Genomic DNA, 72,089 nt, shown 5'->3' with positions numbered 1-72,089 from the left:
TCTATAGTTAACATACTGGCTGAATGGGTCTATAGTTAACATACTGGCTGAATGGGTCTATAGTCAGTTAACATACTGGCTGAATGGGTCTATAGTCAGTTAACATACTGGCTGAATGGGTCTATAGTCAGTTAACATACTGGCTGAATGGGTCTATAGTCAGTTAACATACTGGCTGAATGGGTCTATAGTCAGTTAACATACTGGCTGAATGGGTCTATAGTCAGTTAACATACTGGCTGAATGGGTCTATAGTCAGTTAACATACTGGCTGAATGGGTCTATAGTCAGTTAACATACTGGCTGAATGGGTCTATAGTCAGTTAACATACTGGCTGAATGGGTCTATAGTCAGTTAACATACTGGCTGAATGGGTCTATAGTTAACTGAATGGCTGAATACTGGCTGAATAGTCAGTTAACATACTGGCTGAATGGGTCTATAGTTAGTTACATACTGGCTGAATGGGTCTATAGTCAACATACTGGCTGAATGGGTCTATAGTCAGTTAACATACTGGCTGAATGGGTCTATAGTCAGTTAACATACTGGCTGAATGGGTCTATAGTCAGTTAACATACTGGCTGAATGGGTCTATAGTCAGTTAACATACTGGCTGAATGGGTCTATAGTCAGTTAACATACTGGCTGAATGGGTCTATAGTCAGTTAACATACTGGCTGAATGGGTCTATAGTCAGTTAACATACTGGCTGAATGGGTCTATAGTCAGTTAACATACTGGCTGAATGGGTCTATAGTCAGTTAACATACTGGCTGAATGGGTCTATAGTCAGTTAACATACTGGCTGAATGGGTCTATAGTCAGTTAACATACTGGCTGAATGGGTCTATAGTCAGTTAACATACTGGCTGAATGGGTCTATAGTCAGTTAACATACTGGCTGAATGGGTCTATAGTTAACATACTGGCTGAATGGGTCTATAGTCAGTCAACATACTGGCTGAATGGGTCTATAGTCAGTCAACATACTGGCTGAATGGGTCTATAGTCAGTTAACATACTGGCTGAATGGGTCTATAGTCAGTTAACATACTGGCTGAATGGGTCTATAGTCAGTTAACATACTGGCTGAATGGGTCTATAGTCAGTTAACATACTGGCTGAATGGGTCTATAGTCAGTTAACATACTGGCTGAATGGGTCTATAGTTAACATACTGGCTGAATGGGTCTATAGTCAGTTAACATACTGGCTGAATGGGTCTATAGTTAACATACTGGCTGAATGGGTCTATAGTCAACATACTGGCTGAATGGGTCATACTGGCTGAATGGGTCTATAGTCAGTTAACATACTGGCTGAATGGGTCTATAGTCAGTTAACATACTGGCTGAATGGGTCTATAGTCAGTTAACATACTGGCTGAATGGGTCTATAGTCAGTTAACATACTGGCTGAATGGGTCTATAGTCAGTTAACATACTGGCTGAATGGGTCTATAGTCAGTTAACATACTGGCTGAATGGGTCTATAGTCAGTTAACATACTGGCTGAATGGGTCTATAGTCAGTTAACATACTGGCTGAATGGGTCTATAGTTAACATACTGGCTGAATGGGTCTATAGTCAGTTAACATACTGGCTGAATGGGTCTATAGTCAGTTAACATACTGGCTGAATGGGTCTATAGTCAGTTAACATACTGGCTGAATGGGTCTATAGTCAGTTAACATACTGGCTGAATGGGTCTATAGTCAGTTAACATACTGGCTGAATGGGTCTATAGTCAGTTAACATACTGGCTGAATGGGTCTATAGTCAGTTAACATACTGGCTGAATGGGTCTATAGTCAGTTAACATACTGGCTGAATGGGTCTATAGTCAGTTAACATACTGGCTGAATGGGTCTATAGTCAGTTAACATACTGGCTGAATGGGTCTATAGTCAGTTAACATACTGGCTGAATGGGTCTATAGTCAGTTAACATACTGGCTGAATGGGTCTATAGTCAGTTAACATACTGGCTGAATGGGTCTATAGTCAGTTAACATACTGGCTGAATGGGTCTATAGTCAGTTAACATACTGGCTGAATGGGTCTATAGTCAGTTAACATACTGGCTGAATGGGTCTATAGTCAGTTAACATACTGGCTGAATGGGTCTATAGTCAGTTAACATACTGGCTGAATGGGTCTATAGTCAGTTAACATACTGGCTGAATGGGTCTATAGTCAGTTAACATACTGGCTGAATGGGTCTATAGTCAGTTAACATACTGGCTGAATGGGTCTATAGTCAGTTAACATACTGGCTGAATGGGTCTATAGTCAGTTAACATACTGGCTGAATGGGTCTATAGTCAGTTAACATACTGGCTGAATGGGTCTATAGTCAGTTAACATACTGGCTGAATGGGTCTATAGTCAGTTAACATACTGGCTGAATGGGTCTATAGTCAGTTAACATACTGGCTGAATGGGTCTATAGTCAGTTAACATACTGGCTGAATGGGTCTATAGTTAACATACTGGCTGAATGGGTCTATAGTCAGTTAACATACTGGCTGAATGGGTCTATAGTCAGTTAACATACTGGCTGAATGGGTCTATAGTCAGTTAACATACTGGCTGAATGGGTCTATAGTCAGTTAACATACTGGCTGAATGGGTCTATAGTCAGTTAACATACTGGCTGAATGGGTCTATAGTTAACATACTGGCTGAATGGGTCTATAGTCAGTTAACATACTGGCTGAATGGGTCTATAGTCAGTTAACATACTGGCTGAATGGGTCTATAGTCAGTTAACATACTGGCTGAATGGGTCTATAGTCAGTTAACATACTGGCTGAATGGGTCTATAGTCAGTTAACATACTGGCTGAATGGGTCTATAGTCAGTTAACATACTGGCTGAATGGGTCTATAGTCAGTTAACATACTGGCTGAATGGGTCTATAGTTAACATACTGGCTGAATGGGTCTATAGTTAACATACTGGCTGAATGGGTCTATAGTTAACATACTGGCTGAATGGGTCTATAGTCAGTTAACATACTGGCTGAATGGGTCTATAGTTAACATACTGGCTGAATGGGTCTATAGTCAGTAACATACTGGCTGAATGGGTCTATAGTCAGTTAACATACTGGCTGAATGGGTCTATAGTCAGTTAACATACTGGCTGAATGGGTCTATAGTCAGTTAACATACTGGCTGAATGGGTCTATAGTCAGTTAACATACTGGCTGAATGGGTCTATAGTCAGTTAACATACTGGCTGAATGGGTCTATAGTCAGTTAACATACTGGCTGAATGGGTCTATAGGGTCTATAGTCAGTTAACATACTGGCTGAATGGGTCTATAGTCAGTTAACATACTGGCTGAATGGGTCTATAGTTAACATACTGGCTGAATGGGTCTATAGTTAACATACTGGCTGAATGGGTCTATAGTTAACATACTGGCTGAATGGGTCTATAGTCAGTTAACATACTGGCTGAATGGGTCTATAGTTAACATACTGGCTGAATGGGTCTATAGTCAGTTAACATACTGGCTGAATGGGTCTATAGTCAGTTAACATACTGGCTGAATGGGTCTATAGTCAGTTAACATACTGGCTGAATGGGTCTATAGTCAGTTAACATACTGGCTGAATGGGTCTATAGTCAGTTAACATACTGGCTGAATGGGTCTATAGTCAGTTAACATACTGGCTGAATGGGTCTATAGTCAGTTAACATACTGGCTGAATGGGTCTATAGTTAACATACTGGCTGAATGGGTCTATAGTCAGTTAACATACTGGCTGAATGGGTCTATAGTTAACATACTGGCTGAATGGGTCTATAGTCAGTTAACATACTGGCTGAATGGGTCTATAGTCAGTTAACATACTGGCTGAATGGGTCTATAGTCAGTTAACATACTGGCTGAATGGGTCTATAGTCAGTTAACATACTGGCTGAATGGGTCTATAGTCAGTTAACATACTGGCTGAATGGGTCTATAGTCAGTTAACATACTGGCTGAATGGGTCTATAGTCAGTTAACATACTGGCTGAATGGGTCTATAGTTAACATACTGGCTGAATGGGTCTATAGTCAGTTAACATACTGGCTGAATGGGTCTATAGTCAGTTAACATACTGGCTGAATGGGTCTATAGTCAGTTAACATACTGGCTGAATGGGTCTATAGTCAGTTAACATACTGGCTGAATGGGTCTATAGTTAACATACTGGCTGAATGGGTCTATAGTTAACATACTGGCTGAATGGGTCTATAGTCAGTTAACATACTGGCTGAATGGGTCTATAGTCAGTTAACATACTGGCTGAATGGGTCTATAGTCAGTTAACATACTGGCTGAATGGGTCTATAGTCAGTTAACATACTGGCTGAATGGGTCTATAGTCAGTTAACATACTGGCTGAATGGGTCTATAGTCAGTTAACATACTGGCTGAATGGGTCTATAGTTAACATACTGGCTGAATGGGTCTATAGTTAACATACTGGCTGAATGGGTCTATAGTTAACATACTGGCTGAATGGGTCTATAGTCAGTTAACATACTGGCTGAATGGGTCTATAGTCAGTTAACATACTGGCTGAATGGGTCTATAGTTAACATACTGGCTGAATGGGTCTATAGTCACATACTGGCTGAATGGGTCTATAGTCAGTTAACATACTGGCTGAATGGGTCTATAGTCAGTTAACATACTGGCTGAATGGGTCTATAGTCAGTTAACATACTGGCTGAATGGGTCTATAGTCAGTTAACATACTGGCTGAATGGGTCTATAGTCAGTTAACATACTGGCTGAATGGGTCTATAGTCAGTTAACATACTGGCTGAATGGGTCTTAACATACTGGCTGAATGGGTCTAGTTAACATACTGGCTGAATGGGTCTATAGTTAACATACTGGCTGAATGGGTCTATATCAGTTAACATACTGGCTGAATGGGTCTATAGTCAGTTAACATACTGGCTGAATGGGTCTATAGTCAGTTAACATACTGGCTGAATGGGTCTATAGTCAGTTAACATACTGGCTGAATGGGTCTATAGTCAGTTAACATACTGGCTGAATGGGTCTATAGTCAGTTAACATACTGGCTGAATGGGTCTATAGTCAGTTAACATACTGGCTGAATGGGTCTATAGTCAGTTAACATACTGGCTGAATGGGTCTATAGTCAGTTAACATACTGGCTGAATGGGTCTATAGTTAACATACTGGCTGAATGGATCTAACATACTGGCTGAATGGGTCTATAGTTAACATACTGGCTGAATGGGTCTATAGTCAGTTAACATACTGGCTGAATGGGTCTATAGTCAGTTAACATACTGGCTGAATGGGTCTATAGTCAGTTAACATACTGGCTGAATGGGTCTATAGTTAACATACTGGCTGAATGGGTCTATAGTCAGTTAACATACTGGCTGAATGGGTCTATAGTCAGTTAACATACTGGCTGAATGGGTCTATAGTCAGTTAACATACTGGCTGAATGGGTCTATAGTCAGTTAACATACTGGCTGAATGGGTCTATAGTCAGTTAACATACTGGCTGAATGGGTCTATAGTCAGTTAACATACTGGCTGAATGGGTCTATAGTCAGTTAACATACTGGCTGAATGGGTCTATAGTTAACATACTGGCTGAATGGGTCTATAGTTAACATACTGGCTGAATGGGTCTATAGTTAACATACTGGCTGAATGGGTCTATAGTCAGTTAACATACTGGCTGAATGGGTCTATAGTCAGTTAACATACTGGCTGAATGGGTCTATAGTCAGTTAACATACTGGCTGAATGGGTCTATAGTCAGTTAACATACTGGCTGAATGGGTCTATAGTCAGTTAACATACTGGCTGAATGGGTCTATAGTCAGTTAACATACTGGCTGAATGGGTCTATAGTCAGTTAACATACTGGCTGAATGGGTCTATAGTCAGTTAACATACTGGCTGAATGGGTCTATAGTCAGTTAACATACTGGCTGAATGGGTCTATAGTCAGTTAACATACTGGCTGAATGGGTCTATAGTCAGTTAACATACTGGCTGAATGGGTCTATAGTTAACATACTGGCTGAATGGGTCTATAGTCAGTTAACATACTGGCTGAATGGGTCTATAGTCAGTTAACATACTGGCTGAATGGATCTATAGTTAACATACTGGCTGAATGGGTCTATAGTTAACATACTGGCTGAATGGGTCTATAGTCAGTTAACATACTGGCTGAATGGGTCTATAGTCAGTTAACATACTGGCTGAATGGGTCTATAGTCAGTTAACATACTGGCTGAATGGGTCTATAGTCAGTTAACATACTGGCTGAATGGGTCTATAGTCAGTTAACATACTGGCTGAATGGGTCTATAGTCAGTTAACATACTGGCTGAATGGGTCTATAGTCAGTTAACATACTGGCTGAATGGGTCTATAGTCAGTTAACATACTGGCTGAATGGGTCTATAGTCAACATACTGGCTGAATGGGTCTATAGTTAACATACTGGCTGAATGGGTCTATAGTCAGTTAACATACTGGCTGAATGGGTCTATAGTTAACATACTGGCTGAATGGGTCTATAGTTAACATACTGGCTGAATGGGTCTATAGTTAACATACTGGCTGAATGGGTCTATAGTCAGTTAACATACTGGCTGAATGGGTCTATAGTTAACATACTGGCTGAATGGGTCTATAGTCAGTTAACATACTGGCTGAATGGGTCTATAGTCAGTTAACATACTGGCTGAATGGGTCTATAGTCAGTTAACATACTGGCTGAATGGGTCTATAGTCAGTTAACATACTGGCTGAATGGGTCTATAGTCAGTTAACATACTGGCTGAATGGGTCTATAGTTAACATACTGGCTGAATGGGTCTATAGTCAGTTAACATACTGGCTGAATGGGTCTATAGTCAGTTAACATACTGGCTGAATGGGTCTATAGTCAGTTAACATACTGGCTGAATGGGTCTATAGTCAGTTAACATACTGGCTGAATGGGTCTATAGTCAGTTAACATACTGGCTGAATGGGTCTATAGTCAGTTAACATACTGGCTGAATGGGTCTATAGTCAGTTAACATACTGGCTGAATGGGTCTATAGTCAGTTAACATACTGGCTGAATGGGTCTATAGTCAGTTAACATACTGGCTGAATGGGTCTATAGTCAGTTAACATACTGGCTGAATGAGTCTATAGTCAGTTAACATACTGGCTGAATGGGTCTATAGTCAGTTAACATACTGGCTGAATGGGTCTATAGTCAGTTAACATACTGGCTGAATGGGTCTATAGTTAACATACTGGCTGAATGGGTCTATAGTTAACATACTGGCTGAATGGGTCTATAGTCAGTTAACATACTGTTAACATACTGGCTGAATGGGTCTATAGTCAGTTAACATACTGGCTGAATGGGTCTATAGTCAGTTAACATACTGGCTGAATGGGTCTATAGTCAGTTAACATACTGGCTGAATGGGTCTATAGTCAGTTAACATACTGGCTGAATGGGTCTATAGTCAGTTAACATACTGGCTGAATGGGTCTATAGTCAGTTAACATACTGGCTGAATGGGTCTAGTCAGTTAACATACTGGCTGAATGGGTCTATAGTCAGTTAACATACTGGCTGAATGGGTCTATAGTTAACATACTGGCTGAATGGGTCTATAGTTAACATACTGGCTGAATGGGTCTATAGTCAACATACTGGCTGAATGGGTCTATAGTCAGTTAACATACTGGCTGAATGGGTCTATAGTCAGTTAACATACTGGCTGAATGGGTCTATAGTCAGTTAACATACTGGCTGAATGGGTCTATAGTCAGTTAACATACTGGCTGAATGGGTCTATAGTCAGTTAACATACTGGCTGAATGGGTCTATAGTTAACATACTGGCTGAATGGGTCTATAGTTAACATACTGGCTGAATGGGTCTATAGTCAGTTAACATACTGGCTGAATGGGTCTATAGTCAGTTAACATACTGGCTGAATGGGTCTATAGTCAGTTAACATACTGGCTGAATGGGTCTATAGTCAGTTAACATACTGGCTGAATGGGTCTATAGTCAGTTAACATACTGGCTGAATGGGTCTATAGTCAGTTAACATACTGGCTGAATGGGTCTATAGTCAGTTAACATACTGGCTGAATGGGTCTATAGTCAGTTAACATACTGGCTGAATGGGTCTATAGTTAACATACTGGCTGAATGGGTCTATAGTCAGTTAACATACTGGCTGAATGGGTCTATAGTCAGTTAACATACTGGCTGAATGGGTCTATAGTCAGTTAACATACTGGCTGAATGGGTCTATAGTCAGTTAACATACTGGCTGAATGGGTCTATAGTCAGTTAACATACTGGCTGAATGGGTCTATAGTCAGTTAACATACTGGCTGAATGGGTCTATAGTCAGTTAACATACTGGCTGAATGGGTCTATAGTTAACATACTGGCTGAATGGGTCTATAGTTAACATACTGGCTGAATGGGTCTATAGTTAACATACTGGCTGAATGGGTCTATAGTCAGTTAACATACTGGCTGAATGGGTCTATAGTCAGTTAACATACTGGCTGAATGGGTCTATAGTCAGTTAACATACTGGCTGAATGGGTCTATAGTCAGTTAACATACTGGCTGAATGGGTCTATAGTCAGTTAACATACTGGCTGAATGGGTCTATAGTCAGTTAACATACTGGCTGAATGGGTCTATAGTCAGTTAACATACTGGCTGAATGGGTCTATAGTCAGTTAACATACTGGCTGAATGGGTCTATAGTCAGTTAACATACTGGCTGAATGGGTCTATAGTTAACATACTGGCTGAATGGGTCTATAGTTAACATACTGGCTGAATGGGTCTATAGTCAGTTAACATACTGGCTGAATGGGTCTATAGTTAACATACTGGCTGAATGGGTCTATAGTTAACATACTGGCTGAATGGGTCTATAGTCAGTTAACATACTGGCTGAATTGGTCTATAGTTAACATACTGGCTGAATGGGTCTATAGTTAGTTAACATACTGGCTGAATGGGTCTATAGTCAGTTAACATACTGGCTGAATGGGTCTATAGTCAGTTAACATACTGGCTGAATGGGTCTATAGTCAGTTAACATACTGGCTGAATGGGTCTATAGTCAGTTAACATACTGGCTGAATGGGTCTATAGTCAGTTAACATACTGGCTGAATGGGTCTATAGTCAGTTAACATACTGGCTGAATGGGTCTATAGTCAGTTAACATACTGGCTGAATGGGTCTATAGTCAGTTAACATACTGGCTGAATGGGTCTATAGTCAGTTAACATACTGGCTGAATGGGTCTATAGTTAACATACTGGCTGAATGGGTCTATAGTTAACATACTGGCTGAATGGGTCTATAGTCAGTTAACATACTGGCTGAATGGGTCTATAGTCAGTTAACATACTGGCTGAATGGGTCTATAGTCAGTTAACATACTGGCTGAATGGGTCTATAGTCAGTTAACATACTGGCTGAATGGGTCTATAGTCAGTTAACATACTGGCTGAATGGGTCTATAGTCAGTTAACATACTGGCTGAATGGGTCTATAGTCAGTTAACATACTGGCTGAATGGGTCTATAGTTAACATACTGGCTGAATGGGTCTATAGTTAACATACTGGCTGAATGGGTCTATAGTTAACATACTGGCTGAATGGGTCTATAGTCAGTTAACATACTGGCTGAATGGGTCTATAGTCAGTTAACATACTGGCTGAATGGGTCTATAGTTAACATACTGGCTGAATGGGTCTATAGTCAGTTAACATACTGGCTGAATGGGTCTATAGTCAGTTAACATACTGGCTGAATGGGTCTATAGTCAGTTAACATACTGGCTGAATGGGTCTATAGTCAGTTAACATACTGGCTGAATGGGTCTATAGTCAGTTAACATACTGGCTGAATGGGTCTATAGTCAGTTAACATACTGGCTGAATGGGTCTATAGTCAGTTAACATACTGGCTGAATGGGTCTATAGTTAACATACTGGCTGAATGGGTCTATAGTTAACATACTGGCTGAATGGGTCTATAGTTAACATACTGGCTGAATGGGTCTATAGTCAGTTAACATACTGGCTGAATGGGTCTATAGTCAGTTAACATACTGGCTGAATGGGTCTATAGTCAGTTAACATACTGGCTGAATGGGTCTATAGTCAGTTAACATACTGGCTGAATGGGTCTATAGTCAGTTAACATACTGGCTGAATGGGTCTATAGTCAGTTAACATACTGGCTGAATGGGTCTATAGTCAGTTAACATACTGGCTGAATGGGTCTATAGTCAGTTAACATACTGGCTGAATGGGTCTATAGTCAGTTAACATACTGGCTGAATGGGTCTATAGTCAGTTAACATACTGGCTGAATGGGTCTATAGTCAGTTAACATACTGGCTGAATGGGTCTATAGTCAGTTAACATACTGGCTGAATGGGTCTATAGTTAACATACTGGCTGAATGGGTCTATAGTCAGTTAACATACTGGCTGAATGGATCTATAGTTAACATACTGGCTGAATGGGTCTATAGTTAACATACTGGCTGAATGGGTCTATAGTCAGTTAACATACTGGCTGAATGGGTCTATAGTCAGTTAACATACTGGCTGAATGGGTCTATAGTCAGTTAACATACTGGCTGAATGGGTCTATAGTCAGTTAACATACTGGCTGAATGGGTCTATAGTCAGTTAACATACTGGCTGAATGGGTCTATAGTCAGTTAACATACTGGCTGAATGGGTCTATAGTCAGTTAACATACTGGCTGAATGGGTCTATAGTCAGTTAACATACTGGCTGAATGGGTCTATAGTCAACATACTGGCTGAATGGGTCTATAGTCAGTTAACATACTGGCTGAATGGGTCTATAGTCAGTTAACATACTGGCTGAATGGGTCTATAGTTAACATACTGGCTGAATGGGTCTATAGTTAACATACTGGCTGAATGGGTCTATAGTTAACATACTGGCTGAATGGGTCTATAGTCAGTTAACATACTGGCTGAATTGGTCTATAGTTAACATACTGGCTGAATGGGTCTATAGTCAGTTAACATACTGGCTGAATGGGTCTATAGTCAGTTAACATACTGGCTGAATGGGTCTATAGTCAGTTAACATACTGGCTGAATGGGTCTATAGTCAGTTAACATACTGGCTGAATGGGTCTATAGTCAGTTAACATACTGGCTGAATGGGTCTATAGTTAACATACTGGCTGAATGGGTCTATAGTCAGTTAACATACTGGCTGAATGGGTCTATAGTCAGTTAACATACTGGCTGAATGGGTCTATAGTCAGTTAACATACTGGCTGAATGGGTCTATAGTCAGTTAACATACTGGCTGAATGGGTCTATAGTCAGTTAACATACTGGCTGAATGGGTCTATAGTCAGTTAACATACTGGCTGAATGGGTCTATAGTCAGTTAACATACTGGCTGAATGGGTCTATAGTCAGTTAACATACTGGCTGAATGGGTCTATAGTCAGTTAACATACTGGCTGAATGGGTCTATAGTCAGTTAACATACTGGCTGAATGGGTCTATAGTCAGTTAACATACTGGCTGAATGGGTCTATAGTCAGTTAACATACTGGCTGAATGGGTCTATAGTCAGTTAACATACTGGCTGAATGGGTCTATAGTTAACATACTGGCTGAATGGGTCTATAGTTAACATACTGGCTGAATGGGTCAGTTAACATAGTGTTAACATACTGGCTGAATGGGTCTATAGTCAGTTAACATACTGGCTGAATGGGTCTATAGTCAGTTAACATACTGGCTGAATGGGTCTATAGTCAGTTAAATATACTGGCTGAATGGGTCTATAGTCAGTTAACATACTGGCTGAATGGGTCTATAGTCAGTTAACATACTGGCTGAATGGGTCTATAGTCAGTTAACATACTGGCTGAATGGGTCTAGTCAGTTAACATACTGGCTGAATGGGTCTATAGTCAGTTAACATACTGGCTGAATGGGTCTATAGTTAACATACTGGCTGAATGGGTCTATAGTTAACATACTGGCTGAATGGGTCTATAGTCAACATACTGGCTGAATGGGTCTATAGTCAGTTAACATACTGGCTGAATGGGTCTATAGTCAGTTAACATACTGGCTGAATGGGTCTATAGTCAGTTAACATACTGGCTGAATGGGTCTATAGTCAGTTAACATACTGGCTGAATGGGTCTATAGTCAGTTAACATACTGGCTGAATGGGTCTATAGTCAGTTAACATACTGGCTGAATGGGTCTATAGTCAGTTAACATACTGGCTGAATGGGTCTATAGTCAGTTAACATACTGGCTGAATGGGTCTATAGTCAGTTAACATACTGGCTGAATGGGTCTATAGTCAGTTAACATACTGGCTGAATGGGTCTATAGTCAAACATACTGGCTGAATGGGTCTATAGTCAGTTAACATACTGGCTGAATGGGTCTATAGTTAACATACTGGCTGAATGGGTCTATAGTCAGTTAACATACTGGCTGAATGGGTCTATAGTCAGTTAACATACTGGCTGAATGGGCTGAATGGGTCTATAGTCAGTTAACATACTGGCTGAATGGGTCTATAGTCAGTTAACATACTGGCTGAATGGGTCTATAGTCAGTTAACATACTGGCTGAATGGGTCTATAGTCAGTTAACATACTGGCTGAATGGGTCTATAGTCAGTTAACATGGCTGAATGGGTCTGAATACTGGCTGAATAGGGTCAGTTAACATACTGGCTGAATGGGTCTATAGTTAACATACTGGCTGAATGGGTCTATAGTTAACATACTGGCTGAATGGGTCTATAGTCAGTTAACATACTGGCTGAATGGGTCTATAGTCAGTTAACATACTGGCTGAATGGGTCTATAGTCAGTTAACATACTGGCTGAATGGGTCTATAGTCAGTTAACATACTGGCTGAATGGGTCTATAGTTAACATACTGGCTGAATGGGTCTATAGTCAGTTAAACATACTGGCTGAATGGGTCTATAGTTAACATACTGGCTGAATGGGTCTATAGTCAGTTAACATACTGGCTGAATGGGTCTATAGTCAGTTAACATACTGGCTGAATGGGTCTATAGTCAGTTAACATACTGGCTGAATGGGTCTATAGTCAGTTAACATACTGGCTGAATGGGTCTATAGTCAACATACTGGCTGAATGGGTCTATAGTCAGTTAACATACTGGCTGAATGGGTCTATAGTTAACATACTGGCTGAATGGGTCTATAGTTAACATACTGGCTGAATGGGTCTATAGTTAACATACTGGCTGAATGGGTCTATAGCCAGTTAACATACTGGCTGAATGGGTCTATAGCCAGTTAACATACTGGCTGAATGGGTCTATAGCCAGTTAACATACTGGCTGAATGGGTCTATAGCCAGTTAACATACTGGCTGAATGGGTCTATAGTCAGTTAACATACTGGCTGAATGGGTCTATAGTCAGTTAACATACTGGCTGAATGGGTCTATAGTCAGTTAACATACTGGCTGAATGGGTCTATAGTCAGTTAACATACTGGCTGAATGGGTCTATAGCCAGTTAACATACTGGCTGAATGGGTCTATAGCCAGTTAACATACTGGCTGAATGGGTCTATAGTCAGTTAACATACTGGCTGAATGGGTCTATAGTCAGTTAACATACTGGCTGAATGGGTCTATAGTTAACATACTGGCTGAATGGGTCTATAGTCAGTTAACATACTGGCTGAATGGGTCTATAGTCAGTTAACATACTGGCTGAATGGGTCTATAGTTAACATACTGGCTGAATGGGTCTATAGTTAACATACTGGCTGAATGGGTCTATAGTTAACATACTGGCTGAATGGGTCTATAGCCAGTTAACATACTGGCTGAATGGGTCTATAGTCAGTTAACATACTGGCTGAATGGGTCTATAGTCAGTTAACATACTGGCTGAATGGGTCTATAGTCAGTTAACATACTGGCTGAATGGGTCTATAGTCAGTTAACATACTGGCTGAATGGGTCTATAGTCAGTTAACATACTGGCTGAATGGGTCTATAGTTAACATACTGGCTGAATGGGTCTATAGTTAACATACTGGCTGAATGGGTCTATAGTTAACATACTGGCTGAATGGGTCTATAGTCAGTTAACATACTGGCTGAATGGGTCTATAGTTAACATACTGGCTGAATGGGTCTATAGTCAGTTAACATACTGGCTGAATGGGTCTATAGTCAGTTAACATACTGGCTGAATGGGTCTATAGTTAACATACTGGCTGAATGGGTCTATAGTTAACATACTGGCTGAATGGGTCTATAGTCAGTTAACATACTGGCTGAATGGGTCTATAGTCAGTTAACATACTGGCTGAATGGGTCTATAGTTAACATACTGGCTGAATGGGTCTATAGTCAGTTAACATACTGGCTGAATGGGTCTATAGTCAGTTAACATACTGGCTGAATGGGTCTATAGTCAGTTAACATACTGGCTGAATGGGTCTATAGTCAGTTAACATACTGGCTGAATGGGTCTATAGTCAGTTAACATACTGGCTGAATGGGTCTATAGTCAGTTAACATACTGGCTGAATGGGTCTATAGTCAGTTAACATACTGGCTGAATGGGTCTATAGCCAGTTAACATACTGGCTGAATGGGTCTATAGTCAGTTAACATACTGGCTGAATGGGTCTATAGTCAGTTAACATACTGGCTGAATGGGTCTATAGTTAACATACTGGCTGAATGGGTCTATAGTTAACATACTGGCTGAATGGGTCTATAGTCAGTTAACATACTGGCTGAATGGGTCTATAGTTAACATACTGGCTGAATGGGTCTATAATCAGTTAACATACTGGCTGAATGGGTCTATAGTCAGTTAACATACTGGCTGAATGGGTCTATAGTCAGTTAACATACTGGCTGAATGGGTCTATAGTCAGTTAACATACTGGCTGAATGGGTCTATAGTCAGTTAACATACTGGCTGAATGGGTCTATAGTCAGTTAACATACTGGCTGAATGGGTCTATAGTCAGTTAACATACTGGCTGAATGGGTCTATAGTCAGTTAACATACTGGCTGAATGGGTCTATAGTCAGTTAACATACTGGCTGAATGGGTCTATAGTCAGTTAACATACTGGCTGAATGGGTCTATAGTTAACATACTGGCTGAATGGGTCTATAATCAGTTAACATACTGGCTGAATGGGTCTATAGTCAGTTAACATACTGGCTGAATGGGTCTATAGTCAGTTAACATACTGGCTGAATGGGTCTATAGTCAGTTAACATACTGGCTGAATGGGTCTATAGTCAGTTAACATACTGGCTGAATGGGTCTATAGTCAGTTAACATACTGGCTGAATGGGTCTATAGTCAGTTAACATACTGGCTGAATGGGTCTATAGTCAGTTAACATACTGGCTGAATGGGTCTATAGTCAGTTAACATACTGGCTGAATGGGTCTATAGTCAGTTAACATACTGGCTGAATGGGTCTATAGTCAGTTAACATACTGGCTGAATGGGTCTATAGTCAGTTAACATACTGGCTGAATGGGTCTATAGTTAACATACTGGCTGAATGGGTCTATAGTCAACATACTGGCTGAATGGGTCTATAGTCAGTTAACATACTGGCTGAATGGGTCTATAGTCAGTTAACATACTGGCTGAATGGGTCTATAGTCAGTTAACATACTGGCTGAATGGGTCTATAGTCAGTTAACATACTGGCTGAATGGGTCTATAGTCAGTTAACATACTGGCTGAATGGGTCTATAGTTAACATACTGGCTGAATGGGTCTATAGTCAGTTAACATACTGGCTGAATGGGTCTATAGTCAGTTAACATACTGGCTGAATGGGTCTATAGTCAGTTAACATACTGGCTGAATGGGTCTATAGTCAGTTAACATACTGGCTGAATGGGTCTATAGTCAGTTAACATACTGGCTGAATGGGTCTATAGTCAGTTAACATACTGGCTGAATGGGTCTATAGTCAGTTAACATACTGGCTGAATGGGTCTATAGTCAGTTAACATACTGGCTGAATGGGTCTATAGTCAGTTAACATACTGGCTGAATGGGTCTATAGTCAGTTAACATACTGGCTGAATGGGTCTATAGTCAGTTAACATACTGGCTGAATGGGTCTATAGTCAGTTAACATACTGGCTGAATGGGTCTATAGTCAGTTAACATACTGGCTGAATGGGTCTATAGTCAGTTAACATACTGGCTGAATGGGTCTATAGTTAACATACTGGCTGAATGGGTCTATAGTCAACATACTGGCTGAATGGGTCTATAGTCAGTTAACATACTGGCTGAATGGGTCTATAGTCAGTTAACATACTGGCTGAATGGGTCTATAGTCAGTTAACATACTGGCTGAATGGGTCTATAGTCAGTTAACATACTGGCTGAATGGGTCTATAGTCAGTTAACATACTGGCTGAATGGGTCTATAGTCAGTTAACATACTGGCTGAATGGGTCTATAGTCAGTTAACATACTGGCTGAATGGGTCTATAGTCAGTTAACATACTGGCTGAATGGGTCTATAGTTAACATACTGGCTGAATGGGTCTATAGTCAGTTAACATACTGGCTGAATGGATCTATAGTTAACATACTGGCTGAATGGGTCTATAGTCAACATACTGGCTGAATGGGTCTATAGTCAGTTAACATACTGGCTGAATGGGTCTATAGTCAGTTAACATACTGGCTGAATGGGTCTATAGTCAGTTAACATACTGGCTGAATGGGTCTATAGTCAGTTAACATACTGGCTGAATGGGTCTATAGTCAGTTAACATACTGGCTGAATGGGTCTATAGTCAGTTAACATACTGGCTGAATGGGTCTATAGTCAGTTAACATACTGGCTGAATGGGTCTATAGTCAGTTAACATACTGGCTGAATGGGTCTATAGTCAGTTAACATACTGGCTGAATGGGTCTATAGTCAGTTAACATACTGGCTGAATGGGTCTATAGTCAGTTAACATACTGGCTGAATGGGTCTATAGTCAGTTAACATACTGGCTGAATGGGTCTATAGTCAGTTAACATACTGGCTGAATGGGTCTATAGTCAGTTAACATACTGGCTGAATGGGTCTATAGTCAGTTAACATACTGGCTGAATGGGTCTATAGTTAACATACTGGCTGAATGGGTCTATAGTCAACATACTGGCTGAATGGGTCTATAGTCAGTTAACATACTGGCTGAATGGGTCTATAGTCAACATACTGGCTGAATGGGTCTATAGTCAGTTAACATACTGGCTGAATGGGTCTATAGTCAGTTAACATACTGGCTGAATGGGTCTATAGTCAGTTAACATACTGGCTGAATGGGTCTATAGTCAGTTAACATACTGGCTGAATGGGTCTATAGTCAGTTAACATACTGGCTGAATGGGTCTATAGTCAGTTAACATACTGGCTGAATGGGTCTATAGTCAGTTAACATACTGGCTGAATGGGTCTATAGTTAACATACTGGCTGAATGGGTCTATAGTCAGTTAACATACTGGCTGAATGGGTCTATAGTTAACATACTGGCTGAATGGGTCTATAGTCAACATACTGGCTGAATGGGTCTATAGTCAACATACTGGCTGAATGGGTCTATAGTCAGTTAACATACTGGCTGAATGGGTCTATAGTCAGTTAACATACTGGCTGAATGGGTCTATAGTCAGTTAACATACTGGCTGAATGGGTCTATAGTCAGTTAACATACTGGCTGAATGGGTCTATAGTCAGTTAACATACTGGCTGAATGGGTCTATAGTCAGTTAACATACTGGCTGAATGGGTCTATAGTCAGTTAACATACTGGCTGAATGGGTCTATAGTTAACATACTGGCTGAATGGGTCTATAGTCAACATACTGGCTGAATGGGTCTATAGTCAGTTAACATACTGGCTGAATGGGTCTATAGTCAGTTAACATACTGGCTGAATGGGTCTATAGTCAGTTAACATACTGGCTGAATGGGTCTATAGTCAGTTAACATACTGGCTGAATGGGTCTATAGTCAGTTAACATACTGGCTGAATGGGTCTATAGTCAGTTAACATACTGGCTGAATGGGTCTATAGTCAGTTAACATACTGGCTGAATGGGTCTATAGTCAGTTAACATACTGGCTGAATGGGTCTATAGTTAACATACTGGCTGAATGGGTCTATAGTCAACATACTGGCTGAATGGGTCTATAGTCAGTTAACATACTGGCTGAATGGGTCTATAGTCAGTTAACATACTGGCTGAATGGGTCTATAGTCAGTTAACATACTGGCTGAATGGGTCTATAGTCAGTTAACATACTGGCTGAATGGGTCTATAGTCAGTTAACATACTGGCTGAATGGGTCTATAGTTAACATACTGGCTGAATGGGTCTATAGTCAGTTAACATACTGGCTGAATGGGTCTATAGTCAGTTAACATACTGTCTGAATGGGTCTATAGTCAGTTAACATACTGTCTGAATGGGTCTATAGTCAGTTAACATACTGGCTGAATGGGTCTATAGTCAGTTAACATACTGGCTGAATGGGTCTATAGTCAGTTAACATACTGGCTGAATGGGTCTATAGTCAGTTAACATACTGGCTGAATGGGTCTATAGTCAGTTAACATACTGGCTGAATGGGTCTATAGTCAGTTAACATACTGGCTGAATGGGTCTATAGTCAGTTAACATACTGGCTGAATGGGTCTATAGTCAGTTAACATACTGGCTGAATGGGTCTATAGTCAGTTAACATACTGGCTGAATGGGTCTATAGTCAGTTAACATACTGGCTGAATGGGTCTATAGTTAACATACTGGCTGAATGGGTCTATAGTCAACATACTGGCTGAATGGGTCTATAGTCAGTTAACATACTGGCTGAATGGGTCTATAGTCAGTTAACATACTGGCTGAATGGGTCTATAGTCAGTTAACATACTGGCTGAATGGGTCTATAGTCAGTTAACATACTGGCTGAATGGGTCTATAGTCAGTTAACATACTGGCTGAATGGGTCTATAGTCAGTTAACATACTGGCTGAATGGGTCTATAGTCAGTTAACATACTGGCTGAATGGGTCTATAGTCAGTTAACATACTGGCTGAATGGGTCTATAGTTAACATACTGGCTGAATGGGTCTATAGTCAGTTAACATACTGGCTGAATGGGTCTATAGTTAACATACTGGCTGAATGGGTCTATAGTCAGTTAACATACTGGCTGAATGGGTCTATAGTTAACATACTGGCTGAATGGGTCTATAGTCAGTTAACATACTGGCTGAATGGGTCTATAGTCAGTTAACATACTGGCTGAATGGGTCTATAGTCAGTTAACATACTGGCTGAATGGGTCTATAGTCAGTTAACATACTGGCTGAATGGGTCTATAGTCAGTTAACATACTGGCTGAATGGGTCTATAGTCAGTTAACATACTGGCTGAATGGGTCTATAGTCAGTTAACATACTGGCTGAATGGGTCTATAGTCAGTTAACATACTGGCTGAATGGGTCTATAGTCAGTTAACATACTGGCTGAATGGGTCTATAGTCAGTTAACATACTGGCTGAATGGGTCTATAGTCAGTTAACATACTGGCTGAATGGGTCTATAGTCAGTTAACATACTGGCTGAATGGGTCTATAGTCAGTTAACATACTGGCTGAATGGGTCTATAGTCAGTTAACATACTGGCTGAATGGGTCTATAGTCAGTTAACATACTGGCTGAATGGGTCTATAGTCAGTTAACATACTGGCTGAATGGGTCTATAGTCAGTTAACATACTGGCTGAATGGGTCTATAGTTAACATACTGGCTGAATGGGTCTATAGTCAGTTAACATACTGGCTGAATGGGTCTATAGTCAGTTAACATACTGGCTGAATGGGTCTATAGTCAGTTAACATACTGGCTGAATGGGTCTATAGTCAGTTAACATACTGGCTGAATGGGTCTATAGTCAGTTAACATACTGGCTGAATGGGTCTATAGTCAGTTAACATACTGGCTGAATGGGTCTATAGTCAGTTAACATACTGGCTGAATGGGTCTATAGTCAGTTAACATACTGGCTGAATGGGTCTATAGTCAGTTAACATACTGGCTGAATGGGTCTATAGTCAGTTAACATACTGGCTGAATGGGTCTATAGTCAGTTAACATACTGGCTGAATGGGTCTATAGTCAGTTAACATACTGGCTGAATGGGTCTATAGTCAGTTAACATACTGGCTGAATGGGTCTATAGTCAGTTAACATACTGGCTGAATGGGTCTATAGTTAACATACTGGCTGAATGGGTCTATAGTTAACATACTGGCTGAATGGGTCTATAGTCAGTTAACATACTGGCTGAATGGGTCTATAGTTAACATACTGGCTGAATGGGTCTATAGTCAGTTAACATACTGGCTGAATGGGTCTATAGTCAGTTAACATACTGGCTGAATGGGTCTATAGTCAGTTAACATACTGGCTGAATGGGTCTATAGTCAGTTAACATACTGGCTGAATGGGTCTATAGTTAACATACTGGCTGAATGGGTCTATAGTTAACATACTGGCTGAATGGGTCTATAGTCAGTTAACATACTGGCTGAATGGGTCTATAGTCAGTTAACATAGTCTAACATAACATACTGGCTGAATGGGTCTATAGTCAGTTAACATACTGGCTGAATGGGTCTATAGTCAGTTAACATACTGGCTGAATGGGTCTATAGTTAACATACTGGCTGAATGGGTCTATAGCCAGTTAACATACTGGCTGAATGGGTCTATAGTCAGTTAACATACTGGCTGAATGGGTCTATAGTCAGTTAACATACTGGCTGAATGGGTCTATAGTCAGTTAACATACTGGCTGAATGGGTCTATAGTCAGTTAACATACTGGCTGAATGGGTCTATAGTTAACATACTGGCTGAATGGGTCTATAGTCAGTTAACATACTGGCTGAATGGGTCTATAGTCAGTTAACATACTGGCTGAATGGGTCTATAGTCAGTTAACATACTGGCTGAATGGGTCTATAGTCAGTTAACATACTGGCTGAATGGGTCTATAGTTAACATACTGGCTGAATGGGTCTATAGTCAGTTAACATACTGGCTGAATGGGTCTATAGTTAACATACTGGCTGAATGGGTCTATAGTCAGTTAACATACTGGCTGAATGGGTCTATAGTCAGTTAACATACTGGCTGAATGGGTCTATAGTCAGTTAACATGCTGGCTGAATGGGTCTATAGTTAACATACTGGCTGAATGGGTCTATAGTCAGTTAACATACTGGCTGAATGGGTCTATAGTCAGTTAACATACTGGCTGAATGAGTCTATAGTTAACATACTGGCTGAATGGGTCTATAGTCAGTTAACATACTGGCTGAATGGGTCTATAGTCAGTTAACATACTGGCTGAATGGGTCTATAGTCAGTTAACATACTGGCTGAATGGGTCTATAGTCAGTTAACATACTGGCTGAATGGGTCTATAGTCAGTTAACATACTGGCTGAATGGGTCTATAGTCAGTTAACATACTGGCTGAATGGGTCTATAGTCAGTTAACATACTGGCTGAATGGGTCTATAGTCAGTTAACATACTGGCTGAATGGGTCTATAATCAGTTAACATACTGGCTGAATGGGTCTATAGTCAGTTAACATACTGGCTGAATGGGTCTATAGTCAGTTAACATACTGGCTGAATGGGTCTATAGTCAGTTAACATACTGGCTGAATGGGTCTATAGTCAGTTAACATACTGGCTGAATGGGTCTATAGTCAGTTAACATACTGGCTGAATGGGTCTATAGTCAGTTAACATACTGGCTGAATGGGTCTATAGTTAACATACTGGCTGAATGGGTCTATAGTCAGTTAACATACTGGCTGAATGGGTCTATAGTCAGTTAACATACTGGCTGAATGGGTCTATAGTCAGTTAACATACTGTCTGAATGGGTCTATAGTCAGTTAACATACTGGCTGAATGGGTCTATAGTCAGTTAACATACTGGCTGAATGGGTCTATAGTCAGTTAACATACTGGCTGAATGGGTCTATAGTCAGTTAACATACTGGCTGAATGGGTCTATAGTCAGTTAACATACTGGCTGAATGGGTCTATAGTCAGTTAACATACTGGCTGAATGGGTCTATAGTCAGTTAACATACTGGCTGAATGGGTCTATAGTCAGTTAACATACTGGCTGAATGGGTCTATAGTCAGTTAACATACTGGCTGAATGGGTCTATAGTCAGTTAACATACTGGCTGAATGGGTCTATAGTTAACATACTGGCTGAATGGGTCTATAGTCAACATACTGGCTGAATGGGTCTATAGTCAGTTAACATACTGGCTGAATGGGTCTATAGTCAGTTAACATACTGACTGAATGGGTCTATAGTCAGTTAACATACTGGCTGAATGGGTCTATAGTCAGTTAACATACTGGCTGAATGGGTCTATAGTCAGTTAACATACTGGCTGAATGGGTCTATAGTTAACATACTGGCTGAATGGGTCTATAGTCAGTTAACATACTGGCTGAATGGGTCTATAGTCAGTTAACATACTGGCTGAATGGGTCTATAGTCAGTTAACATACTGGCTGAATGGGTCTATAGTCAGTTAACATACTGGCTGAATGGGTCTATAGTTAACATACTGGCTGAATGGGTCTATAGTCAACATACTGGCTGAATGGGTCTATAGTCAGTTAACATACTGGCTGAATGGGTCTATAGTCAGTTAACATACTGGCTGAATGGGTCTATAGTCAGTTAACATACTGGCTGAATGGGTCTATAGTCAGTTAACATACTGGCTGAATGGGTCTATAGTCAGTTAACATACTGGCTGAATGGGTCTATAGTCAGTTAACATACTGGCTGAATGGGTCTATAGTCAGTTAACATACTGGCTGAATGGGTCTATAGTCAGTTAACATACTGGCTGAATGGGTCTATAGTCAGTTAACATACTGGCTGAATGGGTCTATAGTCAGTTAACATACTGGCTGAATGGGTCTATAGTCAGTTAACATACTGGCTGAATGGGTCTATAGTCAGTTAACATACTGGCTGAATGGGTCTATAGTCAGTTAACATACTGGCTGAATGGGTCTATAGTCAGTTAACATACTGGCTGAATGGGTCTATAGTCAGTTAACATACTGGCTGAATGGGTCTATAGTTAACATACTGGCTGAATGGGTCTATAGTTAACATACTGGCTGAATGGGTCTATAGTTAACATACTGGCTGAATGGGTCTATAGTTAACATACTGGCTGAATGGGTCTATAGTTAACATACTGGCTGAATGGGTCTATAGTCAGTTAACATACTGGCTGAATGGGTCTATAGTCAGTTAACATACTGGCTGAATGGGTCTATAGTCAGTTAACATACTGGCTGAATGGGTCTATAGTCAGTTAACATACTGGCTGAATGGGTCTATAGTCAGTTAACATACTGGCTGAATGGGTCTATAGTTAACATACTGGCTGAATGGGTCTATAGTTAACATACTGGCTGAATGGGTCTATAGTCAGTTAACATACTGGCTGAATGGGTCTATAGTTAACATACTGGCTGAATGGGTCTATAGTCAGTTAACATACTGGCTGAATGGGTCTATAGTCAGTTAACATACTGGCTGAATGGGTCTATAGTTAACATACTGGCTGAATGGGTCTATAGCCAGTTAACATACTGGCTGAATGGGTCTATAGTCAGTTAACATACTGGCTGAATGGGTCTATAGTCAGTTAACATACTGGCTGAATGGGTCTATAGTCAGTTAACATACTGGCTGAATGGGTCTATAGTCAGTTAACATACTGGCTGAATGGGTCTATAGTTAACATACTGGCTGAATGGGTCTATAGTCAGTTAACATACTGGCTGAATGGGTCTATAGTCAGTTAACATACTGGCTGAATGGGTCTATAGTCAGTTAACATACTGGCTGAATGGGTCTATAGTCAGTTAACATACTGGCTGAATGGGTCTATAGTTAACATACTGGCTGAATGGGTCTATAGTCAGTTAACATACTGGCTGAATGGGTCTATAGTTAACATACTGGCTGAATGGGTCTATAGTCAGTTAACATACTGGCTGAATGGGTCTATAGTCAGTTAACATACTGGCTGAATGGGTCTATAGTCAGTTAACATGCTGGCTGAATGGGTCTATAGTTAACATACTGGCTGAATGGGTCTATAGTCAGTTAACATACTGGCTGAATGGGTCTATAGTCAGTTAACATACTGGCTGAATGAGTCTATAGTTAACATACTGGCTGAATGGGTCTATAGTCAGTTAACATACTGGCTGAATGGGTCTATAGTCAGTTAACATACTGGCTGAATGGGTCTATAGTCAGTTAACATACTGGCTGAATGGGTCTATAGTCAGTTAACATACTGGCTGAATGGGTCTATAGTCAGTTAACATACTGGCTGAATGGGTCTATAGTCAGTTAACATACTGGCTGAATGGGTCTATAGTCAGTTAACATACTGGCTGAATGGGTCTATAGTCAGTTAACATACTGGCTGAATGGGTCTATAATCAGTTAACATACTGGCTGAATGGGTCTATAGTCAGTTAACATACTGGCTGAATGGGTCTATAGTCAGTTAACATACTGGCTGAATGGGTCTATAGTCAGTTAACATACTGGCTGAATGGGTCTATAGTCAGTTAACATACTGGCTGAATGGGTCTATAGTCAGTTAACATACTGGCTGAATGGGTCTATAGTCAGTTAACATACTGGCTGAATGGGTCTATAGTCAGTTAACATACTGGCTGAATGGGTCTATAGTCAGTTAACATACTGGCTGAATGGGTCTATAGTCCGTTAACATACTGGCTGAATGGGTCTATAGTCAGTTAACATACTGGCTGAATGGGTCTATAGTCAGTTAACATACTGGCTGAATGGGTCTATAGTCAGTTAACATACTGGCTGAATGGGTCTATAGTCAGTTAACATACTGGCTGAATGGGTCTATAGTCAGTTAACATACTGGCTGAATGGGTCTATAGTCAGTTAACATACTGGCTGAATGGGTCTATAGTCAGTTAACATACTGGCTGAATGGGTCTATAGTCAGTTAACATACTGGCTGAATGGGTCTATAGTCAGTTAACATACTGGCTGAATGGGTCTATAGTCAGTTAACATACTGTCTGAATGGGTCTATAGTCAGTTAACATACTGGCTGAATGGGTCTATAGTCAGTTAACATACTGGCTGAATGGGTCTATAGTCAGTTAACATACTGGCTGAATGGGTCTATAGTCAGTTAACATACTGGCTGAATGGGTCTATAGTCAGTTAACATACTGGCTGAATGGGTCTATAGTCAGTTAACATACTGGCTGAATGGGTCTATAGTTAACATACTGGCTGAATGGGTCTATAGTCAGTTAACATACTGGCTGAATGGGTCTATAGTCAGTTAACATACTGGCTGAATGGGTCTATAGTCAGTTAACATACTGGCTGAATGGGTCTATAGTCAGTTAACATACTGGTTGAATGGGTCTATAGTCAGTTAACATACTGGCTGAATGGGTCTATAGTCAGTTAACATACTGGCTGAATGGGTCTATAGTCAACATACTGGCTGAATGGGTCTATAGTCAGTTAACATACTGGTTGAATGGGTCTATAGTCAGTTAACATACTGGCTGAATGGGTCTATAGTCAGTTAACATACTGGCTGAATGGGTCTATAGTCAGTTAACATACTGGCTGAATGGGTCTATAGTCAGTTAACATACTGGCTGAATGGGTCTATAGTCAGTTAACATACTGGCTGAATGGGTCTATAGTCAGTTAACATACTGGCTGAATGGGTCTATAGTCAGTTAACATACTGGCTGAATGGGTCTATAGTCAGTTAACATACTGGCTGAATGGGTCTATAGTCAGTTAACATACTGGCTGAATGGGTCTATAGTCAGTTAACATACTGGCTGAATGGGTCTATAGTCAGTTAACATACTGGCTGAATGGGTCTGTGTGTGTGTGTGTGTGTGTGTGTGTGTACCTCGTTAGCCTTCGGGTCGTCAGGACACTGTGTGTGTGTGTGTGTGTGTGTGTGTGTGTGTGTGTGTGTGTGTGTGTGTGTGTGTGTGTGTGTGTGTGTGTGTGTGTGTGTGTGTGTGTGTGTGTGTGTGTGTGTGTGTACCTCGTTAGCCTTCGGGTCGTCAGGACACTGTGCGTCTTTGGTCTGCTTGATGTTCTCCACCATTTTCCTCAGGAAGGCGTGACTGTTGTTCTCATTCTGCACCATCAACACCTCTAGCATGAACCACAGACACCTACACACACACACACACACACACACACACACACACACACACACACACACACACACACACACACACACACACACACACACACACACACACACACATCAGAAATACTCAAGCTGTCTGTGTTCGTGTGTAAGAGGAGAGGCCATGTACTGTCTGATGAAGAGGAGAGGCCATGTACTGTCTGATGAAGAGGAGAGGCCATGTACTGTCTGGTTGAGGAGAGATGAAGAGGAGAGGCCATGTACTGTCTGGTTGAGGAGAGATGAAGAGGAGAGGCCATGTACTGTCTGGTTGAGGAGAGATGAAGAGGAGAGGCCATGTACTGTCTGATTTAGGAGGGATGAAGAGGAGAGGCCATGTACTGTCTGGTTGAGGAGAGATGAAGAGGAGAGGCCATGGATGAATTGAGGAGAGATGAAGAGGCCATGCATTGTCTGGTTGAGGAGAGAGGAGAGATGTAGAGGCCATGCACTGTCTGGTTGAGGAGAGAGGAAGAGGAGAGGCCATGTACTGTCTGGTTGAGGAGAGATGAAGAGGAGAGGCCATGTACTGTCTGATTGAGGAGAGATGAAGAGGAGAGGCCATGTACTGTCTGGTTGAGGAGAGAGGAAGAGGAGAGGCCATGTACTGTCTGATTGAGGAGAGATGAAGAGGAGAGTGTGTGTATGGTGTGTGTGTATGTATGGTGTGTATGTGTGTGTGTGTGTATGGTGTGTGTATGTGTGGTGTGTGTGTGTGTGTGTATGGTGTGTGCGTGTGTGTGTGTGTATGGTGTGTGTATGTGTGTGTGTATGGTGTGTGTGTGTGTGTGTGTACACTCACTCCTTGAGGTCTCGGAGCTGTTCAAAGTCCTGTGGCTTGGTGAAGTCTGGGTCATGAGCCAACAGGTGGATCATATAAGGAACCACATACTCTGGTAGGAGAGACATCATCTTATCTATAGAGGGAGAGGAGGAGAGGAGGGGGGAGAGAGGGGGAGAGGAGGGAGGAGAAGGAGAGAGGGGGAGGGGGAGGGGAGAGGAGGAGAGGAGAGGGGGAGAGGAGGGAGAGAGAAGAGGAGAGAGGGAGAAGAGAAGAGGGGGAGAGGAGGGAGGAGAAGGAGAGGGAAAAGGAGAGAGGGGGAGAGGAGGAGAGGAGGAGAGGAGAAGGGGAGAGGGAGAAGGAGAGGGGAGAGGAGGAGGAGAGAGCGGGAGAGAGGAGGAGAGAGAAGGAGAAAGGAAAGGAGGAGAGAGAAGGAGAAAGGAGGGGAGGAGGGAGAAGGAGAGAGGAGGGGAGGAGGGAGAGGGAGAGAGGGGAAAGGAGGAGAGGGGTGTAGGGAGAAGGGCGGGAGAGCAGACAGGGGAGGACGGACTTAGTAAGATTTCTGTGCTGATGTATTAACAGTGGGGTTGAGTCGTGTCCGGTTGTATTAACAGTGGGGTTGAGTCGTGGGGTTGAGTCATGTCCTGATGTATTAACAGTGGGGTTGAGTCGTGTCCTGATGTATTAACAGTGGGGTTGAGTCGTGTCCTGATGTATTAACAGTGGGGTTGAGTCGTGTCCTGTTGTATTAACAGTGGGGTTGAGTCGTGTCCTGATGTATTAACAGTGGGGTTGAGTCGTGTCCTGATGTATTAACAGTGGGGTTGAGTCGTGTCCTGATGTATTAACAGTGAGGTTGAGTTGTGTGCTGATGTATTAATAGTGGGGTTGAGTCGTGGGGTTGAGTCGTGTCCTGTTGTATTAACAGTGGGGTTGAGTCGTGTCCTGATGTATTAACAGTGGGGTTGAGTCGTGTCCTGTTGTATTAACAGTGGGGTTGAGTCGTGTCCTGATGTATTAACAGTGGGGTTGAGTCGTGTCCTGATGTATTAACAGTGGGGTTGAGTCGTGTCCTGATGTATTAACAGTGGGGTTGAGTCGTGGGGTTGAGTCGTGTCCTGATGTATTAACAGTGGGGTTGAGTCGTGTCCTGATGTATTAACAGTGGGGTTGAGTCGTGGGGTTGAGTCGTGTCCTGATGTATTAACAGTGGGGTTGAGTCGTGGGGTTGAGTCGTGTCCTGATGTATTAACAGTGGGGTTGAGTCGTGTCCTGATGTATTAACAGTGAGGTTGAGTTGTGTCCTGATGTATTAACAGTGGGGTTGAGTCGTGGGGTTGAGTCGTGTCCTGATGTATTAACAGTGGGGTTGAGTCGTGTCCTGATGTATTAACAGTGGGGTTGAGTCGTGGGGTTGAGTCGTGTCCTGATGTATTAACAGTGAGGTTGAGTCGTGTCCTGATGTATTAACAGTGGGGTTGAGTCGTGGGGTTGAGTCGTGTCCTGATGTATTAACAGTGAGGTTGAGTCGTGTCCTGATGTATTAACAGTGGGGTTGAGTCGTGGGGTTGAGTCGTGTCCTGATGTATTAACAGTGGGGTTGAGTCGTGGGGTTGAGTCGTGTCCTGTTGTATTAACAGTGGGGTTGAGTCGTGGGGTTGAGTCGTGTCCTGATGTATTAACAGTGAGGTTGAGTCGTGTCCTGATGTATTAACAGTGGGGTTGAGTCGTGGGGTTGAGTCGTGTCCTGATGTATTAACAGTGGGGTTGAGTCGTGGGGTTGAGTCGTGTCCTGTTGTATTAACAGTGGGGTTGAGTCGTGGGGTTGAGTCGTGTCCTGATGTATTAACAGTGGGGTTGAGTCGTGTCCTGATGTATTAACAGTGGGGTTGAGTCGTGAGGTTGAGTTGTGTCCTGATGTATTAACAGTGGGGTTGAGTCGTGGGGTTGAGTCGTGTCCTGATGTATTAACAGTGGGGTTGAGTCGTGAGGTTGAGTTGTGTCCTGATGTATTAACAGTGGGGTTGAGTCGTGTCCTGATGTATTAACAGTGGGGTTGAGTCGTGTCCTGATGTATTAACAGTGGGGTTGAGTCGTGTCCTGATGTATTAACAGTGGGGTTGAGTCGTGTCCTGATGTATTAACAGTGGGGTTGAGTCGTGTCCTGATGTATTAACAGTGGGGTTGAGTCGTGTCCTGATGTATTAACAGTGGGGTTGAGTCGTGGGGTTGAGTCGTGTCCTGATGTATTAACAGTAAGGTTGAGTCGTGTCCTGATGTATTAACAGTGGGGTTGAGTCGTGTCCTGATGTATTAACAGTGGGGTTGAGTCGTGTCCTGATGTATTAACAGTGGGGTTGAGTCGTGTCCTGATGTATTAACAGTGGGGTTGAGTCGTGTCCTGATGTATTAACAGTGGGGTTGAGTCGTGGGGTTGAGTCGTGTCCTGATGTATTAACAGTAAGGTTGAGTCGTGTCCTGATATATTAACAGTGGGGTTGAGTCGTGGGGTTGAGTCGTGTCCTGTTGTATTAACAGTGGGGTTGAGTCGTGGGGTTGAGTCGTGTCCTGATGTATTAACAGTGGGGTTGAGTCGTGTCCTGATGTATTAACAGTGGGGTTGAGTCGTGAGGTTGAGTTGTGTCCTGATGTATTAACAGTGGGGTTGAGTCGTGCGGTTGAGTCGTGTCCTGATGTATTAACAGTGGGGTTGAGTCGTGGGGTTGAGTCGTGTCCTGATGTATTAACAGTGGGGTTGAGTCGTGGGGTTGAGTCGTGTCCTGTTGTATTAACAGTGGGGTTGAGTCGTGGGGTTGAGTCGTGTCCTGATGTATTAACAGTGGGGTTGAGTCGTGTCCTGATGTATTAACAGTGGGGTTGAGTCGTGAGGTTGAGTTGTGTCCTGATGTATTAACAGTGGGGTTGAGTCGTGGGGTTGAGTCGTGTCCTGATGTATTAACAGTGGGGTTGAGTCGTGAGGTTGAGTTGTGTCCTGATGTATTAACAGTGGGGTTGAGTCGTGTCCTGATGTATTAACAGTGGGGTTGAGTCGTGTCCTGATGTATTAACAGTGGGGTTGAGTCGTGTCCTGATGTATTAACAGTGGGGTTGAGTCGTGTCCTGATGTATTAACAGTGGGGTTGAGTCGTGTCCTGATGTATTAACAGTGGGGTTGAGTCGTGTCCTGATGTATTAACAGTGGGGTTGAGTCGTGGGGTTGAGTCGTGTCCTGATGTATTAACAGTAAGGTTGAGTCGTGTCCTGATGTATTAACAGTGGGGTTGAGTCGTGTCCTGATGTATTAACAGTGGGGTTGAGTCGTGTCCTGATGTATTAACAGTGGGGTTGAGTCGTGTCCTGATGTATTAACAGTGGGGTTGAGTCGTGTCCTGATGTATTAACAGTGGGGTTGAGTCGTGGGGTTGAGTCGTGTCCTGATGTATTAACAGTAAGGTTGAGTCGTGTCCTGATATATTAACAGTGGGGTTGAGTCGTGGGGTTGAGTCGTGTCCTGTTGTATTAACAGTGGGGTTGAGTCGTGGGGTTGAGTCGTGTCCTGATGTATTAACAGTGGGGTTGAGTCGTGTCCTGATGTATTAACAGTGGGGTTGAGTCGTGAGGTTGAGTTGTGTCCTGATGTATTAACAGTGGGGTTGAGTCGTGCGGTTGAGTCGTGTCCTGATGTATTAACAGTGGGGTTGAGTCGTGAGGTTGAGTTGTGTCCTGATGTATTAACAGTGGGGTTGAGTCGTGGGGTTGAGTCGTGTCCTGATGTATTAACAGTGGGGTTGAGTCGTGTCCTGATGTATTAACAGTGGGGTTGAGTCGTGTCCTGATGTATTAACAGTGGGGTTGAGTCGTGTCCTGATGTATTAACAGTGGGGTTGAGTCGTGTCCTGATGTATTAACAGTGGGGTTGAGTCGTGTCCTGATGTATTAACAGTGGGGTTGAGTCGTGGGGTTGAGTCGTGTCCTGATGTATTAACAGTAAGGTTGAGTCGTGTCCTGATATATTAACAGTGGGGTTGAGTCGTGAGGTTGAGTCGTGTCCTGTTGTATTAACAGTGGGGTTGAGTCGTGTCCTGATGTATTAACAGTGAGGTTGAGTCGTGGGGTTGAGTTGTGTCCTGATGTATTAACAGTGGGGTTGAGTCGTGAGGTTGAGTTGTGTCCTGATGTATTAACAGTGGGGTTGAGTCGTGGGGTTGAGTCGTGTCCTGATGTATTAACAGTGGGGTTGAGTCGTGAGGTTGAGTCGTGTCCTGATGTAATAACAGTGGGGTTGAGTCGTGTCCTGATGTATTAACAGTGGGGTTGAGTCGTGTCCTGATGTATTAACAGTGGGGTTGAGTCGTGTCCTGTTGTATTAACAGTGGGGTTGAGTCGTGTCCTGATATATTAACAGTGGGGTTGAGTCGTGGGGTTGAGTCGTGTCCTGTTGTATTAACAGTGGGGTTGAGTCGTGTCCTGATGTATTAACAGTTTGGTTGAGTCGTGTCCTGATGTATTAACAGTGGGGTTGAGTCGTGTCCTGATGTATTAACAGTGGGGTTGAGTCTTGTCCTGATGTATTAACAGTGGGGTTGAGTCGTGTCCTGATGTATTAACAGTGGGGTTGAGTCGTGTCCTGATGTATTAACAGTGGGGTTGAGTCGTGGGGTTGAGTCGTGTCCTGATGTATTAACAGTGGGGTTGAGTCGTGTCCTGATGTATTAACAGTGGGGTTGAGTCGTGTCCTGATGTATTAACAGTGGGGTTGAGTCGTGTCCTGATGTATTAACAGTGAGGTTGAGTCGTGGGGTTGAGTCGTGTCCTGATGTATTAACAGTGAGGTTGAGTCGTGTCCTGATGTATTAACAGTGGGGTTGAGTCGTGTCCTGATGTATTAACAGTGAGGTTGAGTCGTGTCCTGATGTATTAACAGTGGGGTTGAGTCGTGGGGTTGAGTCGTGTCCTGTTGTATTAACAGTGGGGTTGAGTCGTGTCCTGATGTATTAACAGTGGGGTTGAGTCGTGTCCTGATGTATTAACAGTGGGGTTGAGTCGTGTCCTGTTGTATTAACAGTGGGGTTGAGTCGTGTCCTGATATATTAACAGTGGGGTTGAGTCGTGGGTTTGAGTCGTGTCCTGTTGTATTAACAGTGGGGTTGAGTCGTGTCCTGATGTATTAACAGTGGGGTTGAGTCGTGTCCTGATGTATTAACAGTGGGGATGAGTCGTGTCCTGATGTATTAACAGTGAGGTTGAGTCGTGTCCTGATGTATTAACAGTGGGTTTGAGTCGTGGGGTTGAGTCGTGTCCTGTTGTATTAACAGTGGGGTTGAGTCGTGAGGTTGAGTCGTGTCCTGATGTATTAACAGTGGGGTTGAGTCGTGGGGTTGAGTCGTGTCCTGATGTATTAACAGTGGGGTTGAGTCGTGGGGTTGAGTCGTGTCCTGTTGTATTAACAGTGGGGTTGAGTCGTGGGGTTGAGTCGTGTCCTGATGTATTAACAGTGGGGTTGAGTCGTGTCCTGATGTATTAACAGTGGGGTTGAGTCGTGAGGTTGAGTTGTGTCCTGATGTATTAACAGTGGGGTTGAGTCGTGGGGTTGAGTCGTGTCCTGTTGTATTAACAGTGGGGTTGAGTCGTGGGGTTGAGTCGTGTCCTGATGTATTAACAGTGGGGTTGAGTCGTGTCCTGATGTATTAACAGTGGGGTTGAGTCGTGAGGTTGAGTTGTGTCCTGATGTATTAACAGTGGGGTTGAGTCGTGTCCTGATGTATTAACAGTGGGGTTGAGTCGTGTCCTGATGTATTAACAGTGGGGTTGAGTCGTGTCCTGATGTATTAACAGTGGGGTTGAGTCGTGTCCTGATGTATTAACAGTGGGGTTGAGTCGTGTCCTGATGTATTAACAGTGGGGTTGAGTCGTGTCCTGATGTATTAACAGTGGGGTTGAGTCGTGGGGTTGAGTCGTGTCCTGATGTATTAACAGTAAGGTTGAGTCGTGTCCTGATGTATTAACAGTGGGGTTGAGTCGTGTCCTGATGTATTAACAGTGGGGTTGAGTCGTGTCCTGATGTATTAACAGTGGGGTTGAGTCGTGTCCTGATGTATTAACAGTGGGGTTGAGTCGTGTCCTGATGTATTAACAGTGGGGTTGAGTCGTGGGGTTGAGTCGTGTCCTGATGTATTAACAGTAAGGTTGAGTCGTGTCCTGATATATTAACAGTGGGGTTGAGTCGTGGGGTTGAGTCGTGTCCTGTTGTATTAACAGTGGGGTTGAGTCGTGGGGTTGAGTCGTGTCCTGATGTATTAACAGTGGGGTTGAGTCGTGTCCTGATGTATTAACAGTGGGGTTGAGTCGTGAGGTTGAGTTGTGTCCTGATGTATTAACAGTGGGGTTGAGTCGTGCGGTTGAGTCGTGTCCTGATGTATTAACAGTGGGGTTGAGTCGTGGGGTTGAGTCGTGTCCTGATGTATTAACAGTGGGGTTGAGTCGTGGGGTTGAGTCGTGTCCTGTTGTATTAACAGTGGGGTTGAGTCGTGGGGTTGAGTCGTGTCCTGATGTATTAACAGTGGGGTTGAGTCGTGTCCTGATGTATTAACAGTGGGGTTGAGTCGTGAGGTTGAGTTGTGTCCTGATGTATTAACAGTGGGGTTGAGTCGTGGGGTTGAGTCGTGTCCTGATGTATTAACAGTGGGGTTGAGTCGTGAGGTTGTGTTGTGTCCTGATGTATTAACAGTGGGGTTGAGTCGTGTCCTGATGTATTAACAGTGGGGTTGAGTCGTGTCCTGATGTATTAACAGTGGGGTTGAGTCGTGTCCTGATGTATTAACAGTGGGGTTGAGTCGTGTCCTGATGTATTAACAGTGGGGTTGAGTCGTGTCCTGATGTATTAACAGTGGGGTTGAGTCGTGTCCTGATGTATTAACAGTGGGGTTGAGTCGTGGGGTTGAGTCGTGTCCTGATGTATTAACAGTAAGGTTGAGTCGTGTCCTGATGTATTAACAGTGGGGTTGAGTCGTGTCCTGATGTATTAACAGTGGGGTTGAGTCGTGTCCTGATGTATTAACAGTGGGGTTGAGTCGTGTCCTGATGTATTAACAGTGGGGTTGAGTCGTGTCCTGATGTATTAACAGTGGGGTTGAGTCGTGGGGTTGAGTCGTGTCCTGATGTATTAACAGTAAGGTTGAGTCGTGTCCTGATATATTAACAGTGGGGTTGAGTCGTGGGGTTGAGTCGTGTCCTGTTGTATTAACAGTGGGGTTGAGTCGTGGGGTTGAGTCGTGTCCTGATGTATTAACAGTGGGGTTGAGTCGTGTCCTGATGTATTAACAGTGGGGTTGAGTCGTGAGGTTGAGTTGTGTCCTGATGTATTAACAGTGGGGTTGAGTCGTGCGGTTGAGTCGTGTCCTGATGTATTAACAGTGGGGTTGAGTCGTGAGGTTGAGTTGTGTCCTGATGTATTAACAGTGGGGTTGAGTCGTGGGGTTGAGTCGTGTCCTGATGTATTAACAGTGGGGTTGAGTCGTGTCCTGATGTATTAACAGTGGGGTTGAGTCGTGTCCTGATGTATTAACAGTGGGGTTGAGTCGTGTCCTGATGTATTAACAGTGGGGTTGAGTCGTGTCCTGATGTATTAACAGTGGGGTTGAGTCGTGTCCTGATGTATTAACAGTGGGGTTGAGTCGTGGGGTTGAGTCGTGTCCTGATGTATTAACAGTAAGGTTGAGTCGTGTCCTGATATATTAACAGTGGGGTTGAGTCGTGAGGTTGAGTCGTGTCCTGTTGTATTAACAGTGGGGTTGAGTCGTGTCCTGATGTATTAACAGTGAGGTTGAGTCGTGGGGTTGAGTTGTGTCCTGATGTATTAACAGTGGGGTTGAGTCGTGAGGTTGAGTTGTGTCCTGATGTATTAACAGTGGGGTTGAGTCGTGGGGTTGAGTCGTGTCCTGATGTATTAACAGTGGGGTTGAGTCGTGAGGTTGAGTCGTGTCCTGATGTATTAACAGTGGGGTTGAGTCGTGTCCTGATGTATTAACAGTGGGGTTGAGTCGTGTCCTGATGTATTAACAGTGGGGTTGAGTCGTGTCCTGTTGTATTAACAGTGGGGTTGAGTCGTGTCCTGATATATTAACAGTGGGGTTGAGTCGTGGGGTTGAGTCGTGTCCTGTTGTATTAACAGTGGGGTTGAGTCGTGTCCTGATGTATTAACAGTTTGGTTGAGTCGTGTCCTGATGTATTAACAGTGGGGTTGAGTCGTGTCCTGATGTATTAACAGTGGGGTTGAGTCTTGTCCTGATGTATTAACAGTGGGGTTGAGTCGTGTCCTGATGTATTAACAGTGGGGTTGAGTCGTGTCCTGATGTATTAACAGTGGGGTTGAGTCGTGGGGTTGAGTCGTGTCCTGATGTATTAACAGTGGGGTTGAGTCGTGTCCTGATGTATTAACAGTGGGGTTGAGTCGTGTCCTGATGTATTAACAGTGGGGTTGAGTCGTGTCCTGATGTATTAACAGTGAGGTTGAGTCGTGGGGTTGAGTCGTGTCCTGATGTATTAACAGTGAGGTTGAGTCGTGTCCTGATGTATTAACAGTGGGGTTGAGTCGTGTCCTGATGTATTAACAGTGAGGTTGAGTCGTGTCCTGATGTATTAACAGTGGGGTTGAGTCGTGGGGTTGAGTCGTGTCCTGTTGTATTAACAGTGGGGTTGAGTCGTGTCCTGATGTATTAACAGTGGGGTTGAGTCGTGTCCTGATGTATTAACAGTGGGGTTGAGTCGTGTCCTGTTGTATTAACAGTGGGGTTGAGTCGTGTCCTGATATATTAACAGTGGGGTTGAGTCGTGGGTTTGAGTCGTGTCCTGTTGTATTAACAGTGGGGTTGAGTCGTGTCCTGATGTATTAACAGTGGGGTTGAGTCGTGTCCTGATGTATTAACAGTGGGGATGAGTCGTGTCCTGATGTATTAACAGTGAGGTTGAGTCGTGTCCTGATGTATTAACAGTGGGTTTGAGTCGTGGGGTTGAGTCGTGTCCTGTTGTATTAACAGTGGGGTTGAGTCGTGTCCTGATGTATTAACAGTGGGGTTGAGTCGTGGGGTTGAGTCGTGTCCTGTTGTATTAACAGTGGGGTTGAGTCGTGTCCTGATGTATTAACAGTGGGGTTGAGTCGTGTCCTGATGTATTAACAGTGGGGTTGAGTCGTGTCCTGATGTATTAACAGTGGGGTTGAGTCGTGTCCTGATGTATTAACAGTGGGGTTGAGTCGTGTCCTGATGTATTAACAGTGGGGTTGAGTCGTGTACTGATGTATTAACAGTGGGGTTGAGTCGTGTCCTGATGTATTAACAGTGGGGTTGAGTTGTGGGGTTGAGTCGTGTCCTGATGTATTAACAGTGGGGTTGAGTCGTGTCCTGATGTATTAACAGTGGGGTTGAGTCGTGGGGTTAAGTCGTGTCCTGATGTATTAACAGTGGGGTTGAGTCGTGGGGTTGAGTCGTGTCCTGATGTATTAACAGTGGGGTTGAGTCGTTTCCTGATGTATTAACAGCGGGGTTGAGTCGTGTCCTGATGTATTAACAGTGGGGTTGAGTCGTGAGGTTGAGTCGTGTCCTGATGTATTAACAGTGGGGTTGAGTCGTGGGGTTGAGTCGTGTCCTGATGTATTAACAGTGGGGTTGAGTCGTGAGGTTGAGTCGTGTCCTGATGTATTAACAGTGGGGTTGAGTCGTTTCCTGATGTATTAACAGCGGGGTTGAGTCGTGTCCTGATGTATTAACAGTGGGGTTGAGTCGTGAGGTTGAGTCGTGTCCTGATGTATTAACAGTGGGGTTGAGTCGTGTCCTGATGTATTAACAGTGGGGTTGAGTCGTGGGGTTGAGTCGTGTCCTGATGTATTAACAGTGGGGTTGAGTCGTTTCCTGATGTATTAACAGCGGGGTTGAGTCGTGTCCTGATGTATTAACAGTGGGGTTGAGTCGTGAGGTTGAGTCGTGTCCTGATGTATTAACAGTGGGGTTGAGTCGTGGGGTTGAGTCGTGTCCTGATGTATTAACAGTGGGGTTGAGTCGTGTCCTGTTCGGTCCGGTTCACTAACCGTGGGCCAGGGGATTGTTATGTTACGGTCCGGTTCACTAACCGTTGGCCAGGGTGTGGTTATGTTACGGTCCGGTTCACTAACCGTGGGCCAGGGGGTTGTTGTTACGGTCCGGTTCACTAACCGTGGGCCAGGGGGTTGTTGTTACGGTCCGGTTCACTAACCGTGGGCCAGGGGTTGTTATGTTACGGTCTGGTTCACTAACCGTGGGCCAGGGGTTGTTGTTACGGTCCGGTTCACTAACCCTGGGCCAGGGGTTGTTGTTACGGTCCGGTTCACTAACCGTGGGCCAGGGGTTGTTGTTACGGTCCGGTTCACTAACCGTGGGCCAGGGGGTTGTTGTTACGGTCCGGTTCACTAACCGTGGGCCAGGGGTTTGTTGTTACGGTCCGGTTCACTAACCGTGGGCCAGGGGGTTGTTGTTACGGTCCGGTTCACTAACCGTGGGCCAGGGGGTTGTTGTTACGGTCCGGTTCACTAACCGTGGGCCAGGGGGTTGTTGTTACGGTCCGGTTCACTAACCGTGGGCCAGGGGGTTGTTGTTACGGTCCGGTTCACTAACCGTGGGCCAGGGGGTTGTTATGTTACGGTCTGGTTCACTAACCGTGGGCCAGGGGGTTGTTGTTACGGTCCGGTTCACTAACCCTGGGCCAGGGGGTTGTTGTTACGGTCCGGTTCACTAACCGTGGGCCAGGGGGTTGTTGTTACGGTCCGGTTCACTAACCGTGGGCCAGGGGGTTGTTATGTTACGGTCTGGTTCACTAACCGTGGGCCAGGGGGTTGTTGTTACGGTCCGGTTCACTAACCGTGGGCCAGGGGGTTGTTGTTACGGTCCGGTTCACTAACCGTGGGCCAGGGGGTTGTTGTTACGGTCCGGTTCACTAACCGTGGGCCAGGGGGTTGTTATGTTACGGTCTGGTTCACTAACCGTGGGCCAGGGGGTTGTTGTTACGGTCCGGTTCACTAACCCTGGGCCAGGGGGTTGTTGTTACGGTCCGGCTCACTAACCGTGGGCCAGGGGGTTGTTATGTTACGGTCCGGCTCACTAACCGTGGGCCAGGGGGTTGTTGTTACGGTCCGGTTCACTAACCCTGGGCCAGGGGGTTGTTATGTTACGGTCCGGTTCACTAACCGTGGGCCAGGGGGTTGTTATGTTACGGTCTGGTTCACTAACCGTGGGCCAGGGGGTTGTTGTTACGGTCCGGTTCACTAACCCTGGGCCAGGGGGTTGTTGTTACGGTCCGGTTCACTAACCCTGGGCCAGGGGGTTGTTATGTTACGGTCCGGTTCACTAACCGTGGGCCAGGGGGTTGTTATGTTACGGTCCGGTTCACTAACCGTGGGCCAGGGGTTTGTTGTTACGGTCCGGTTCACTAACCGTGGGCCAGGGGGTTGTTGTTACGGTCCGGTTCACTAACCGTGGGCCAGGGGGTTGATGTGTGGTCATGTTACGGTCCGGTTCACTAACCGTGGGCCAGCGGGTTGTTGTTTTACGGTCCGGTTCACTAACCGTGGGTCAGGGGGTTATTGTTACGGTCCGGTTCACTAACCGTGGGCCAGGGGGTTGTTGTTGATGAATTCCCGTCTGATACTGATGTTCTTGAGCAGACACTGTCTGGCGTGGGCCCTCCTCTCCTTGACCGGGTCTTTGGCACACAGCGAGAAGACGGCCAGGTACTCTAACGGGAGGAGCAGCTTGACCAGAGCCAGGTGTAACTTCTGGGCAAAGATCTGACGCACCTGGTAACACTCATCCTGCAGGAGACCACAGAACACTTCAACAACAAGGACAGAACACGTCAACAACAACAAGGACAGAACACGTCAACAACAACAAGGACAGAACACGTCAACAACAACAAGGACAGAACACGTCAACAACAACAAGGACAGAACACGTCAACAACAACAAGGACAGAACACGTCAACAACAACAAGGACAGAACACGTCAACAACAAGGACAGAACACGTCAACAACAACAAGGACAGAACACGTCAACAACAACAAGGACAGAACACGTCAACAACAACAAGGACAGAACACGTCAACAACAACAAGGACAGAACACGTCAACAACAACAAGGACAGAACACGTCAACAACAACAAGGACAGAACACTTCAACAACAACAAGGACAGAGCACTTCAACAACAACAAGGACAGAACACTTCAACAACAAGGACAGAACACTTCAACAACAAGGACAGAACACTTCAACAACAAGGACAGAACACTTCAACAACAAGGACAGAACACTTCAAGGACAGAACACTTCAAGGACAGAACACATCAACAACAACAACGACAGAACACTTCAACAACAACAACGACAGAACACTTCAACAACAACAAGGACAGAACACTTCAACAACAACAAGGACAGAACACTTCAACAACAACAAGGACAGAACACTCCAACAACAAGGACAGAACACTTCAAGGACAGAACACTTCAAGGGCAGAACACTTCAAGGGCAGAACACTTCAAGGGCAGAACACTTCAAGGGCAGAACACTTCAAGGGCAGAACACGTCAACAACAACAAGGACAGAACACTCCAACAACAAGGACAGAACACTTCAAGGACAGAACACGTCAACAACAACAAGGACAGAACACGTCAACAACAACAAGGACAGAACACTTCAACAACAACAAGGACAGAACACTTCAACAACAAGGACAGAACACTTCAACAACAAGGACAGAACACTTCAAGGACAGAACACAACAACAACAAGGACAGAACACGTCAACAACAACAAGGACAGAACACGTCAACAACAACAAGGACAGAACACTTCAACAACAAGGACAGAACACTTCAACAACAAGGACAGAACACTTCAACAACAAGGACAGAACACTTCAAGGACAGAACACAACAACAACAAGGACAGAACACTTCAACAACAACAAGGACAGAACACTTCAACAACAACAAGGACAGAACACTTCAACAACAACAAGGACAGAACACTTCAAGGACAGAACACTTCAAGGACAGAACACTTCAACAACAACAAGGACAGAACACTCCAACAACAAGGACAGAACACTTCAAGGACAGAACACATCAACAACAACAACAAGGACAGAACACTTCAACAACAACAAGGACAGAACACTTCAACAACAACAAGGACAGAACACTTCAACAACAACAAGGACAGAACACTTCAAGGACAGAACACTTCAAGGACAGAACACTTCAAGGGCAGAACACTTCAAGGGCAGAACACTTCAAGGGCAGAACACTTCAAGGGCAGAACACTTCAAGGGCAGAACACTTCAACAACAACAAGGACAGAACACTCCAACAACAAGGACAGAACACTTCAAGGACAGAACACATCAACAAGAACAAGGACAGAACACGTCAACAACAACAAGGACAGAACACTTCAACAACAACAAGGACAGAACACTTCAACAACAACAAGGACAGAACACTTCAACAACAAGGACAGAACACTTCAACAACAAGGACAGAACACTTCAACAACAAGGACAGAACACTTCAACAACAAGGACAGAACACTTCAACAACAAGGACAGAACACTTCAACAACAAGGACAGAACACTTCAACAACAAGGACAGAACACTTCAACAACAAGGACAGAACACTTCAAGGACAGAACACTTCAAGGACAGAACACTTCAAAAACAAGGACAGAACACTTCAACAACAAGGACAGAACACTTCAACAACAAGGACAGAACACTTCAACAACAAGGACAGAACACTTCAACAACAAGGACAGAACACTTCAACAACAAGGACAGAACACTTCAACAACAAGGACAGAACACTTCAACAACAAGGACAGAACACTTCAACAACAAGGACAGAACACTTTAAGTCCCTTGAAGTCCCACCCCGACAGAAACGTTTCCTAAAGTTCCACCCTGACAGAAACGTGTCCTTAAAGTCCCACCCTGACAGTCTGACAGAAACGTGTCCTAAAGTCCCACCCTGACAGAAACGTGTCCTAAAGTCCCACCCTGACAGACAGTCTGACAGAAACGTGTGCTAAAGTCCCACCCTGACAGAAACGTGTCCTAAAGTCCCACCCTGACAGAAACGTGTCCTAAAGTCCCACCCTGACAGAAACGTGTCCTAAAGTCCCACCCTGACAGAAACGTGTCCTAAAGTCCCACCCCGACAGGAACGTGTCCTAAAGTCCCACCCCGACAGAAACGTGTCCTAAAGTCCCACCCCGACAGAAACGTGTCCTAAAGTCCCACCCCGACAGAAACGTGTCCTAAAGTCCCACCCCGACAGAAACGTGTCCTAAAGTCCCACCCCGACAGACAGTCTTACGTTGATAACCAGCCCACCCTGACAGAAACGTGTCCTAAAGACCCACCCTGACAGAAACGTGTCCTAAAGTCCCACCCTGACAGATAGTCTGACAGAAACATGTCCTAAAGTCCCACCCTGACAGACAGTCTGACAGAAACATGTCCTAAAGTCCCACCCTGACAGAAACGTGTCCTAAAGTCCCACCCCGACAGACAGTCTTACGTTGATAACCAGCCCACCCTGACAGACAGTCTGATAGAAACATGTCCTAAAGTCCCACCCTGACACAAACGTGTCCTAACGTCCCACCCTGACAGAAACGTGTCCTAAAGTCCCACCCTGACAGAAACGTGTCCTAAAGTCCCACCCCGACAGACAGTCTTACGTTGATAACCAGCCCACCCTGACAGAGACGTGTCCTAAAGTCCCACCCTGACAGAAACGTGTCCTAAAGTCCCACCCCGACAGAAACGTGTCCTAAAGTCCCACCCCGACAGAGACGTGTCCTAAAGTCCCACCCCGACAGAAACGTGTCCTAAAGTCCCACCCCGACAGAAACGTGTCCTAAAGTCCCACCCCGACAGACAGTCTTACGTTGATAACCAGCCCACCCTGACAGAAACGTGTCCTAAAGTCCCACCCTGACAGAAACGTGTCCTAAAGTCCCACCCCGACAGAAACGTGTCCTAAAGTCCCACCCTGACAGAAACGTGTCCTAAAGTCCCACCCCGACAGACAGTCTTACGTTGATGACCAGCCCACAGAGCTGGAACTGTTCCGGTGTGATGATGTCATGGTAAACCGGTTCCTGGGCCAGTTTCATGATGGCTCCTCCTGCTGCCAGACGCAGACGAGACATGTCTGACTTACTGCGGGAGGAAGAGGAGGAAGAGGAGGAAGAGATGTGAGTCATGAGCATGAATGACTATTTTGTAACCTACACCCCCCCCCCCCCAAAACGCAGTTAGCCTGACCGCTCAACCAACGACCTCTAATCCCTAACCTTCAACACCTGACCCAGAGATCTCCCTCTGAGACCAGCATGGCTGACAGCAGTCTGACCTCTGACCTCCACATACCTGATCTTCTTCTGTTCTGTGAGGTCTCCCTCCGAGACCAGCATGGCGGACAGCAGTCTGACCTCTGACCTCTACATACCTGATCTTCTGTTCTGTGAGGTCTCCCTCTCAGACCAGCGTTGTTGACCTCTGACCTCCACATACCTGATCTTTTTCTGTTCTGTGAGGTCTCCCTCCGAGACCAGCATGGCGGACAGCAGTCGGAGGGTGGAGTTGGCCGATTTAGACTGGTTGTTCTTCATACCGAGGAGCCAACGCACCAACAGCTTAATGGCCTGCACCTGGGGAGGAGAGACGGAGAGAGGGAGGACAGAGAAAGGGGGAGGAGAGCAACTCAGTTGGTAGAGCACAGTGCTTGAAATTGCCAGGGTTATAGGTTTGAGTCCCACTGGGGACCTGTGTTGGGGGAAAGTATTAGAAAAGAGAGAGACAGAGGAGAGCGAGGGACAGAGAGAGAGGAGAGCAAGGGACAGAGAGAGAGGAGAGCGAGGGACAGAGAGAGAGGAGAGCGAGGGACAGAGAGAGAGGAGAGCGAGGGACAGAGAGAGAGGAGGAGAGCGAGGGACAGAGAGAGAGGAGGAGAGCGAGGGACAGAGAGAGAGGAGGAGAGCGAGGGACAGAGAGAGAGGAGGAGAGCAAGGGACAGAGAGAGAGGAGGAGAGCAAGGGACAGAGAGAGAGGAGGAGAGCAAGGGACAAAGAGAGAGGAGGAGAGCGAGGGACAGAAAGAGAGAGGAGGAGAGCGAGGGACAGAAAGAGAGAGGAGAGCGAGGGACAGAAAGAGAGAGGAGAGCGAGGGACAGAAAGAGAGAGGAGAGCGAGGAACGGAAAGAGAGCGAGGGACAGAGAGCGAGGGACAGAGAGCGAGGCGGAGAGCGAGAGACAGAGAGGGAGGGGGAGAGCGAGAGGCGGAGAGCGAGGGTCAGAAAGATAGAGGAGGAGAGCGAGGGACAGAAAGAGAGAGGAGGAGAGCGAGGGACAGAAAGAGAGAGGAGGAGAGCGAGGGACAGAGAGATCGAGGAGGAGAGCGAGGGACAGAGAGATCGAGGAGGAGAGCGAGGGACAGAGAGATCGAGGAGGAGAGCGAGGGACAGAGAGATCGAGGAGGAGAGCGAGGGACAGAAAGAGAGAGGAGGAGAGCGAGGGACAGAAAGAGAGAGGAGGAGAGCGAGGGACAGAGAGATCGAGGAGGAGAGCGAGGGACAGAAAGAGAGAGGAGGAGAGCGAGGGACAGAAAGAGAGAGGAGGAGAGCGAGGGACAGAAAGAGAGGAGGAGAGAGCGAGGGACAGAAAGAGAGAGGAGGAGAGCGAGGGACAGAAAGAGAGAGGAGGAGAGCGAGGGACAGAAAGAGAGAGGAGGAGAGCGAGGGACAGAAAGAGAGAGGAGGAGAGCGAGGGACAGAAAGAGAGAGGAGGAGAGCGAGGGACAGAAAGAGAGAGGAGGAGAGCGAGGGACAGAGAGATCGAGGAGGAGAGCGAGGGACAGAAAGAGAGAGGAGGAGAGCGAGGGACAGAAAGAGAGAGGAGGAGAGCGAGGGACAGAAAGAGAGAGGAGGAGAGCGAGGGACAGAAAGAGAGAGGAGGAGTGCGAGGGACAGAAAGAGAGTGTAGTTACCTCAGGAGAGTGTAGTTAGGAGGAGATATGTAGGGTGTAGTTACCTCAGGAGAGTGTAGTTAGGAGGAGATATGTAGGGTGTAGTTACCTCAGGAGAGTGTAGTTAGGAGGAGATATGTAGAGAGTGTAGTTACCTCAGGAGAGTGTAGTTAGGAGGAGATATGTAGAGTGTAGTTACCTCAGGAGAGTGTAGTTAGGAGGAGATATGTAGGGTGTAGTTACCTCAGGAGAGTGTGGTTAGGAGGAGATATGTAGGGTGTAGTTACCTCAGGAGAGTGTAGTTAGGAGGAGATATGTAGGGTGTAGTTACCTCAGGAGAGTGTAGTTAGGAGGAGATATGTAGGGTGTAGTTACCTCAGGAGAGTGTAGTTAGGAGGAGATATGTAGGGTGTAGTTACCTCAGGAGAGTGTAGTTAGGAGGAGATATGTAGGGTGTAGTTACCTCAGGAGAGTGTAGTTAGGAGGAGATATGTAGGTGTAGTTACCTCAGGAGAGTGTAGTTAGGAGGAGATCAGGAGAGTGTAGTTAGGAGGAGATATGTAGAGTGTAGTTACCTCAGGAGAGTGTAGTTAGGAGGAGATATGTAGGGTGTAGTTACCTCAGGAGAGTGTAATTAGGAGGAGATATGTAGGGTGTAGTTACCTCAGGAGAGTGTAGTTAGGAGGAGATATGTAGGGTGTAGTTACCTCAGGAGAGTGTAGTTAGGAGGAGATATGTAGGGTGTAGTTACCTTAGCCAGCACCTCAGGAGAAACTTCTTCGTCAGATGTCCACAGCTTCCCATTTTTGTTTCCTACAGACTGGAGACACAAGATGGTGAAGCACGAGCAGTCTCCCTCTCTACAATCCCTGTGTCTCTTTAGGTGACCTCTTTACAACCCCTGTGTCTCTTTAGGTGACCTCTCTACAACCCCTGTGTCTTTAGGTGACCCAAGCGCTAGCATCGGTGTGTAGATACATGGATTTATGTGTGTCAGTGTGTGTGTGTGTGTGTGTGTGTGTGTGTGTGTGTGTGTGTGTGTGTGTGTGTGTGTGTGTGTGTGTGTGTGTGTGTGTGTGTGTGTGTGTATTAATGATCAGTGTGTGTGTATTAATGATCAGTGTGTGTGTGTGTGTGTGTGTGTGTGTGTGTGTGTGTGTGTGTGTGTGTGTGTGTGTGTGTGTGTGTGTGTGTTCATGATCAGTGTGTGTGTGTGTGTGTATTAATGATCAGTGTGTGTGTGTGTGTGTGTGTGTGTGTGTGTGTGTGTGTGTGTGTGTGTGTGTGTGTGTGTGTGTGTGTGTGTGTGTGTGTGCATGCGTGCGTGCGTGTTCATGATCAATGTGTGTATTTTTGTGTCGGTGTGTGTCTTCGCTCCCAAAACCCACCCTGTCGTTCATGAGCAGGTCCTTGACGATGAAGTTGGCCACGATGGCCTTCATGGGGGAGGCAAACTGATCTGGAGCCAGTAGAGAGATATGACCCAGACTGACCAGGGGGGTTATCAACTGTTCTGGGACGTCAGCATTCAGACTACGAGAGAGAGGCTGGGGGAGAGGAGAGAGGTGGTTAGAGAGAGAGAGGCTGGGGGAGAGGAGAGAGGTGGTTAGAGAGAGAGAGGCTGGGGGAGAGGAGAGAGGTGGTTAGAGAGAGAGAGGCTGGGGGAGAGGAGAGAGTGGTTAGAGAGAGAGGGCTGGGGGAGAGGAGAGGTGGTTAGAGAGAGAGGCTGGGGGGAGAGGAGAGAGGTGGTTAGAGAGAGAGGGGGGGGAGAGGAGAGAGGTGGTTAGAGAGAGAGAGGGGCTGGGGGAGGAGAGAGGTGGTTAGAGAGAGAGGGTGGGGGAGAGGAGAGAGGTTTAGAGAGAGAGGCTGGGGGAGAGGAGAGGTGGTTAGAGAGAGAGGCTGGGGGAGAGGAGAGAGGTGGTTAGAGAGAGAGGCTGGGGGAGAGGAGAGAGGTGGTTAGAGAGAGAGAGGAGAGGTGGTTAGGGAGAGAGGCTGGAGGAGAGAGGTGGTTAGAGAGAGGGGGGAGAGGAGAGGTGGTTAGAGAGAGAGAGGCTGGGGGAGAGGAGAGGTGGTTAGAGAGAGAGAGGCTGGGGAGAGGAGAGAGGTGGTTAGAGAGAGAGAGGCTGGGGAGAGGAGGTGGTTAGAGAGAGGAGGGGGGGAGAGGAGAGAGAGGTGGTTAGAGAGAGAGAGGCTGGGGGAGAGGAGAGAGGTGGTTAGAGAGAGAGGGCTGGGGGAGAGGAGAGAGGTGGTTAGAGAGAGAGGCTGGGGGAGAGGAGAGAGGCTAGGGGAGAGGAGAGAGAGGTGGTTAGAGAGAGAGGCTGGGGGAGAGGAGAGAGGTGGTTAGAGAGAGAGGCTGGGGAGAGGAGAGGGTGGTTAGAGAGAGAGGCTGGGGGAGAGGAGAGGTGGTTAGAGCTGGGGGAGAGGAGAGGTGGTTAGAGAGAGAGAGGCTGGGGGAGAGGAGAGAGGTGGTTAGAGAGAGAGGCTGGGGGAGAGGAGAGTGGTTAGAGAGAGAGAGGCTGGGGGAGAGGAGAGAGGTGGTTAGAGAGAGAGAGGCTGGGGGAGAGGAGAGAGGTGGTTAGAGAGAGAGAGGCTGGGGGAGAGGAGAGGTGGTTAGAGAGAGAGGCTGGGGGAGAGGAGAGGGTGGTTAGAGAGAGAGGCTGGGGGAGAGGAGAGAGGTGGTTAGAGAGAGAGAGGGGCTGGGGGAGAGGAGAGAGGTGGTTAGAGAGAGAGGCTGGGGGAGAGGAGAGAGGTGGTTAGAGAGAGAGGCTGGGGAGAGGAGAGAGGTGGTTAGAGAGAGAGGGCTGGGGGAGAGGAGAGGTGGTTAGAGAGAGAGAGGCTGGGGAGAGGAGAGGTGGTTAGAGAGAGAGGCTGGGGAGAGGAGAGAGGTGGTTAGAGAGAGAGGCTGGGGGAGAGGAGAGAGGTGGTTAGAGAGAGAGAGCTGGGGGAGAGGAGAGAGGTGGTTAGAGAGAGAGGCTGGGGAGAGGAGAGAGGTGGTTAGAGAGAGAGAGGCTCGGGGAGAGGAGAGAGGTGGTTAGAGAGAGAGAGGCTGGGGGAGAGGAGGTTAGAGAGAGAGCTGGGGAGAGGAGAAGAGGTGGTTAGAGAGAGAGAGGCTGGGGGAGAGGAGAGAGGTGGTTAGAGAGAGAGAGGCTGGGGGAGAGGAGAGAGGTGGTTAGAGAGAGGCTGGGGGAGAGGAGAGAGGCTAGGGGAGAGGAGAGAGGTGGTTAGAGAGAGAGGCTGGGGGAGAGGAGAGAGGTGGTTAGAGAGAGAGGCTGGGGAGAGGAGAGAGTGGTTAGAGAGAGAGGCTGGGGGAGAGGAGAGGGTGGTTAGAGAGAGAGAGGCTGGGGGAGAGGAGAGAGGTGGTTAGAGAGAGAGAGGCTGGGGGAGAGGAGAGAGGTGGTTAGAGAGAGAGGCTGGGGGAGAGGAGAGAGGTGGTTAGAGAGAGAGAGGCTGGGGGAGAGGAGAGAGGTGGTTAGAGAGAGAGGCTGGGGAGAGGAGAGAGGTGGTTAGAGAGAGAGAGGCTGGGGGAGAGGAGAGAGGTGGTTAGAGAGAGAGAGGCTGGGGGAGAGGAGAGAGGTGGTTAGAGAGAGGCTGGGGGAGAGAGAGAGGTGGTTAGAGAGAGAGAGCTGGGGGAGAGGAGAGAGGTGGTTAGAGAGAGAGAGGCTGGGGGAGAGGAGGTTAGAGAGAGGCTGGGGGAGAGGAGAGAGGTGGTTAGAGAGAGAGAGGCTGGGTTAGAGAGAGAGAGAGAGAGAGAGAGAGAGAGAGAGCAGGCTGAACCAGGTTTTCCTCTAGGATTTTGCCTGTTCTTAGCTCCAACCCGTATCTTTTTATCCTGAACAACTCCCTAGTCCTTGCCGATGACAAGCATACCCATACCATGATGCAGCCACCACAGAGCCTGGGGAGAGGAGAGAGGCTGGGGAGAGAGAGAGAGGGGGAGAGAAGGAGAGGCTGGGGGAGGAGAGAGAGAGAGAGAGAGAGAGAGAGAGAGAGAGAGAGAGAGAGAGAGAGAGAGAGGAGGGGGAGAGAGAGAGTGGCTGGGGGAGAGAGAGAGAGAGAGAGAGTGGCTGGGGGAGAGGAGAGAGGAGAGGGGGAGAGGAGAGAGGGGGAGAGGAGAGAGGGGGAGGGGAGAGGGGAGGAGGAGGAGAGGAGAGAGGCTGGGGGAGAGGAGAGGCTGGGGGAGAGGAGAGAGGCTGGGGGAGAGGAGAGAGGCTGGGGGAGAGGAGAGAGGGAGAGGAGAGAGGCTGGGGGAGAGGAGAGGCTGGGGGAGAGAGAGGCTGGGGAGAGAGAGAGAGGCTGGGGGAGAGAGAGAGAGAGAGAGAGAGAGAGAGAGAGAGAGAGGGGAGAGAAGGAGAGGCTGGGGGAGAGAGAGAGAGAGAGAGAGAGAGAGAGAGAGAGAGAGAGAGAGAAGGAGAGGCTGGGGGAGAGAGAGAGAGAGAGAGAGAGGGGGAGAGAGAGAGTGGCTGGGGGAGAGAGAGAGGGGGAGAGAGAGAGAGTGGCTGGGGGAGAGGAGAGAGGGGAGGGAGAGAGGGAGAGGAGGAGGAGAGAGGCTGGGGGAGAGGAGAGAGGCTGGGGAGAGGAGAGAGGCTGGGGGAGAGGAGAGAGGCTGGGGGAGAGAGAGAGAGGCTGGGGAGAGAGAGAGAGGGGAGAGAAGGAGGGCTGGGGGAGAGAGAGAGAGAGAGAGAGAGGAGGGGGAGAGGGAGAGGCTGGGGAGAGAGAGAGAGAGAGAGAGAGAGAGAGAGAGAGAGAGAGGAGAGAGAGTGGCTGGGGAGAGAGAGAGGGAGAGAGAGAGTGGCTGGGGGAGAGGAGAGAGGGGGAGAGGAGAGAGGGGAGAGGAGAGAGGCTGGGGGAGAGGAGAGAGGCTGGGGGAGAGGAGAGAGGCTGGGGGAGAGGAGAGAGGCTGGGGGAGAGGAGAGAGGGGAGAGGAGAGAGGCTGGGGGAGAGGAGAGAGGCTGGGGGAGAGGAGAGAGGCTGGGGAGAGGAGAGAGGCTGGGGAGAGGAGAGAGGCTGGGGGAGAGGAGAGAGGCTGGGGGAGAGGAGAGAGGCTGGGGAGAGGAGAGAGGCTGGGGGAGAGGAGAGAGGGTGTTTGGGGCAAATCCAACACATCACTGAGTAACTGCCTCCTTATTTTCAAGCATGGTAGTGGCTGCATCATGGTATGGGTATTCTTGTCATCGGCAAGGACTAGGGAGTTGTTCAGGATAAAAAGATACGGGTTGGAGCTAAGAACAGGCAAAATCCTAGAGGAAAACCTGGTTCAGTCTGCTTTTATACCAGACACTGGGAATTCACCTTTCAGCAGGACAATAACTTACAAAACCAAATCTACACTGGAGTTGCTTAGCAATAAGACACTGACTGTTCCTGAGTTGCCGAGTTACAGTTTAGACTTAAATCTGATTGTAAATCTATGGAAAGACTTAAATGGCCATCCTAGCCATGATCCCCCAACAACTTGACAGAGCTTGAAGAATTATACCTGGGCTAATCATTTACAATCCAGGTGTTTAAAAGCTCTTAGAGACTGTTGGGGCAGAATCAGAATTAGTGATTGATAAATAAGATGTTTTATTTATATAATAATGCTTATGTGGGATATTTGTCATGAGGATGATTTCTTTTGGATAATACTGTTTGCAGTTATCCCTTCTTCTCTGCTCGGGTTTAGTCACTAGGGGCCCAGAGAGGGGAGAGGTCAGGCTTGTCTTCTTATGTCAATGTGTCTGTTAAACCGTGTGATGCTATGAAGAATATCAGAAGGGGAGGAGGACAGAATGGAGGTTCCTCTTCTTCTGGGAATGTGTCTAACTAATGTATGTCTCCTCTGAGGTTGCCCTTATCTTGACCTAGTATATGACCTATGACCTAGGAGGCTCACTATTGTATGTCTCCTCTGAGGTTGCCCTTATTATCTTGACTTAGTATATGACCTATGACCTAGGAGGCTCACTATTGTATGTCTCCTCTGAGGTTGCCCTTATTATCTTGACCTAGTATATGACCTATGACCTAGGAGGCTCACTATTGTATGTCTCCTCTGAGGTTGCCCTTATTATCTTGACCTAGTATATGACCTATGACCTAGGAGGCTCACTATTGTATGTCTCCTCTGAGGTTGCCCTTATCTTGATCGAGTATATGACCTATGACCTAGGAGGCTCACTATTGTATGTCTCCTCTGAGGTTGCCCTTATCTTGACCTAGTATATGACCTATGACCTAGGAGGCTCACTATTGTATGTCTCCTCTGAGGTTGCCCTTATTATCTTGACCTAGTATATGACCTATGACCTAGGAGGCTCACTATTGTATGTCTCCTCTGAGGTTGCCCTTATTATCTTGACCTAGTATATGACCTATGACCTAGGAGGCTCACTATTGTATGTCTCCTCTGAGGTTGCCCTTATCTTGATCGAGTATATGACCTATGACCTAGGAGGCTCACTATTGTCTGTCTCCTCTGACTTTGCCCTTATCTTGACCTAGTATATGACCTAGGACCAAGGAGGCTCACTATTGTATGTCTCCTCTGAGGTTGCCCTTATCTTGACCTAGTATATGACCTAGGACCGAGGAGGCTCAGTGTTGTATGTCCCCTCTGTGGTTGCCCTTATCTTGACCTAGTATATGACCTAGGACCTAGGAGGCTCAGTGTCTTCTCAGATCTTGTCCAGGAGGGGATGTATTTGAGATGGGAGTGTCTATAATTGACAATTGATATATTGGATGAGGTAATGTTTTGGTCCTATGTGGTATAATTAAAGATGGACTGTATTGATTTGATCGTATCTTAACATGTATTGACTCAGGGAGGGTGAATGTTTATCTAATAATCAATATATTTTTTACCTCCCACTTTGACAGAGTATTTAGTAACCAAATACAAGACTTTTCTATTGGCACTTTAGTATCACCGAGCAGCAAAGCCCTACTCTCTCTCTCTCTGTGTGTGTGTGTGTGTGTGTGTGTGTGTGTGTGTGTGTGTGTGTGTGTGTGTGTGTGTGTGTGTGTGTGTGTGTGTGTGTGTGTGTGTGTGTGTGTGTGTGTGTGTGTGTGTGTGTGTGTGTGTGTGTGTGTGTGTGTGTGTGTGTGTGTGTGTGTGTGTGTGTGTGCGCTACCTCAAAGATCTGCGCCAGCTGGACCTCCTTGTTACAGAAGATGGCGTGGATACAGTGGACAGCCTGTTTGGCCTGGTGGGGGGTCCCACGTTTAGCCTTCTGATGAAGGACTGGGATCAGGGTCCTGGGGGGGGAGAGGAGGTTAACAGACTGACTACAGGGAGGAGAGGAGGTTAACAGACTGACTACAGGGAGGAGAGGAGGTTAACACACTGACTACAGGGAGGAGAGGAGGTTAACAGACTGACTACAGGGAGGAGAGGAGAGGAGGTTAACACACTGACTACAGGGAGGAGAGGAGGTTAACAGACTGACTACAGGGAGGAGAGGAGGTTAACAGACTGACTACAGGGAGGAGAGGAGGTTAACAGACTGACTACAGGGAGGAGAGGAGAGGAGGTTAACAGACTGACTACAGGGACTGGAGAGGAGGTTAACAGACTGACTAGAGGGAGGAGAGGAGGTTAACAGACTGACTACAGGGAGGAGAGGAGGTTAACAGACTGACTACAGGGAGGAGAGGAGGTTAACAGACTGACTACAGGGAGGAGAGGAGGTTAACAGACTGACTACAGGGAGGAGAGGAGGTTAACAGACTGACTACAGGGAGGGAGGAGAGGAGGTTAACAGACTGACTACAGGGAGGAGAGGAGGTTAACAGACTGACTACAGGGAGGAGAGGAGAGGAGGTTAACAGACTGACTACAGGGAGGAGAGGAGGTTAACAGACTGACTACAGGGAGGGAGGAGAGGAGGTTAACAGACTGACTACAGGGAGGAAGGAGAGGAGGTTAACAGACTGACTACAGGGAGGGAGGAGAGGAGGTTAACAGACTGACTACAGGGAGGAGAGGAGGTTAACAGACTGACTACAGGGACTGGAGAGGAGGTTAACAGACTGACTACAGGGAGGAAGGAGAGGAGGTTAACAGACTGACTACAGGGAGGAAGGAGAGGAGGTTAACAGACTGACTACAGGGAGGAAGGAGAGGAGGTTAACAGACTGACTACAGGGAGGGAGGAGAGGAGGTTAACAGACTGACTACAGGGAGGGAGGAGAGGAGGTTAACAGACTGACTACAGGGAGGAGAGGAGAGGAGGTTAACAGACTGACTACAGGGACTGGAGAGGAGGTTAACAGACTGACTACAGGGAGGGAGGAGAGGAGGTTAACAGACTGACTACAGGGAGGAAGGAGAGGAGGTTAACAGACTGACTACAGGGAGGAAGGAGAGGAGGTTAACAGACTGACTACAGGGAGGAAGGAGAGGAGGTTAACAGACTGACTACAGGGAGGAAGGAGAGGAGGTTAACAGACTGACTACAGGGAGGGAGGAGAGGAGGTTAACAGACTGACTACAGGGAGGGACGAGAGGAGGTTAACAGACTGACTACAGGGAGGGAGGAGAGGAGGTTAACAGACTGACTACAGGGACTGGAGAGGAGGTTAACAGACTGACTACAGGGAGGAGGGGAGGTTAACAGACTGACTACAGGGAGGAGAGGAGGTTAACAGACTGACTACAGGGAGGAGAGGAGGTTAACAGACTGACTATAGGGAGGGAGGAGAGGAGGTTAACAGACTGACTACAGGGAGGAGGGGAGGTTAACAGACTGACTACAGGGAGGAGGGGAGGTTAACAGACTGACTACAGGGAGGAGAGGAGGTTAACAGACTGACTACAGGGAGGAGAGGAGGTTAACAGACTGACTACAGGGAGGGAGGAGAGGAGGTTAACAGACTGACTACAGGAAGGAAGGAGAGGAAGTTAACAGACTGACTACAGGAAGGATGGAGAGGAGGTTAACAGACTGACTACAGGGAGGGAGGAGAGGAGGTTAACAGACTGACTACAGGGAGGAGAGGAGGTTAACAGACTGACTACAGGGAGGAGAGGAGAGGAGGTTAACAGACTGACTACAGGGAGGAGAGGAGGTTAACAGACTGACTACAGGGAGGAGGGGAGGTTAACAGACTGACTACAGGGAGGGGAGGTTAACAGACTGACTACAGGGAGGAGAGGAGGTTAACAGACTGACTACAGGGGGAGAGGAGGTTAACAGACTGACTACAGGGAGGAGAGGAGAGGAGGTTAACAGACTGACTACAGGGACTGGAGAGGAGGTTAACAAACTGACTACAGGGAGGAAGGAGAGGAGGTTAACAGACTGACTACATGGAGGAAGGAGAGGAGGTTAACAGACTGACTACAGGGAGTAGAGGAGGTTAACAGACTGACTACAGGGAGGAGAGGAGGTTAACAGACTGACTACAGGGGGGAGAGGAGGTTAACAGACTGACTACAGGGAGGAGAGGAGGTTAACAGACTGACTACAGGGAGGAAGGAGAGGAGGTTAACAGACTGACTACAGGGAGGAGAGGAGGTTAACAGACTGACTACAGGGAGGAGAGGAGGTTAACAGACTGACTACAGGGAGGAGAGGAGAGGAGGTTAACAGACTGACTACAGGGAGGAGAGGAGAGGAGGTTAACAGGCTGACTAGAGGGAGTGAGGAGAGGAGGTTAACAAACTGACTACAGGGAGGAGAGGAGGTTAACAGACTGACTACAGGGAGGAGAGGAGGTTAACAGACTGACTACAGGGAGGAAGGAGAGGAGGTTAACAGACTGACTACAGGGAGGAGAGGAGGTTAACAGACTGACTACAGGGAGGAGAGGAGGTTAACAGACTGACTACAGGGAGGGAGGAGAGGAGGTTAACAGACTGACTACAGGGAGGAGAGGAGGTTAACAGACTGACTACAGGGAGGAGAGGAGGTTAACAGACTGACTACAGGGAGGAGAGGAGAGGAGGTTAACAGACTGACTACAGGGAGGAGAGGAGAGGAGGTTAACAGACTGACTACAGGGAGGAGAGGAGAGGAGGTTAACAGACTGACTACAGGGAGGAGAGGAGGTTAACAGACTGACTACAGGGAGGAGAGGAGGTTAACAGACTGACTACAGTCATGGACCCTTTACCCATTACATTAGCTATCCACCCAGTCTCTCCCTCCCTCCCTGCCTCCCCCTCTCTCCCTCCCACCCAGTCTCTCCCTCCCTCCCTCCCTCCCCCTCCCTCCCTCCCTCCCCCTCTCTCACTCCCTCCCACCCTCCCACCCTGTCTCTCCCTCCCTCCCACCCTCCCTCCCCCTCCCTCCCTTCCCCTCCCCCTCCCCCTCTCTCGTCCCCCTCCCTCCCTCCCTGCCTCTCTTACGATCGTATCTGCTGTAGTTCGGTCTCTATTTTCTGTCCGGTGTTCCTGAAGATCTGAATGGCCGCCTCGGCCACCTTGTCATCCTCCATCTTCAGACACTGAAGCAGAGACTCATACGTCTCAGCAGAGTGGAACGCTGTGGGGTGGGTGAAGGACAGAACCTGGAGGAGAGGAGGAAGAGGAGGAGGAGAGAAGAAGAGGAGGAAGAGGAGGAGAGGAAGAGGAGGAAGAGGAGAGGAGGAGAAGAGGAGGAGGAGAGGAGAAGAGGAGGAAGAGGAGAGGAGGAGAAGAGGAGAAGGAGAGGAGGAGGAGAGGAGGAGGAAAGGACGTGGAGAAGGAGGAAGAGAGGAGGAAGACAAGAAAAAGTTACTCTGTCCATTCATCCACCGGTCCCCTCCTCCCTCCCTCCCTCTCGCCCCCTCTCTCTCTCTCTCTCTTCATCCCTCCATCCCCTCTCTCCTCATCCCTCCATCCCCTCTCTCTCTCCCTCTCTTCATCCCTCCATCCCCTCATCCCTCCATCCCCTCTCTCCTCATCCCTCCATCCCCTCTCTCTCTTTCTTCATCCCTCCATCCCCTCTCTCTCTTCATCCCTCCATCCCCTCTCTCCTCATCCCTCCATCCCCTCTCTCTCTCTTTCTTCATCCCCTCTCTCTTCATCCCTCCATCCCCTCTCTCTCTTCATCCCTCCATCCACTCTCTCTCTTCATCCCTCCATCCCCTCTCTCCTCATCCCTCCATCCCCTCTCTCCTCATCCCTCCATCCCTCTCTCCTCATCCCTCCATCCCCCTCTCTCTTCATCCCTCCATCCCCCTCTCTCTTCATCCCTCCATCCCCTCTCTCTCTTCATCCCTCCATCCCCTCTCTCTCTTCATCCCTCCATCCCCTCTCTCTCTTCATCCCTCCATCCCCTCTCTCTCCTCATCCCTCCATCCCCTCTCTCCTCATCCCTCCATCCCCTCTCTCCTCATCCCTCCATCCTCTCTCTCTCTTCATCCCTCCATCCCCTCTCTCTCTTTCTTCATCCCTCCATCCCCTCTCTCTTTCTTCATCCCTCCATCCCCTCTCTCTCTTTCTTCATCCCTCCATCCCCTCTCTCTCTTCATCCCTCCATCCCCTCTCTCTCTTCATCCCTCCATCCCCTCTCTCTCTTCATCCCTCCATCCCCTCTCTCTCTTCATCCCTCCATCCCCTCTCTCTCTTCATCCCTCCATCCCCTCTCTCTCTCTTCATCCCTCCATCCCCTCTCTCTCTTCATCCCTCCATCCCCTCTCTCTCTTCATCCCTCCATCCCTCTCTCTCTTCATCCCTCCATCCCCTCTCTCTTCATCCCTCCATCCCCTCTCTCTTCATCCCTCCATCCCCTCTCTCTTCATCCCTCCATCCCCTCTCTCTCCTCATCCCTCCATCCCCTCTCTCTCCTCATCCCTCCAACCCTCCATCCCCTCTCTCTCCTCATCCCTCCATCCCCTCTCTCTCTCCTCATCCCTCCATCCCCCCTCTCTCTCTCCCTCTTCATCCCTCCATCCCCTCTCTCTTTCTTCATCCCTCCATCCCCCCTCTCTCTCCCTCTCTCCTCCTCCCTCCCTCTCTCTTTCTTCATCCCTCCATCCCCTCTCTCTCTCCCTCTCCTCCTCCATCCCCTCTCTCTTTCTTCATCCCTCCATCCCCTCTCTCTTCATCCCTCCATCCTCTCTCTCTTCATCCCTCCATCCTCCCTCTCTCTCTTCATCCCTCCATCCTCCCTCTCTCTCTTCATCCCTCCATCCCCTCTCTCTTCATCCCTCCATCCTCTCTCTCTTCATCCCTCCATCCTCCCTCTCTCTCTTCATCCCTCCATCCTCCCTCTCTCTCTTCATCCCTCCATCCCCTCTCTCTTCATCCCTCCATCCCCTCTCTCTTCATCCCTCCATCCCCTCTCTCTCTCCCTCTTCATCCCTCCATCCCCTCTCTCTCTCTCCCTCTTCATCCCTCCATCCCCTCTCTCTCTCTCCCTCTTCATCCCTCCATCCCCTCTCTCTCTCCCTCTCTCCTCCTCCCTCCCTCTCTCTTTCTTCATCCCTCCATCCCCTCTCTCTCTCCCTCTCCTCCTCCATCCCCTCTCTCTTTCTTCATCCCTCCATCCCCTCTCTCTTCATCCCTCCATCCTCTCTCTCTCTTCATCCCTCCATCCTCCCTCTCTCTCTCTTCATCCCTCCATCCCTCTCTCTCTTCATCCCTCCATCCCCTCTCTCTCCTCATCCCTCCATCCCCTCTCTCTCCTCATCCCTCCATCCCCTCTCTCTCCTCATCCCTCCATCCCCTCTCTCTCTCTCTCTTCATCCCTCCATCCTCCCTCTCTCTCTTCATCCCTCCATCCCCTCTCTTCATCCCTCCATCCCCTCTCTCTCCCTCTCTCTCTTCATCCCTCCATCCATACCTTCAGTAGTTCCAGTCCAGAGCGGATGGCAGTGTCAGGTGTGACACCTTCCTCATCATCATCAGCCGTTCCCTCGATAGACTTATTCAGCAGCTTGACCAGAGCACTGAGCAGAGAGACATCACATATAACATTATATAACCTCTTATTCAACAGCTAGACCAGAGCAGAGAGACAGCACATATAACATTATATAACCTCTTATTCAACAGCTAGACCAGAGCAGAGAGACATCACGTATAACCTCTTATTCAACAGCTAGACCAGAGCAGAGAGACATCACATATACCATTATATAACCTCTTATTCAACAGCTAGACCAGAGCAGAGAGACATCACATATAACCTCTTATTCAACAGCTAGACCAGAGCAGAGAGACATCACATATAACATTATATAACCTCTTATTCAGCAGCTAGACCAGAGCAGAGAGATATCACATATAACATTATATAACCTCTTATTCAACAGCTAGACCAGAGCAGAGAGACATCACATATAACATTATATAACTTCTTATTCAGCAGCTAGACCAGAGCAGAGAGACATCACATATAACATTATATAACCTCTTATTCAGCAGCTAGACCAGAGCAGAGAGACATCACATATAACCTCTTATTCAACAGCTAGACCAGAGCAGAGAGACATCACATATAACATTATATAACCTCTTATTCAACAGCTAGACCAGAGCAGAGAGACATCACATATAACCTCTTATTCAGCAGCTAGACCAGAGCAGAGAGACATCACATATACCATTATATAACCTCTTATTCAACAGCTAGACCAGAGCAGAGAGCAGATATAACCACACACACACACACACACACACACACACACACACACACACACACACACACACACACACACACACACACACACACACACACACACACACACACACACACACACACACACACACACACACCATGTACCTGATGGCCTCTGAGTCGATGTGGACGGGCGCGATGCGTTCCAACAGGAACTTCACCATCTCCAGGAAGGGGTTGGTGGGCTGCTTCGGGAACGTCAGTTTACGAGTAATCTCCCTCTGCAATACACGATCAATACACGATCAATATCTAACTGGTAATCTCCCTCTGCAATACACGATCAATATCTAACTGGTAATCTCCCTCTGAAATACACGATCAATATCTAACTGGTAATCTCCCTCTGAAAAACACCATCAATATCTAACTGGTAATCTCCCTCTGCAAAACACGATCAATATCTAACTGGTAATCTCCCTCTGAAAAACACCATCAATATCTAACTGGTAATCTCCCTCTGAAAAACACGATCAATATCTAACTGGTAATCTCCCTCTGAAATACACAATCAATACACGATCAATATCTAACTGGTAATCTCCCTCTGAAATACACGATCAATATCTAACTGGTAATCTCCCTCTGCAATACACGATCAATACACGATCAATATCTAACTGGTAATCTCCCTCTGCAATACACGATCAATATCTAACTGGTAATCTCCCTCTGAAATACACAATCAATATCTAAGTGGTAATCTCCCTCTGAAAAACACGATCAATATCTAAGTGGTAATCTCCCTCTGAAAAACACCATCAATATCTAACTGGTAATCTCCCTCTGAAAAACACGATCAATATCTAACTGGTAATCTCCCCTCTGAAATACACAATCAATATCTAACTGGTAATCTCCCTCTGCAATACACGATCAATATCTAACTGGTAATCTCCCTCTGAAAAACACGATCAATATCTAACTGGTAATCTCCCCTCTGAAAAACACGATCAATATCTAACTGGTAATCTCCCTCTGAAAAACACGATCAATATCTAACTGGTAATCTCCCTCTGAAAAACACGATCAATATCTAACTGGTACTGTTCCATCTGAAAAACACGATCAATATCTAACTGGTAATCTCCCCTCTGAAATACACGATCAATATCTAACTGGTAATCTCCCCTCTGCAATACACGATCAATATCTAACTGGTAATCTCCCTATGAAATACACGATCAATATCTAACTGGTAATCTCCCCTCTGCAATACACGATCAATACACAATCAATATCTAACTGGTAATCTCCCTCTGAAAAACACGATCAATATCTAACTGGTAATCTCCCTCTGAAATACACAATCGTTTAAAAGTTGGGGGTCACTTAGAAATGTCCTTGTTTTTGAAAGAAAATCACATTTATTTTGTCCATTTAAAATAACATTATTGATCAAATTGATCAGAAACACAGTTTATACATCGTTAATGTTGTAAACGACGTTAGCTCAAAAACCCGAGAAAAAACAATCCCACTTCCTGGATGGATTTATGTTTGTAGTTATCCATTGGCTGCCTTTACAGATTCCATTGATTTAGGACTCAAGATTGCACTTCCTATGGCTTCCACTAGATGTCAACAGTCTTCAGACATTGTTTCAGGCTTGTATTCTGAAAAATGAGGGAGTAAGGTCACTCTGAATGAGTGGACACTGCAGTGTCCCAGAGGTTTTTCACGACCGAGAGGCTTTCTTGTTTTCTTGACGAAATTATTGTCCGGTTGAAATATTATTAATTATTACGACTAAAAACAACCTGAGGATCGATTATAAACATCGTTTGACATGTTACTACGAACTTTACGGATACTATTTAGATTTTTCGTCTGCCTGTCGTTTGAGCCTGTGGATTATTGAACAAAACGGAGGTTTTTGGATATAAGAGGGCTTTATCGAAACAAAACTAACATGTATTGAGTAAATGGGAGTCTTGTGAGTGCAACCATATGAAGATCATCAAAGATAAGTTTCTCTATTTCTGACTTGTGTAACTCCTCTACTTGGCTGGTAACTGTTTGTAAAGATTTGTCTGCTGGGTGCTGTTCTCAGATAATCGCATGGTTTGCTTTCACCGTAAAGCCTTTTTGAAATCTGACACCGCGGTTGGATTAGCAAGAAGTTCATCTTTAAACCTATGTATAACACTTGTATGATTTAAGGACTTTTATAGTTCTATATATAATGTTCCAGGTATCCAGTCTACCAGACAGTATTATGATGTTCCAGGTATCCAGTCTATCAGACAGTATTATAATGTTCCAGGTATCCAGTCTACCAGACAGTATTATGATGTTCCAGGTATCCAGTCTATCAGACAGTATTATATTATGATGTTCCAGGTATCCAGTCTATCAGACAGTATTATATTATAATGTTCCAGGTATCCAGTCTATCAGACAGTATTATGATGTTCCAGGTATCCAGTCTATCAGACAGTATTATAATGTTCCAGGTATCCAGTCTATCAGACAGTATTCTAATGTTCCAGGTATCCAGTCTACCAGACAGTATTATAATGTTCCAGGTATCCAGTCTATCAGACAGTATTAGAATGTTCCAGGTATCCAGTCTATCAGACAGTATTATAATGTTCCAGGTATCCAGTCTATCAGACAGTATTATATTATAATGTTCCAGGTATCCAGTCTATCAGACAGTATTATATTATAATGTTCCAGGTATCCAGTCTATCAGACAGTATTATATTATGATGTTCCAGGTATCCAGTCTATCAGACAGTATTATATTATAATGTTCCAGGTATCCAGTCTATCAGACAGTATTATAATGTTCCAGGTATCCAGTCTACCAGACAGTATTATATTATAATGTTCCAGGTATCCAGTCTATCAGACAGTATTATATTATGATGTTCCAGGTATCCAGTCTATCAGACAGTATTATATTATAATGTTCCAGTCTATCAGTATCCAGTCTATCAGACAGTATTATAATGTTCCAGGTATCCAGTCTATCAGACAGTATTATATTATAATGTTCCAGGTATCCAGTCTATCAGACAGTATTATATTATAATGTTCCAGGTATCCAGTCTATCAGACAGTATTATAATGTTCCAGGTATCCAGTCTATCAGACAGTATTATAATGTTCCAGGTATCCAGTCTACCAGACAGTATTATATTATAATGTTCCAGGTATCCAGTCTATCAGACAGTATTATATTATGATGTTCCAGGTATCCAGTCTATCAGACAGTATTCTAATGTTCCAGGTATCCAGTCTACCAGACAGTATTATGATGTTCCAGGTATCCAGTCTACCAGACAGTATTATGATGTTCCAGGTATCCAGTCTATCAGACAGTATTATGATATTCCAGGTATCCAGTCTATCAGACAGTATTATATTATAATGTTCCAGGTATCCAGTCTATCAGACAGTATTATAATGTTCCAGGTATCCAGTCTATCAGACAGTATTATGATATTCCAGGTATCCAGTCTATCAGACAGTATTATAATGTTCCAGGTATCCAGTCTATCAGACAGTATTATATTATAATGTTCCAGGTATCCAGTCTATCAGACAGTATTATAATGTTCCAGGTATCCAGTCTATCAGACAGTATTATATTATAATGTTCCAGGTATCCAGTCTACCAGACAGTATTATATTATGATGTTCCAGGTATCCAGTCTATCAGACAGTATTATATTATGATGTTCCAGGTATCCAGTCTATCAGACAGTATTATAATGTTCCAGGTATCCAGTCTACCAGACAGTATTATATTATAATGTTCCAGGTATCCAGTCTATCAGACAGTATTATATTATGATGTTCCAGGTATCCAGTCTATCAGACAGTATTATATTATAATGTTCCAGGTATCCAGTCTATCAGACAGTATTATAATGTTCCAGGTATCCAGTCTATCAGACAGTATTATATTATAATGTTCCAGGTATCCAGTCTATCAGACAGTATTATATTATGATGTTCCAGGTATCCAGTCTATCAGACAGTATTCTAATGTTCCAGGTATCCAGTCTACCAGACAGTATTATGATGTTCCAGGTATCCAGTCTATCAGACAGTATTATATTATAATGTTCCAGGTATCCAGTCTATCAGACAGTATTATATTATAATGTTCCAGGTATCCAGTCTATCAGACAGTATTATAATGTTCCAGGTATCCAGTCTATCAGACAGTATTATATTATAATGTTCCAGGTATCCAGTCTATCAGACAGTATTATATTATAATGTTCCAGGTATCCAGTCTATCAGACAGTATTATAATGTTCCAGGTATCCAGTCTATCAGACAGTATTATATTATAATGTTCCAGGTATCCAGTCTATCAGACAGTATTATATTATAATGTTCCAGGTATCCAGTCTATCAGACAGTATTATAATGTTCCAGGTATCCAGTCTATCAGACAGTATTATAATGTTCCAGGTATCCAGTCTACCAGACAGTATTATGATGTTCCAGGTATCCAGTCTATCAGACAGTATTATAATGTTCCAGGTATCCAGTCTATCAGACAGTATTATAATGTTCCAGGTATCCAGTCTACCAGACAGTATTATGATGTTCCAGGTATCCAGTCTATCAGACAGTATTATAATGTTCCAGGTATCCAGTCTACCAGACAGTATTATGATGTTCCAGGTATACAGTCTACCAGACAGTATTATGATGTTCCAGGTATCCAGTCTACCAGACAGTATTATGATGTTCCAGGTATCCAGTCTATCAGACAGTATTATAATGTTCCAGGTATCCAGTCTATCAGACAGTATTATATTATAATGTTCCAGGTATCCAGTCTACCAGACAGTATTATATTATGATGTTCCAGGTACCCAGTCTATCAGACAGTATTATATTATGATGTTCCAGGTATCCAGTCTATCAGACAGTATTATATTATGATGTTCCAGGTATCCAGTCTATCAGACAGTATTATATTATAATGTTCCAGGTATCCAGTCTACCAGACAGTATTATATTATGATGTTCCAGGTACCCAGTCTATCAGACAGTATTATATTATGATGTTCCAGGTATCCAGTCTATCAGACAGTATTATAATGTTCCAGGTATCCAGTCTACCAGACAGTATTATATTATAATGTTCCAGGTATCCAGTCTATCAGACAGTATTATATTATGATGTTCCAGGTATCCAGTCTACCAGACAGTATTATGATGTTCCAGGTATCCAGTCTACCAGACAGTATTATGATGTTCCAGGTATCCAGTCTATCAGACAGTATTATAATGTTCCAGGTATCCAGTCTACCAGACAGTATTATAATGTTCCAGGTATACAGTCTACCAGACAGTATTATGATGTTCCAGGTATCCAGTCTATCAGACAGTATTATATTATAATGTTCCAGGTATCCAGTCTATCAGACAGTATTATAATGTTCCAGGTATCCAGTCTATCAGACAGTATTATATTATAATGTTCCAGGTATCCAGTCTACCAGACAGTATTATATTATGATGTTCCAGGTACCCAGTCTATCAGACAGTATTATATTATGATGTTCCAGGTATCCAGTCTATCAGACAGTATTATAATGTTCCAGGTATCCAGTCTACCAGACAGTATTATATTATAATGTTCCAGGTATCCAGTCTATCAGACAGTATTATATTATGATGTTCCAGGTATCCAGTCTATCAGACAGTATTATATTATAATGTTCCAGGTATCCAGTCTATCAGACAGTATTATAATGTTCCAGGTATCCAGTCTATCAGACAGTATTATATTATAATGTTCCAGGTATCCAGTCTATCAGACAGTATTATATTATAATGTTCCAGGTATCCAGTCTATCAGACAGTATTATATTATAATGTTCCAGGTATCCAGTCTATCAGACAGTATTATAATGTTCCAGGTATCCAGTCTATCAGACAGTATTATATTATAATGTTCCAGGTATCCAGTCTATCAGACAGTATTATAATGTTCCAGGTATCCAGTCTATCAGACAGTATTATAATGTTCCAGGTATCCAGTCTATCAGACAGTATTATATTATAATGTTCCAGGTATCCAGTCTATCAGACAGTATTATATTATAATGTTCCAGGTATCCAGTCTATCAGACAGTATTATAATGTTCCAGGTATCCAGTCTATCAGACAGTATTATATTATAATGTTCCAGGTATCCAGTCTATCAGACAGTATTATATTATAATGTTCCAGGTATCCAGTCTATCAGACAGTATTATATTATAATGTTCCAGGTATCCAGTCTATCAGACAGTATTATAATGTTCCAGGTATCCAGTCTATCAGACAGTATTATATTATAATGTTCCAGGTATCCAGTCTATCAGACAGTATTATATTATAATGTTCCAGGTATCCAGTCTATCAGACAGTATTATAATGTTCCAGGTATCCAGTCTATCAGACAGTATTATAATGTTCCAGGTATCCAGTCTATCAGACAGTATTATATTATGATGTTCCAGGTATCCAGTCTATCAGACAGTATTATATTATAATGTTCCAGGTATCCAGTCTATCAGACAGTATTCTAATGTTCCAGGTATCCAGTCTACCAGACAGTATTATGATGTTCCAGGTATCCAGTCTACCAGACAGTATTATGATGTTCCAGGTATCCAGTCTATCAGACAGTATTCTAATGTTCCAGGTATCCAGTCTACCAGACAGTATTATGATGTTCCAGGTATCCAGTCTACCAGACAGTATTATGATGTTCCAGGTATCCAGTCTATCAGACAGTATTATATTATAATGTTCCAGGTATCCAGTCTATCAGACAGTATTATGATGTTCCAGGTATCCAGTCTACCAGACAGTATTATGATGTTCCAGGTATCCAGTCTATCAGACAGTATTATATTATAATGTTCCAGGTATCCAGTCTATCAGACAGTATTATAATGTTCCAGGTATCCAGTCTATCAGACAGTATTATAATGTTCCAGGTATCCAGTCTATCAGACAGTATTATATTATAATGTTCCAGGTATCCAGTCTATCAGACAGTATTATATTATAATGTTCCAGGTATCCAGTCTATCAGACAGTATTATAATGTTCCAGGTATCCAGTCTACCAGACAGTATTATAATGTTCCAGGTATCCAGTCTATCAGACAGTATTATAATGTTCCAGGTATCCAGTCTATCAGACAGTATTATAATGTTCCAGGTATCCAGTCTATCAGACAGTATTATATTATAATGTTCCAGGTATCCAGTCTATCAGACAGTATTATAATGTTCCAGGTATCCAGTCTATCAGACAGTATTATAATGTTCCAGGTATCCAGTCTATCAGACAGTATTATAATGTTCCAGGTATCCAGTCTATCAGACAGTATTATATTATAATGTTCCAGGTATCCAGTCTATCAGACAGTATTATATTATAATGTTCCAGGTATCCAGTCTATCAGACAGTATTATATTATCCAGGTAATGTTCCAGGTATCCAGTCTATCAGACAGTATTATAATGTTCCAGGTATCAGTCTATCAGACAGTATTATAATGTTCCAGGTATCCAGTCTATCAGACAGTATTATATTATAATGTTCCAGGTATCCAGTCTATCAGACAGTATTATAATGTTCCAGGTATCCAGTCTATCAGACAGTATTATAATGTTCCAGGTATCCAGTCTATCAGACAGTATTATATTATAATGTTCCAGGTATCCAGTCTATCATACAGTATTATATTATAATGTTCCAGGTATCCAGTCTATCAGACAGTATTATAATGTTCCAGGTATCCAGTCTATCAGACAGTATTATAATGTTCCAGGTATCCAGTCTATCAGACAGTATTATATTATGATGTTCCAGGTATCCAGTCTATCAGACAGTATTATATTATAATGTTCCAGGTATCCAGTCTATCAGACAGTATTCTAATGTTCCAGGTATCCAGTCTATTATAGACAGTATTATGATGTTCCAGGTATCCAGTCTACCAGACAGTATTATGATGTTCCAGGTATCCAGTCTATCAGACAGTATTATAATGTTCCAGGTATCCAGTCTATCAGACAGTATTATAATGTTCCAGGTATCCAGTCTATCAGACAGTATTATATTATAATGTTCCAGGTATCCAGTCTACCAGACAGTATTATATTATGATGTTCCAGGTACCCAGTCTATCAGACAGTATTATATTATGATGTTCCAGGTATCCAGTCTATCAGACAGTATTATAATGTTCCAGGTATCCAGTCTACCAGACAGTATTATATTATAATGTTCCAGGTATCCAGTCTATCAGACAGTATTATATTATGATGTTCCAGGTATCCAGTCTATCAGACAGTATTATATTATAATGTTCCAGGTATCCAGTCTATCAGACAGTATTCTAATGTTCCAGGTATCCAGTCTACCAGACAGTATTATGATGTTCCAGGTATCCAGTCTATCAGACAGTATTATATTATAATGTTCCAGGTATCCAGTCTATCAGACATATTATGTATATATATTATAATGTTCCAGGTATCCAGTCTATCAGACAGTATTATATTATAATGTTCCAGGTATCCAGTCTATCAGACAGTATTATAATGTTCCAGGTATCCAGTCTATCAGACAGTATTATATTATAATGTTCCAGGTATCCAGTCTATCAGACAGTATTATAATGTTCCAGGTATCCAGTCTATCAGACAGTATTATATTATGATGTTCCAGGTATCCAGTCTATCAGACAGTATTATATTATAATGTTCCAGGTATCCAGTCTATCAGACAGTATTATAATGTTCCAGGTATCCAGTCTACCAGACAGTATTATGATGTTCCAGGTATCCAGTCTACCAGACAGTATTATGATGTTCCAGGTATCCAGTCTATCAGACAGTATTCTAATGTTCCAGGTATCCAGTCTACCAGACAGTATTATGATGTTCCAGGTATCCAGTCTACCAGACAGTATTATGATGTTCCAGGTATCCAGTCTATCAGACAGTATTATATTATAATGTTCCAGGTATCCAGTCTATCAGACAGTATTATGATGTTCCAGGTATCCAGTCTACCAGACAGTATTATGATGTTCCAGGTATCCAGTCTATCAGACAGTATTATATTATAATGTTCCAGGTATCCAGTCTATCAGACAGTATTATAATGTTCCAGGTATCCAGTCTATCAGACAGTATTATAATGTTCCAGGTATCCAGTCTATCAGACAGTATTATATTATAATGTTCCAGGTATCCAGTCTATCAGACAGTATTATATTATAATGTTCCAGGTATCCAGTCTATCAGACAGTATTATAATGTTCCAGGTATCCAGTCTATCAGACAGTATTATAATGTTCCAGGTATCCAGTCTATCAGACAGTATTATATTATAATGTTCCAGGTATCCAGTCTATCAGACAGTATTATATATGTTCCATAAGTCTATCCAGGTTATAATGTTCCAGGTATCAGTCTATCAGACAGTATTATAATGTTCCAGGTATCCAGTCTATCAGACAGTATTATATTATAATGTTCCAGGTATCCAGTCTATCAGACAGTATTATATTATGATGTTCAGTATTATATTATGATGTTCCAGGTATCCAGTCTATCAGACAGTATTATATTATGATGTTCCAGGTATCCAGTCTATCAGACAGTATTATAATGTTCCAGGTATCCAGTCTATCAGACAGTATTATATTATAATGTTCCAGGTATCCAGTCTATCAGACAGTATTATATTATGATGTTCCAGGTATCCAGTCTATCAGACAGTATTATATTATAATGTTCCAGGTATCCAGTCTATCAGACAGTATTATAATGTTCCAGGTATCCAGTCTATCAGACAGTATTATATTATAATGTTCCAGGTATCCAGTCTATCAGACAGTATTATATTATAATGTTCCAGGTATCCAGTCTATCAGACAGTATTATATTATAATGTTCCAGGTATCCAGTCTATCAGACAGTATTATAATGTTCCAGGTATCCAGTCTATCAGACAGTATTATATTATAATGTTCCAGGTATCCAGTCTATCAGACAGTATTATATTATAATGTTCCAGGTATCCAGTCTATCAGACAGTATTATAATGTTCCAGGTATCCAGTCTATCAGACAGTATTATAATGTTCCAGGTATCCAGTCTATCAGACAGTATTATATTATGATGTTCCAGGTATCCAGTCTATCAGACAGTATTATATTATAATGTTCCAGGTATCCAGTCTATCAGACAGTATTATATTATGTTCCAGGTATCCAGTCTATCAGACAGTATTATATTATGTTCCAGGTATCCAGTCTATCAGACAGTATTATAATGTTCCAGGTATCCAGTCTATCAGACAGTATTCTAATGTTCCAGGTATCCAGTCTACCAGACAGTATTATGATGTTCCAGGTATCCAGTCTATCAGACAGTATTATGATGTTCCAGGTATCCAGTCTACCAGACAGTATTATGATGTTCCAGGTATCCAGTCTATCAGACAGTATTATATTATAATGTTCCAGGTATCCAGTCTATCAGACAGTATTATATTATAATGTTCCAGGTATCCAGTCTACCAGACAGTATTATATTATGATGTTCCAGGTATCCAGTCTACCAGACAGTATTATATTATGATGTTCCAGGTATCCAGTCTATCAGACAGTATTATAATGTTCCAGGTATCCAGTCTATCAGACAGTATTATATTATAATGTTCCAGGTATCCAGTCTATCAGACAGTATTATATTATAATGTTCCAGGTATCCAGTCTATCAGACAGTATTATAATGTTCCAGGTATCCAGTCTATCAGACAGTATTATATTATAATGTTCCAGGTATCCAGTCTACCAGACAGTATTATATTATGATGTTCCAGGTATCCAGTCTATCAGACAGTATTATATTATGATGTTCCAGGTATCCAGTCTATCAGACAGTATTATAATGTTCCAGGTATCCAGTCTACCAGACAGTATTATATTATAATGTTCCAGGTATCCAGTCTATCAGACAGTATTATATTATGATGTTCCAGGTATCCAGTCTATCAGACAGTATTATATTATATAATGTTCCAGGTATCCAGTCTATCAGACAGTATTATAATGTTCCAGGTATCCAGTCTATCAGACAGTATTATATTATAATGTTCCAGGTATCCAGTCTATCAGACAGTATTATATTATAATGTTCCAGGTATCCAGTCTATCAGACAGTATTATATTATAATGTTCCAGGTATCCAGTCTATCAGACAGTATTATAATGTTCCAGGTATCCAGTCTATCAGACAGTATTATATTATAATGTTCCAGGTATCCAGTCTATCAGACAGTATTATAATGTTCCAGGTATCCAGTCTATCAGACAGTATTATATTATAATGTTCCAGGTATCCAGTCTATCAGACAGTATTATATTATAATGTTCCAGGTATCCAGTCTATCAGACAGTATTATAATGTTCCAGGTATCCAGTCTATCAGACAGTATTATAATGTTCCAGGTATCCAGTCTATCAGACAGTATTATATTATGATGTTCCAGGTATCCAGTCTATCAGACAGTATTATATTATAATGTTCCAGGTATCCAGTCTATCAGACAGTATTCTAATGTTCCAGGTATCCAGTCTACCAGACAGTATTATGATGTTCCAGGTATCCAGTCTACCAGACAGTATTATGATGTTCCAGGTATCCAGTCTATCAGACAGTATTATAATGTTCCAGGTATCCAGTCTACCAGACAGTATTATGATGTTCCAGGTATCCAGTCTATCAGACAGTATTATGATGTTCCAGGTATCCAGTCTACCAGACAGTATTATGATGTTCCAGGTATCCAGTCTATCAGACAGTATTATATTATAATGTTCCAGGTATCCAGTCTATCAGACAGTATTATGATGTTCCAGGTATCCAGTCTACCAGACAGTATTATGATGTTCCCAGTCTACCAGTATCCAGTCTATCAGACAGTATTATATTATAATGTTCCAGGTATCCAGTCTATCAGACAGTATTATAATGTTCCAGGTATCCAGTCTATCAGACAGTATTATAATGTTCCAGGTATCCAGTCTATCAGACAGTATTATAATGTTCCAGGTATCCAGTCTATCAGACAGTATTATATTATAATGTTCCAGGTATCCAGTCTATCAGACAGTATTATAATGTTCCAGGTATCCAGTCTATCAGACAGTATTATAATGTTCCAGGTATCCAGTCTATCAGACAGTATTATAATGTTCCAGGTATCCAGTCTATCAGACAGTATTATATTATAATGTTCCAGGTATCCAGTCTATCAGACAGTATTATAATGTTCCAGGTATCCAGTCTACCAGACAGTATTCTAATGTTCCAGGTATCCAGTCTATCAGACAGTATTATAATGTTCCAGGTATCCAGTCTATCAGACAGTATTATATTATAATGTTCCAGGTATCCAGTCTATCAGACAGTATTATAATGTTCCAGGTATCCAGTCTATCAGACAGTATTATAATGTTCCAGGTATCCAGTCTATCAGACAGTATTATAATGTTCCAGGTATCCAGTCTATCAGACAGTATTATGATGTTCCATGATATTATATTATAATGTTCCAGGTATCCAGTCTATCAGACAGTTATTATAATGTTCCAGGTATCCAGTCTATCAGACAGTATTATAATAATGTTCCAGGTATCCATAATATTATAATGTTCCAGGTATCCAGTCTATCAGACAGTATTATATTATAATGTTCCAGGTATCCAGTCTATCAGACAGTATTATAATGTTCCAGGTATCCAGTCTATCAGACAGTATTATATTATAATGTTCCAGGTATCCAGTCTATCACAGTATTATAATGTTCCAGGTATTATATTATAATGTTCCAGGTATCCAGTCTATCAGACAGTATTATAATGTTCCCAGTCTATCAGACAGTATTATAATAATTTCCAGGTCCAGTCTATCAGACAGTATTATATTATAATGTTCCAGGTATCCAGTCTATCAGACAGTATTATATTATAATGTTCCAGGTATCCAGTCTATCAGACAGTATTATAATGTTCCAGGTATCCAGTCTATCAGACAGTATTATAATGTTTCCAGGTATCCAGTCTATCAGACAGTATTATAATGTTCCAGGTATCCAGTCTATCAGACAGTATTATATTATAATGTTCCAGGTATCCAGTCTATCAGACAGTATTATATTATAATGTTCCAGGTATCCAGTCTATCAGACAGTATTATAATGTTCCAGGTATCCAGTCTATCAGACAGTATTATAATGTTCCAGGTATCCAGTCTATCAGACAGTATTATATTATAATGTTCCAGGTATCCAGTCTATCAGACAGTATTATATTATGTTTCCAGGTATCCAGTCTATCAGACAGTATTATATTATAATGTTCCAGGTATCCAGTCTATCAGACAGTATTATAATGTTCCAGGTATCCAGTCTATCAGACAGTATTATAATGTTCCAGGTATCCAGTCTATCAGACAGTATTATATTATAATGTTCCAGGTATCCAGTCTATCAGACAGTATTATATTATGATGTTCCAGTATTATAATGTATATCCAGTCTATCAGACAGTATTATATTATGATGTTCCAGGTATCCAGTCTATCAGACAGTATTATAATGTTCCAGGTATCCAGTCTATCAGACAGTATTATATATATAATATTATGTTTCCAGGTATCCAGTCTATCAGACAGTATTATATTATATCCAGATGTTCCAGGTATCCAGTCTATCAGACAGTATTATATATATAATGTTTCCAGGTATCCAGTCTATCAGACAGTATTATATTATGTTCCAGGTATCCAGTCTATCAGACAGTATTATATTATAATGTTCCAGGTATCCAGTCTATCAGACAGTATTATATGTTCCAGGTATAGTCTATATTATGTTTCCAGGTATCCAGTCTATCAGACAGTATTATATTATAATGTTCCAGGTATCCAGTCTATCAGACAGTATTATAATGTTCCAGGTATCCAGTCTATCAGACAGTATTATATTATAATGTTCCAGGTATCCAGTCTATCAGACAGTATTATATTATAATGTTCCAGGTATCCAGTCTATCAGACAGTATTATAATGTTCCAGGTATCCAGT

The 72,089-nt window shown here is 44.2% G+C and overlaps 1 protein-coding gene across 1 annotated transcript; it reads right to left on the bottom strand.

The window, feature by feature from the left end:
• Positions 1-26,288: 26,288 nt before the first annotated feature.
• LOC124018074 (sister chromatid cohesion protein PDS5 homolog A-like) lies at positions 26,289-58,193 on the bottom strand (the record flags this gene model as incomplete). The annotated part of the gene is made up of 11 exons (XM_046333332.1): positions 26,289-26,498; positions 27,318-27,432; positions 38,928-39,132; positions 42,433-42,556; positions 42,911-43,047; positions 45,111-45,179; positions 45,748-45,906; positions 51,475-51,598; positions 54,693-54,853; positions 57,112-57,217; positions 58,054-58,193. Coding segments are annotated over 11 exons (1,550 nt in total), but the record flags the coding sequence as incomplete, so codon positions are not given.
• Between the last annotated feature and the right edge of the window lie 13,896 nt (positions 58,194-72,089).

Source organism: Oncorhynchus gorbuscha, unplaced genomic scaffold (genome assembly GCF_021184085.1).
Source record: "Oncorhynchus gorbuscha isolate QuinsamMale2020 ecotype Even-year unplaced genomic scaffold, OgorEven_v1.0 Un_scaffold_387, whole genome shotgun sequence".
Classification (NCBI taxonomy): Eukaryota; Metazoa; Chordata; class Actinopteri; order Salmoniformes; family Salmonidae; genus Oncorhynchus; species Oncorhynchus gorbuscha.
Note: the sequence above shows the minus strand (reverse complement) of the source record. Positions and strands in the feature narration are given on the sequence as shown.